Source organism: Phocoena phocoena, chromosome 13 (assembly GCF_963924675.1).
Source record: "Phocoena phocoena chromosome 13, mPhoPho1.1, whole genome shotgun sequence".
In the NCBI taxonomy this organism is placed as follows: Eukaryota; Metazoa; Chordata; class Mammalia; order Artiodactyla; family Phocoenidae; genus Phocoena; species Phocoena phocoena.
In genome coordinates this window covers 61,927,804-61,986,082 of record NC_089231.1, presented here as the reverse complement: position 1 = coordinate 61,986,082, position 58,279 = coordinate 61,927,804, and the positions used below count along the sequence as shown (strand labels likewise).

At 55.0% G+C, this 58,279-nt stretch overlaps 2 protein-coding genes across 2 annotated transcripts; both read right to left on the bottom strand.

Annotated features, from left to right (window-relative positions):
* Window positions 1-11,079: 11,079 nt before the first annotated feature.
* CIDEA (cell death inducing DFFA like effector a) lies at window positions 11,080-24,390 on the bottom strand. Its single transcript, XM_065889973.1, has 5 exons — window positions 24,353-24,390; window positions 17,045-17,189; window positions 16,207-16,353; window positions 13,268-13,449; window positions 11,080-11,227 (listed from the first exon to the last, which is right to left on the bottom strand). Exons 1-5 carry the CDS (start codon window positions 24,388-24,390, stop codon window positions 11,080-11,082), a joined length of 660 nt encoding a protein of 219 aa, XP_065746045.1.
* A 5,539-nt stretch (window positions 24,391-29,929) lies between these two features.
* IMPA2 (inositol monophosphatase 2) lies at window positions 29,930-58,002 on the bottom strand. The gene is made up of 8 exons (XM_065890448.1): window positions 57,907-58,002; window positions 47,738-47,871; window positions 41,202-41,306; window positions 39,377-39,422; window positions 37,536-37,644; window positions 31,924-32,032; window positions 31,179-31,330; window positions 29,930-30,045 (listed from the first exon to the last, which is right to left on the bottom strand). The coding sequence occupies exons 1-8, from the start codon at window positions 58,000-58,002 to the stop codon at window positions 29,930-29,932; spliced, it is 867 nt and encodes a 288-aa protein (XP_065746520.1).
* Window positions 58,003-58,279: the final 277 nt, after the last annotated feature.

Sequence of the window (58,279 nt, the reverse complement as noted above, 5' to 3'; positions counted from 1 at the left end):
AGTTTCTTTAACCTTAAGATCCCTGCCCTGTCCCCCTCACCCTCCCTGCAATGCTGCTTCTCTGCCTTTCTGTAGGTTCCCATACCTCTCTTTACACACAGGGCACCTGAGGAAGCAGGTTACGGGGCACAGCCCTGCCCATGCCCCCAGTCAGGACCCGAGACAACCCAGCAAGCACCCTTGCTTAGCCTGCATGTTGCCATCGCTCCATTTAATTATTGCCTCCAAAGAAATGTTCCCTTTATCTGTGTGCTGGTGCTGAGTCTGGTGCAGGGAGTGGAGGGAGGGCCTGTGGTTCCTGGAAGAGCCTGGTCACTCAGTCCCTGTGGAATCAAGCCCCTGAGTAAAGAGAAGTGCCCACGTCAGCAGCTTCAGTGCTTTGTTGAAATGGCCACCTCACCAAAGCTAGTCCTTGGGTGGAATTTGAGTCCAAGGTGTTCACTGGAGCCAGAGAATAGGTGTTGGCATGGCCTCAGGGACACCTGGATTTGATGGGGGGGAGGCTGATTTACTGGAGTTTCTGATGGACTCTCCCTGCTGACCAGCGGCACAGCCTGCCCCCTGAACCATGAGGGGGGAGGGGGAGGTGACGAGGACTCAGTGCTAGACGCTTTTGTACAGAATCTGCACGCCACCCCTCCAAGTTTAGGTGTCACTGCTGCAAAGGCAGGTGGGAGTGAAAGGGTCCCCTGCTCCTAACATGGACGGGGCCCAAGCAAGGGCACAGGCAGGCTAAAGACACAGCAGCTACAAATCAGGCTTGCGGAAACCATTCCCGCGTCCCACGTGGGAAGCATCTCCTGTGCACACCAGCCCTCGGTCCATCTCTTCTCCCCCCCCAACTATGGCCATCCCTGGGCCACATTCCGTGTCACAGTCACTAGTGGGAGGAGGGGGCCCCGAAGCAAGCTCAGGGATGTCTGGGCAGGGAGTCCTGAGGTCCCGGTGGCCCCAAGTGGGAGGGGCACCACCCAGGGCCCCGTCTGGACAGAGTTCTGGGTCCTCACCCCCTGTCTGCTCGCTTTCCACCTCCCACAGCCCCTCGCCCTGCCCTGTTTCCTCCATGGCCACCACGCGGTGTAAGGACCTGGGGCCACTGCCCAGGTCTGGATATAGGTGGGAAAAAGCCCCCCAACCCCGGGGACAGATCTCACTGCTCCCTGCCCGTGTCTGAAAGTCATGGTGATGGGGAGGTAGGTTCCATCCTGTCCTCTCCAAATCCTGAGGAGCCCCTGGAGAAAGACCCCAAGGGACCAGGTCAAGCTCTGGGACCAGGCTGGTGATAGCCACCCGTGGCCTTATTTGCAGCTAAAACCCTAGGTTTTGACACGTGTAATGACATGGGACCGTTGTGCTTCTATGTGATGTGACTCTTGGTGGACAAAGGACGGTGCTTGGGATGGGAGTGGCTGTCCACCCATGCTCTGTCAGGCAGGGGCTGGTGCTGGGACCGGGAGTGGAGGCTGGGCGGTGCCGTGGAGCGGGGCCGAGGGGGTGGGGTGTCGATTCCTGGGACGAGCGGGAAGGGGCCACCGAGTGCCGAGTGCCGAGGCTCTGAGCTGATTCTTGGGCTTTTCCACCATCTGCACCTTCAACAAAGCCATTTTGAAGCTGTCAAAGCTGCCTTCCTGGGAGTTCTGCAAAGGGGAGCTCAGGTCCTGCTCATCTAGCGAGTGGGCCCTGGGCCCATGTCCGTGGAGCCTGAATGTGGCTGGTGGGTCCACCTGAGGGTCCTGGTTACGAGTGGAACCTGCAGACCTATTATATACTGGCCCCCGTCGTGCTGTCTAGGAAAGTAAATTTTCTTGGGTTCAAATTCTTTGGAAAAGTCGTATTTCATATATAGTATTTAAACAAATATTTGACCAACCAGAACACCAGGCTCACAGGCCAAGTGGTTGTGAGAGGAACACTTATTCCAGAGGCCCAGGGGCTGCGGCCCTGCCCAGTGCGAGGCCCCCGGAGGTCAGGGCCTGACTGCATCCCTCACGTGATCACAGCCGGGCCAGAGACCCAGACCCTGTAACACAGGGTCACAGAGCACCTAATGCTTGGGGTGGTGTGCGGGTTAGACCATTCGGCCCTCTGCCTGATGAGCTGCCCTCTGCCTCATGGATTTCGGTTATTCCACTGAAAAATGAGACCAGCCTTTCCAGGCTCAGCATCTCAAACAGCAGCAGCCACCTCCAGTTTTACTTTATGATGAAGAGCCTCCCTTTCTCAACAGGGAAGGTGGCCAGAGTGGGGGCCTCCGGGGGGCTGCCTTGCTTGATGAGCAAGCCACGGGGTGCAGGGCCTTTTATTTCTGTGTAAATCTGATTACAGAAGATCTGGGAAACTCGAGGAGAGTTCAGAATAAAGCCACAAAGATTGTTCAGGATTTTAAAAAGATGAAGGGAGGGGAAAGAACTGCGACAGAGAGACAGTGGCCCTGACGGGATCCAAGTGCTGCGGTTGTTTTCATCTCCAACAGGCCTTTGGAGAACAGGTGTGGAGCGTGGGTCATGTCTAACCGATGTTATTTTAAGTGTGATAATGAGATTTCGGGGGTACAGGCAGCCTGCTTTCACGTGCTTCATAGAAAGGGTGGGCGTGTGTGCTCAGAGGCGAAGAAATGTGGCTGAGTGTTCACAAAGCCGAGCCCAGACAAGGTGTGGGTGTGCATTTTGCCTCGGGATTGTTCTTTCAACTCTCCCGTCGGTTTGGAAACTGCAAATGAAACTGTGGTGGTGGAGGATGAACTGAAGGATTTAGCCGGCCAGTGGGGAGCACAGCCAGCCGGCAACAGTCCCAGGGCTCTCTAGCTGATGGCGTGGTGATGGGCTTTGCTTCCTGACTGGGGACAGAGAGGGTCAGAGGAGTGTGGAGTGGCCGGAGGCCAGGATGGCAGCTCCCAGGGACAAGGAGGATGTCCCCGAAGGGCTTCCAAAGGCTGGAGGTCTTCAAAACCAGGGCAGGTTCCCTTGGTCCACAGGAGCCAAGTGTGTGTGGGGGTGGCGTGTGAATCCCTATTCCTTCCATGATGGTTACCAGGCAGCTGGGGACACAGCTCCTTCGGTTCCAACCCAACCCACCAGCGTGAGCTGTGTGTCTGTCCTGTGCCGGCATTGTGCTGGCTGGGATGCAGTCAACAGCCAGGCTGCCCAACTAGTAGGACAACTGGACATCAAAGGAAGCCGGGCTCTCGCTCGCAGCTCTGCCCGCCCCGCCTGCCTCTGTGTTGGGGTCATCCGGACGGTGGTGAACAGGTGACAGGCACCCTCCCACACACACACCCCACCTCGGCTGATCTTGTGCAGGGTTGGGAACAAAAGTACAACTCCGTTTTCTGTGCCTTTTCTAGACAAGAGTCCAGACAGGGCGGGATGTGTGATGGTAAACCCATGGAGGGCCAGAGGAAGGCCACACAGAGGGTGACTGCAGCCTGTTTTGTTCTACGCGCGCGTGGGAAGTGAATTGAAACTCTGAGGAGATGCTCAACCCTGCCTCCCGGAAGCTCTAGATTCAGACAAGTCAGTCTCCTCATTTGCAGGTGAGTGAGTAGGACCAGACTGTCTTTAAATTCCCTGCCAGCTCTCACATCCTACGACTGATCAACACCCATCCTAAGTTACATCAGACAAAACCCAGCTCACCTAAAATGCAATCTGACAGTCCTGAGTCATCTGTTTTTAAGGAAGTAGTGAGCATGTATCCAGGAAGTGCACAATGAAGAAGAAATTCATGTATAAAGCTGTCTAGAAAATCAAATTTATAACAGATGTGATCGGATGGTAACAGAATCGTTACCACGTTCTGTAGCAAAGAGGAACAATGTCTCACCCGTAACGAACCCAATGGCTTTCACCAGCCAAGCCTCACCCTCTGCATTCCTTATTTTCTGAAACGTGAAGTCAGCTCCATCCTGACCACTTTCTCTGATCCCCAGCTTCAGCTTCTTGTAAAAGGATGGGCTCTGAATGGGGTGACAGAACCATGGGATCTGGTCCCCCGTGACCACTTGACAAGCTGTGTGGCCACGGAGCCCGTTTCTCCCTCTGCAGTACATGGGGGTCAAGGGCTCTGCAGCCAGGTGTCCAGAGCTTCCCCCCACCCCGGCCCCTTATCTCAAACACACAGGCAGGGTGTGTAGGGCTGGGGCAGAGGCAGCAGCCATCAGCGAGGAGGGTGGAGGGGACACAGTGCTGGATGGGGTGGGGGTCCGGGGGCCGCCAACTGAGACCGGCTCTGGAGGGTTTCCATCAGGGGCTGGGGAAGGGGAGGTGAGGAGACACGCCTTCACCAGGGTTTTTTAAACCAGCTGAGGTCCAGCAGCTTTCAGGACTGGCCTTGGGCAGGTAATATTTTTAAAAAGTCTTTATATTATTTTTCCATTAAAAACTAAAGATGGGGCTTCCCTGGTGGCACAGCGGTTAAGAATCCGCCTGACAATGCAGGGGACACGGGTTCGAGCCCTGGACCTGAAAGATCCCACATGCCGCGGAGCAACTAAGCCCACGCACCACAACTACTGAAGCCTGCGTGCTTAGACCCCGCGCATCGCAACAAAGAGTAACCCTTGCTCGCCGTAACTAGAGAAAGCCCGCGCGCGGCAACAAAGACCCAACACAGCCAAATAAATAAAACAACTAAACGATGAGTTTTGCAAGATATGAAGTCCTGGAGATCTGTACCCAACAATGTGGACACCACTGAACACTTAAAAACGGCCACAATGGTGCATTTCAGGTGATGTGCTTTTTACAATTTTTAAAAAGGAGAGTAACAGACAAGCTTCAGAAAAGTTGGAAAAGACTGAAAACTAACAAAAGACAACATCCAACCCCCAAACACCATTAATTAATTAATAACTTTTGGACACACTTCCTGCTGTCTTTTCTTAGCCCTGATGTCCCTCCCTTTAAGAGGAAGGCCTCTGCGGGGACTGCAGGCCAGACCCCATCCAGGTAGAGGTGGCCCGGGAGCCGCAGGACGGCACCCAGCTGAGGGGGGGTGGGGGGGAATGGGTGGTGCTCTCCTACTGGCTCTGCCCAGCATGCCTCCCCCTGCCATTTCATCTGTACCCGCCGCAGGAGAGCTGCAGTGTTCTCTGTCCCCTTCTCTGTGACTTCTGCTGTGTCCTCTCCTTGGGGACATTGGGGCACATAACTCACCACTAAGAAAGATCAGTGCCACGGGGAGTCTGAGGTCAGGCAGGTGGGCTTCATTTCGGCTCTGCCGCAGGGAGACGTGGGCCGTAATTGCAGCCCCGCAGGGTGGCTGGGCATATTGTGGGGGGATATGGAAAGTCTTCTTTCTCTCTTGGCGCCCCATACAGAGCAGGTGCTAGGCATGTGTGGTTGGTACCCCATAAACACACATCTCCATCCCGGGTTGTAGAAGGCAACCTTGCTTGAGACCACTGGGCTCTAAAAAATTAAGGGTACATTAAGCAAAATAGAAATTGATCTAAGTGATTATGTGATTTGGAAGGTAGTTGTTTTTGTGTGTGTGTGTATGATGGAGAAATATATACTCAGCTACCTTTTATTTAAAATCAAATATTGACTTAGTTGATAGAACAAACAGTAAGTTCCACCTTTTAGTCGGGAAAGAGAGAAGAGGGCAGGAGGAGAAAAGGGGAGAGGGACACAGAGAGGGGCAAACAGAGCACCATGCTGAAGCGGGTGAGAAGTACAGGGAAAATTGGCCGTGCGTTACCCCGGGAACCGTCCCCGGGACCTTGCCTGGCCCTCAGACCTGCTCACTGGCAGCAAGGCTGCTAAGGTCAGCGGCTGGGTCCCACCTGCTCCCGTCATAGGACACTGTTTAAGTCTTCAATGGTGATTCATTGATTTATTCCCTGTTTTCTTCAACAGTCCTTACTGCGTCCTGGACAGCATTAGGTCCTGACTATAATCCTCGCGAGGTTTAGCAACGTCCGCAACAGACAAAAAATAACATTTATGATAATGTGATGGGCTGGAACAAATAGTGATCGCCATCATGCTTACTTTTTTCATGTTAATATTAAGGAAGCAGGCTGCCCCTGAGTGTGTGAGAGTGCAGGCTTGTGGAAACAGCTGAAGGAGAATTCGACAGGACCTGTTTGCACAGGCAGAGCTGACCCCCAGGAAAGCACGGGCGGGGCTGGATGGCTGGCCGGCTGGCCGAACCAACAAGTCCTAGCAAGACGTGGGATCTGCCATCTAGGCTGGGAGCCTTGGGTACTGACTTCTAGGCTGGAGGGCAGAGAAGCCACTGATGCAACCGGCCTTAGGGCAAAAGCCCTGGACCTGCAGCTTGGAGCTGAGCTGTGCACCAGAGAGGTGGGGTTTCCTGGGACACCCGAGCCCCAGGGGACGACCCGCCTGCACATCCAGAGGTTGATTGGTAGTTTCCAGTGCCTCGTGGGTGATGAATCCCGTGAGTGTTGATATACATGCCAGGGTACATTTTCTTGTGATATGTTATAGGCCAGAACTTGTGTCCACTGATTAGTTATCCTTGTCTTTGCTTTGCAATATCATTCGTGGAAAAGATTTAATTTTGCTTGTCCCTGCTCTAAACTCTGACCTTTGGTTCCAGTCACGGAACTTTGTTTCCCTGTGGTTTGGACACTGCTGTGGGTCCCTGGCCCCAGCCTTCCTAGGAGCTGGAGCCTCTCCCTGGGCAGCCCCCCACTTCTTGTTTCCTGCTCTCCTTGGCCACCGCCTCTCCCTGCCATATCTCCTGCTTGGACCTTGGACCCCTGACAACAATCTCTGTCCACCTTGGGGACTCCCCCTCCCCTTCCTGTAAGAGACCCTCAAGTCACCTCCTCACCTCCCCCCGGCGCTTACACCTTGCCTGCCCCTCCCCTGCACATCTCTGGATCTTTTGGACCTCATCATCTTTTTTTCCAGCCCTTCTTTTCACCCACTGGCCTGTTGTGTAAGGAGAAGCTTCCAGGAAAGATATTTAAAGCTATGTTGTACTTTCACAACGAAAAGCACAAATGGGAATGTTTGTCCTTTTGCCACATAAACCTGTAGATTGGATTAAATAAGTTCATCTGCATCATTGCCACCTGCAGGTGCAATGCTCTGATGGGCGCTTTTTCTGGTCCCAGCTTCCAGTTGGATGTGAAACACCGAGTAGATATGTCAGGGCTGAGCTCTCGTCTGCTCCCTGCCCCATGTCTTCACCAACCGCACATCATGCGCCCACCAACCTGCCAGGTGCCCAGGTGCCCAGGCATTGCACGTTTAGAAGTCTTGCCTCCTGGGCTGGGTTATAAATTCCTCAGGTTGGAGACTAGACTTCCTGCGTGTTGCCTGTAACACTCAGCACATGACTTAACGTGCAACTGCCCTAAGTGATTGTGAAGGAAGGAAAGAGGCACAGAATTCACAGCCTCGGAGGACTTTCCTTTTCTGAAAGGGGGGCCCAGAATAGTACAATGGGAAATGAAGAAGAATTGTATAATGTCTCCCTAAACAAAGAGGTTTCCACCAGGGTTTTGTTCGAGTTAAATATAAATTCAGGTGGTGCTTTTAAAAGAGTCAGAATCATTCACAGCTGATTATGATCCTCCAGGTATTTGCCCGAACTGCTTTCCCACCTCTCCTGCTGGTTTGTGTCTGGTCCTGACTGCTCCCTGCAGGGGTGGTGGGCATGGAGGGCAGGTGGGGAGTGGTCCGGCGTGCCTTCCCTCTCCGGAGGCTCTGGGCTGGGCGGCTTTCTCTGCTGACAGCCTTGCTGGGAGGGTGCCTGAGATAAGGTACGTAGTACCAACGGGAAGCCGTGTGAATTCTTCTTCCTTCTTCCCCACAAGAGAGCCATGGCTTTTTGGAGAGTCAGACGCAGCTCAGGCCGAGCCCGCCCTCCAGCTGTCTCAGCTGTTGCCAGGAATGCAGTGGGTGGAGGCAGCGCCCGCGCCCACAGGCCCCTCTGGCCCCAGATTCAGAAAACATCCCTCCCCACCCACGCCCATGGCTCCGCTCACCCCGATTCTATAGCCCTTCCCTCCTAAATCTATGTGTGACCAACTCCCAGATACCTGCCACGTGGCTCACTCATCCTTTCCAGGGAGAAACAGAGGGTCCCAGCGCCAGGAGGGGGCCTGGTCCTTCCGCGATGTGTTCACCCACCGTCCTCTCCAGGCAGGTACCCACTGCACCTTCACAGGTGAGGAAACCAAGTAAACTGTCGAGCCACACATTTCAACCCCAGCTTCTTTTATTTTTTAAATTCATTTGATTGGGGTAAGAACACTGAACATGAAGCCGACCCTCCCCCAGTTCTCAGGTGTGAGCTGTATGACTGTTGACTCAGGTACAACCAGCAGCCACCAGACGTCCTCACCTGACTTCACTGAACCCGTAACCCACCGCCTAGACCCTGGCTTCCTGAGCAGGAGACAGGCCGGGGCTCTGCAGCTCTGCCTATATGACCTGTTTCAGCTGCAGTGGGATTGACTAGAAACTGATGAACAGGAGAACCGTTGTGTCGGATGCTCATTCCAGGGAGAGCTGGGGGCGTCGCAAGACTTCTCTGTTGGGTGAGACTTTCCCACCCCCTGCCCCCATCCCTGCCTTCCAATGCAGCTGCCCCGATGCCTTCACTGAGGCCCCCGCCCCCCCAAATCTGGCTTCCACTCAACACAACAGCTGGAGAAGTGGCACCTCGAGGCCCCTGACTATTTTTATGTGGCCATCTGCCTCCTGGACAGGCCTGGCCGGCCTCAGCAGGCCTGAGGAATCCCACAGCAGGTGGTGACAGCTGGATAGCCAGGCACACCGGCCCTGACCTTGACCGTTCTGGGGATGCTGGAAATGTGGCCTGAGGACATGGAGAGGAAAAAGGATGCCTTTACCTGTCGCAGCTCAGGGCGACGTGGTGCCTGGCTTTCTCTCCATCTCTGGAGCCCTGAGGCCAGCCCTGCTCTGTCTGCCGTCACCGGGGTCTGGGTGGTGGGCTGGGAGGGGACCCCCAGGCATGCGGATCGGAAGCTCTGGCCAGCTGCGGGCCTCACTGCACAGAAGGGAGGGCGCAACGCCCAGAGAAAGCACTGGGCTCCTGCTGGTGACGAGGCCCCGGGATCCCTGCCACAGACTTAAAACTGCTAGAGCAAAATATAGCTCCTTTGTAGAAACTACGATCATCAGTCATCGGAGAAAGGAACCCGCATCCCCAGAGAGGAAGATGGCAGAAAGGAGAGAGGAAACGTCCAGAGTGTCCTTTTTGCACACAATTTATTCATCACACAGGAGCGGGAGACAGGAGGCCCATGGGCGGATGCAGGCTGTAGTGGAGGAGCTCGTTCAGAAACTCCCAGACTCTAAGCCGTCCTTCTTCTGACTGTAACCCGCTTCTAAGACCCCTGTCCGTTCCACATTCTCCTCCTGCTTAATCCCCCTTAGAACAGGCCAGGGAGCCCCTGAACGCAGTAAGGAAAGGGGGAAAGGGCGCTGAGTCAGAGAGAGGGCTGAGTCAAGGCATCAGGGCACTGAGGGAAAATTCCTTTTTTGGAAGCCGGGCCGCCCCTCTCCAGGAGGCCAAATCCCTGGGAAGTGATGCAGCCCTCGGTCAGTGAGAGGCAGGAGCCGCCCAGCGGAAGGTGCCAGAAAGCCATTTCCGTCCACCTCCCTCGCTCGGGAAGGGCTTCCAGCGGAGCTCCTTGTAAGGGAAGCGCTCACAGCAGAGCCCGCGGAGCCGGTGGCAGCACCACCCACCTCCGCCAACCTCCCCCCCACCCCCCGCTGCATTTCCCCCAGAAGCCGAGCAGGAGGGGTAGGGGGGCCCTGAGATGCCTTTTTTATTTTGCTCTGTTTGAAAAAGAGGCTGGGCCTCCCTGGTGGCGCAGTGGTTGAGAATCTGCCTGCCAATGCAGGGGACACAGGTTCGAGCCCTGGTCTGGAAGGATCCCACGTGCCGCGGAGCAACTAGCCCCGTGAGCCACAATTACTGAGCCTGCGAGTCTGGAGCCTGTGCTCCGCAACAAGAGAGGCTGCGATAGTTAGAGGTCGGTGCACCGCGATGAAGAGTGGCCCCCGCTTGCCGCAACTAGAGAAAGCCCTCGCACAGAAATGAAGAACCAACACGGCCATAAATAAATAAATAAATAAAATTTGAAAAAAAAACAAGAAAAAGAGGCTGTGCTCTGAGGAATGCAGTTGCAATTCCTTTACTTCTGCCCCTCCTGCCTGCGGTCCTGGGCTCCCAGCCCTGCTGCTGGGCGTGTGAAGCAGGGAATGGGTGGGAGTCAGGTCGGCATAGCAGGGGTCCGAGGGGATCCAGGCTGTGATGGGGATGGGGGCGGGGGAGCACGAGTCCCGGCCCAGGGGTCTGACTGCAGGCGGTTCTGTGCTTCTGGGACAAGCTGTGGTGTCTCCCACTGTCCTGGGTTGTCAGCCAGGAAGGGGACAGGCCTCTGTGGCAGCGTTTCTTAGGAGGAAAACCACAGATCCGAATGGCACCTGGCTCCTGCGGGTCTCCTAGTCTAGCAGCAGCGCCCCGTTTCCCCCCGGGAGCCGCACTGACCCCTCCCGAACCGTGTGGTCGGGGCTCACCCCGCGTCCCTTGTGGCCTGGGGCCCCGCCTGACTCGGCCACGCCTGCCCTGCATCAGGCCCCAGTTTGGAGCAGCTTTGTTTTAAGGAAAGGTTGCCAGTGCAGCTTGATCACCTCCAAAAATTCAGATCCACAGGCTTTCAGGTCACTGGGCTCATTCAGGACCGACATAAAACCCCACAGTAACATCTGACCCTCCTGTCTCCTGACACTTAAAAGTGATTGCACGTGTTAGCAGAACATCTCTGGCTGAGTTTTGCTTCTGTGAGGTGTGCTTTTCTGACATGAAGAAGACAGGAGGAAGAAGTGTGGTATCACAGCGACTCTCTTGACTGGTTTATTGTGGAGCCGCAGGCCTCATGCTGCCCGTGCCCCCCCACCCCATCCCCACCCGGGGGGCCTCCACCACCTGGCCCCTGGCAGTGCCCTCAGGCCCCTTTTCTTTCCTGAGCAGGGGACACGTGGTGGGAACACAGCGTCTTCCGAATGCGTCCCTGGAGAGGGACCTGCGGGGTTGAGGCCAGCGGAGACTCCGCACTGTGCACCCCTATCCACTCGTGATCCCCCCGCGAGGGCGCGGGCTGGGCATCGCCCGTTCCTCTGTGTCAGCCAGCACTCGGAGCATGTACGTGCCCGTGTGGACGAGACACTGGCCGGTCATTTGGGCGGTGTGAGACAGGAACCACAGCAGGCTCCTGCAAGAGATGGGGCGGTCGGGTGGGGTGGCGGTCCAGCCTGTGGGGCAGAGGACAGGGGTTCCCCACTCCCACCCCCACATGCGCTCGGGGCCACACAGCCCATACCCCAGCACTTTCCGGTCCCAGCTCCCAGGGCACAGCCCCCCATCGCTGAGATGCGGGCGCCAGTTCTGGAGGTCTGGGTGGGACCTGGGACTCTGCGTTTCTGGTAGCTCCCCTGCCACTGGCCTTGGACCACTCATCCCGTGGCCTCTCCCGAATGTGGCCTGTCACAAAGTCACTGGAACATGCTGAGCGGGCGGCCCAGGCAGCACGGGCTCTGTCCTCCTTTGGCCGCTTGCTAACCCTGGCGGCCTTGCCGGGGCTGTGGAGCTTGTTGCTGAACTCAGTTGAGTCGGGGTGAAAGGAACCCCAGGCTGGAGGGGACTCAACACACCTGCCGTTGCGACCCTGTGACCCAGTTCGCTTAGGGCGGAGAGGACACCCCGATTCGACCCTGGGCATCTGAGCCCAAGGCTGACCTGGCATTCGTGTTGTTTCAGACTACAAAATAGCTCTAACTCAAATTCTTATTCTCTACCAAGTCCAAAGCTGAGGAATTCCACGCATTTTAAGGTCCGTCCCTTCACAAGGAACCAGGGGCTCGGCCGCACTGGTGGGGGGACCTCCACTTCTGGCATCCCCGCGGGGCCTGGCCGGCAAAGCCTCATATCTGGGGGCCTCCTGCCGCTGCTCGCACCACCCTCAGATCCACCAGACGGTGAGAATCAGTGACAAGAAGGCTGGGTCGTCTCTCGGGAAAGATTTTGCTGAGGTGGGTTCACTTTCTTTACACTTATCTAAGTTGTTGTAACTCTCCCGTCTCACTTGAAAACTCAAGCAATCAAGCTGTTCTTTCCTGTCTCAGCAAAAAGAGGAAGCTCACTGGGGAATGGGGGGGGGCGGTCCAGATTCCAGCAGCAGGACAGTAACTGTTGTCTGGGACCGGGCCTCGGTGACTCTGGGTGGGAAAGGAGGCCAAAGGAAGCCACTGTCTGCCCGCATGACCATATACCGGGCGTGCAGCCCCGTCAGAAGGACCAGGCTCATTTCCAGAATGAGGAAAGCCTCGTTCCCCACCCACACTACCCTGGGACAGCGGAAGGAGAGGACCAGCGCCCCAGAGAAACAGGCAGGCCCTGCCGGGGAGCTGTGCAGGGGGCATCAGGTGTCACGTGGCACCTCCTAGGCGAAATTCAAAGACTTCCTGCTCCTGTCACCCTCTCCCTGCATCCCCCCAACCCGAATCCCTTCTTTAGAGGCTCAGTGACAGATTAACGGAGGGCTGGAAGCAGGTGTATTTAGGGCCTATGCGATCAGAGAACTTGGAAGCAAACTCCTCATTTTAAAGATGATGAAACTGAGGCTCAGAGAAGTAGAGTAACCTGTTAAAGGTCACACAGCTGGCTGCTCAGAAGCAAGGCTGGGTGGGAGCCCCTGGTGCAGGGCTCACAGGCCGGGTGTCAGGAGTGTTCCTGGTGCACATAGAGAATTTGTTCAAACTGTTTTGGGGTACAGATCGGGACCTGTCTTCTCCAGGCCTGGCCTGTGGGGTAGGGGTGCCCTGGCAGTGCGTGGAGACGGGCAAAGCCAGCGCCTCCTGCCCACCAGGTTCAAGTTCCGTAACACAGAACTACGTGTGCGAGTCCTCATCCAGGTTTGGGGGCTAATCTGTACAAACCAGGTCAGAATCTCCCTGGCTCTGGTTTTAGCTATCACTGCTGAGAAATAAGGTTTTTAAATGCACAGCTCTAGCTTTTAAAAGGAATTTGGTTCTTCTTTCTATTTATTATTTAGGTTGTTATTTAGGTTTTCTTTCCATTTCGTATTTATTGGTCTTTGGAGAAAACTATGTATTTTGGCTCAAGTTTTGTTTTCTGAGTAAGTCTGTGGCGTAAGAGTTTTTATGACAACACGAGTGAGAGTCAGGCCGGGGCTCGAGGGGCTGGGGATGGGCTGCCCACCATGTCCAGACTCTCTGGTCCCCAAGTCTGTTACCTCAGCAGGGCCTTGAGCCCCGGGCACCGGATGTCGTAGGACACCGAATACATCTCGTACATAGTGGCTTTCACGTTGAGGCAGCCGATGACATCCTTGGGGTTCAGCTTGTACAAGTCGAAGGTTACTCTCGCGATCCCCTGTCTCTTGGGCGGCTGGCGGGCTGGGATGTAGGTACCACCCTAGAGCCGTGGAGGAAGAGAGCCTGCAGCACTGGCCCCGCTGTGACCAACAAATCCTGTGCCTCTGGTTTTAGGCTGGTTTCAGCTGTCCTGTCAGCTTAAAATCTGTAACTAAGCCGCTAGCTATTCGAGGAATGTTTTCAGCAGCAGTGTGCTTACGTTGCCATGGGGTCCAAACCCGTAAGAAAGTGCCCTCCTGCAAGCTGCTCTGTTCAGTGGCTGGAGATGAGTATGATTCGGCTTCAGGGTCCAGGGGTCAGTGGACAGCTGTGCCGGTGACTTGAGGTGGAAATGCACTCACCCTGGTCACCTAGGGCCACACGGCCGCCTGCTGACGACTGTGCCACAGCCCGCCTGACGGCCAGCGGGCACGCTATTCCCGCCGTACGAGAGGCACCATGGAAAGTGCCAGAATCCACGGCTAAGCCAGGGCTGGTGGCATGTGATAAATCGTGGGCTCCCCTGATTTCTAGTTCCTGACCTGGAGGAAGGTTGGCCTCTTGGGGACACTAGTGGGACCTACTCTCGGTCTACCTGAGACCCTTGTGGTTGGGAAAGAAGGTCAGAGACCTGTATAAATCCCAGGTTTATAAACAGTCTTCCCACAGAAGCTTTGAGAAGAAACAGGAGAGAACAAAGCTGTCCCAGGTACACATCCCAGGTATATGTCCCAGGCACACGTCCTGGTGGGTTTGCTGCAACATGGTCCTGCAGTGTCCAGGATTCAAATACAGGTACAACTTTCATGAACCTTAGGTGTTGGGAGGAGTTGAGGCTGTGAGTGTTAACTTCTCTGACAAAAATCTACTAAATTTGAATTTAAACCATAAATTCCCCTAAAAGCACCCAAACCCTTCTTGCTGGAGCCCCTCTTCTCTTCCCGCCACCCGCCCCCCCCCGCCCACTTGGACACACGATGGTTGCAGCCCATCGATTAACGCACCGAGGTCCTGCTGCCTCGGAGGGGGTGTGTCTGTCGTTTAGGAAACGTTAGTAAAAATTAAGATTACAGAATCAAGGGGTGAGTTCCACCTGAGCCTCTGACACAGCTCCTCTCTGACGCATGAAAGTTTTAATCTCACTCCCCCAACATCCTTGGTCTTGAGTCAAAATTGAGATGCCTCCCCAAACTCGGGACCTAACGGGGGGTATGGTTTCCATCATCTGGACCCAGGAGACCCCTGAAGATGCTCTGAGGACCTGCTCCCCATGGGACAGGCTCCAAAGCTTTGGATTGAGGAAGGGAGACCCCTGGCGGCTACTTCTTGGAAGTTCTGGCCAAGTCAAGTCAAGTAGCCTCAGCTAGAAACCCCTACAAGTGGGGCAGGACTTATGATCCCTGCAGGAAGGAGGTCCAGACGCCTAAGACCCCGTATAAGACTCACGTCAACCAGGCTGTTACCAGACAAAGAAGCCTCCTCCCACCCCGAGAACCACCATATCGGTGCCACTCTCGTCCACAGCCTCCTGTCACCACCCTGACCCCCAGCTCAGCACCCACCACGCGGGGGCTTCAACCTGTCACGTGGCAACTGACTCCCCCACTAAGTAAAAGAGAATTTCACTCGCAAAACAAACAGAACAGACCCTTTCCTTCTGAATTAGTTTCCTGGGGCTGCTGGGACCAATGGCCACAAGCAGAGTGGCTGAAAGCAACACAGACTCATGCTCTGACAGTTCTGGGGGTTGGAGGTCCTGAGTGAGCCGCAGGCTGTCCTGCTGGGGCTGCCGTCCCGGCTCCAGGGCGCCTCTGTCCCTCGGCCCATCTTCCAGTCACTCCTCTCTCTGCTTCCGCCCTCGCTGACCCTTCTGTGTCCCCCTTACAAGGACCCTGTGATGACACTGCCCCACCAGGCAATCCAGGATCATCACCCCATGCCAAGTCCCCTTTGCCACGTAAAGTGACACGTTCCTGGGTTCTGGGGATGAGGACGTGGGTCATGGGGGCCGGAGAGAGGGACGAGCTGGGTCACGAGCATCAGTGAATAAATTCCGTCCACTGATGCTTCCTCCCTGGGTCTCTGTAAACTACACTCCAGCTTGCGTGGTTTGGGACTCAGCAGTCCCTAAAGCCTCAGGGGGGCAGCTTGAGGCCAGGTGCTCAGGAGAGAGTTCTGGGCAGCTGTCCTGCCAGCGTCCAGCAGAGCTGGGGTCACTGTCTGCCCACAGCGGAGACGCCAGCTTCCCTGCCTGCTTCCCTCTCTGGATCCTGGTTTCCATAAAATGTTGGATTCTGAGGATTTCCCTTTCTTGAAGGTCAGTTAGGCATATAAAAAGATGTCTGAATATTTTGCTTTACATTTTTAGGCGCTTTATGGTGGGAGTGTTTTCCAAGATATATAACCTATAGTTTTCTCAGAAATAAAACCCTTTATTCTACCTCTTTGCTTGCCTAAATCACTGGGTTTACACCTACACACCCCTCCCTAATTTTACCAGTTGTGTCAGCTCGCCATCTCCTGAGGTTACAGACAGTGAGTGGTCACAGGTCATATCCACACACTCTAACCGGATCTGCAGCCCCTCACTGGCCAAAGCCTGACCCTCAGAATTACTGGCTCTAAATCACATAGTCCAGGTTCATAAAGATGCCAAGTTTCCTAGAAATAGTTGAAAGCATCCCTGGAGGGTAGGAGATCCAGTTATCAGGTGAACACAAAGGAAGTATTTGGAAAGTGGGCCAGTCAACCCCAAAGTGGGGACCACACTTCCATAGGTGAGAAGCCTTCCCAGAAACTGCCCAGACAACACACTTACCGGTGTCCACTTCTGTCCCTTCTCCAGGACCATGAGGTGCGTGTTGTCCCCCAGGGTCTGGAAGAACGCCTCCGTGTCCACCACGGTGCCGTCCTCCTCCAACACCAACGTGACCAGTCCACTGGCAATAACCAGGGCATCCAGGGTCTAGGTTAGAACACACCAGCGTCACGGGGTGAAGTGAGAGACTCCGTTTGGACCCATCCATGGCATCAACTAAATCATGGTTCCAGAAGTGTTGGCCGATTTTGAGGTTTTAAATGGTAAAGATGTACCTTACCTGGTGTCTATGACTCAGCCTTTGCTTGGAAAAGAGAAGTTAAAAAATCAAACGGACCTAACTTCTTCAGAGGTTTCAACGACGTGAGATAAGGGGTTACAGTGAATAATATTCAGTTTCTAAAATGTCCTGCTTATTTGGACAAATAAAAACAAAGACCCTGTATCTGTGATACTTAAAGAGCCGACATCTCTGTCGCTTCAGAGACGGCATGTTGGATTCTCATTTCTCGTCTCCTATGAGTGTGATTCTTCTTTATCTGGCGATCGAGGACGCTGTTTTAGATTAAGGACAATTCGTCCCTGGCCTTTATAACCAAAACCAGATTTCTACAGTTGCTGCCTCCTATATTCCCCCTGTCAAAGAACCAAAGCCACGTTATCAATTGATGGCTACTTTGAAGGTTTTTGTCTCTGTACCTAAGTCTTTTATGGGACAGGGACACAGCAATATTCCCTTTAATGTCAGAAGGCTCCCCCAGACCCTCTGAGGCCAGGACACAGACCCTCTGTCTTGCACTGGCTTGTTCCTGGGACCCATGTGGGCTGGTGGGGGTACCTTGGTGAGGAGCTCCTGCAGGCTGCTGGCGGTCACCCCTTGGCGGCTGCTCCTGTCATGGCTGGAGACCCGGAAGGGGCGAGCGGGATGCATGAGGGGTGTGAGCAGCACCTTCTTCGTCTGCGACCCCATAAACGTCAGGGGCCTAGAAATGGAGGGAAAAGTAAAAACAAATTGATGTTACTTTATTATTATTATTATTATTTTTTTTTTTTGCGGTACGCGGGCCTCTCACTGTTGTGGCCTCTCCCGTTGCGGAGCACAGGCTCCGGACGCGCAGGCTCAGCGGCCACGGCTCACAGGCCAGCCGCTCCGCGGCATGTGGGATCTTCCCGGACAGGGGTACGAACCCGTGTCCCCTGCATCGGCAGGCAGACTCTCAACCACTGCGCCATCAGGGAAGCCCAAATTGATGTTACTTTAAAGCAGAGTCTTTAAAGAGAGGTTTGAAGCACACAGAAATAAGACAAGCTTAACATTTGCACCTAAAAGAAAGGAAGCCAATGGTTGGGGATGATTAAAAATTGTGTACCTCACATCCAAGGAACAAATACATAAAATTAAAAAATACAATCATCGTTACACCCATTTTTACCAGAACATTCAAAGCCCTTGCAGTAACTGTTTGAGAAGGAAAGGTAAGGTCATCAAAAGAGAAATAACAATTATATTCTGCAAACATGGGTTTTAGAGCTGAAAAATCTAAGAAAATGATTTCTCCAGGCCGTGTAGTAACCGAACAGAGTTAAAGAATTAGGCACACACACAAATAGTTACATATCTGCACAATACAACAAAGCCAGAAATTTAAAAGCCAGATAGTGTTCACTATAGCAATAAACCATTTTTTTGAAATTAGGATAAATGAGGAACAGCAGAACCCTGTAATCACTGCGGCTGGAAAACCAACCACTTCAGATTGTATGTCTGTCATGTGGCACTTTGGAGTGAGTTCCACATTTATCAAAGAATTAATTTAACAATTCACCACAAAAAAAGAACTAACATAGGAAAAGAAAACAACGTAGGAAAACCAAATCAAGACAATTTTCTGAGAAAAAAATCCCCAACCCTTGATTATTAAAGTTTTGTTACCTAGCAAATACTAAAAAGTAATAAAGTGAAGGATAAATTAAAAACAGCTGATAAGTAGTAACTTTAGTAGTTTTTTTTTTTTAACATACACATATTTTGCTTTATATGTATTAACTCAATCCTCAAAAAACCTAGTTTTCTCAATTTACAGGTGAAGAAACTCAGACCAGAGAGCGGCCCCACAGGTCAGAGCTGGGATTTAGACCAGGCACCTGGTCTCTGCCTCAGAAAGGTGATCTAGATGCCACAGGCTAAGAAGGAATAAGAAAAGCCTGCATATCAGTCAAGAGGTGAAGATTTCACAACAATCAAAGAAATGCAGAACCACCTTTGACACCAGTGCTCTTAAACCCACATGCAAGAAGTTGTCTAAATAACTCTGGAGGGAACCAGATGCGCCTTGTTGGTGGGGAAGAAGGGGGTTTTCAGTCTCTGTGGCGACCAGTCTGGTACTGAGGGAGGAGCTCCACCCTGGACAGTGGATGTTTTTATATCAGGAATGTATCTGTAGAGAAATTATTCACAATATAAACAGAAATCAGCAATGTCCCAGGTCCTGCTTTGTGCTGGCCACTGTGATAAATGTTGGACACTCAATCTCCTCAGACCCCGAGGGACTAGCACCTGTCATGGCACTGTCCCCCAACCCTGAACAGCGCTCAAATAGGTGGTGACTATCTGGACAAATCCTTGTTCAGTGACAATCAGGAGAATGAAACAAAGGGCTTTATTTTGGGGGACAACCTTGAAGAAGATACAAAGTGAGGACATCACTGCTTTCTGACACTTATAGCAGTTTGTCTAGAGTAACTCTACGAAGGTTAAAATTCTAGGAGTACCTGCTCTGTTTGCCAGTGTAGGCCACCTGCATATATATATACTATATATACACACACCTGCATCTATATATATATGTGTATATATATATATATATATATATAATCTCACACACACATTTATCTATCTATGCTTTATTTCTCCAACTAGACTGGACTTTCCTCATGGACAAAGGTGACAACCTGGACTTGCGACTTGCATCTGAAGTGCGGGGGGCAGGCGGGGGGCAGTCTTGTGCGGCTGAGCCCTCACCCTGTGGAATCTGATGCCGTCTCTGGGTAGATGGTGCCAGAACTGAGTTCAGGGACTTCCCTGGTGGTCCAGTGGTAAAGAATCTGCCTTCCCTGGACACCCTGCCAGAGACTGAGAAATGCTTGTTGCTGTGTGGGAAGCCCCTCCCCCATCCTTACATGCTAGAATTGGTGTCACAACCTCTTTACCTAGATTGTCAGCAAGAATTTGGTGTGACACATATTTAGCCGGCATCGGGCTTGTGCCTTGTGACTGCAGGCATCCGAGCACCTGCCATAGCCAGCAACGTGCTGGCTTTTTATACATTTATTTATTTATTTTTATTTTTGGCTGCATTGCGTCTTCGTTGCTGTGCACGGGCTTTCTCTAGCTACAGTGAGCAGGGACTCCTCTTCATTGTGGTGCACGGGCTTCTCATTGTGGTGGCTTCTCTTGTTATGGGGCATGGTCTCTAGGTGTGTGGGCTTCATAGTTGTGGCTCATGGGCTCGGTAGTTATGGCTCTCGGGCTCTAGAGCGCAGGCTCAGTAGTTGTGGCACATGGGCTTAGCTGCTCCACAGCATGTGGGATCTTCCCAGACCAGGGCTCAAACCCGTGTCCCCTGTATTGGCAGGTGGATTCTTAACCACTGTGCCACCAGGGAAGCCCTGTGCTGGCTTTTTTAATATATTAACTAATTTCATCAAAACCTTACAAGGAAAGTATTACCCCATTTCTCAGGTGAGAAAACTGAGGCTCAGAGTGGTTTCTCAAGGTCACCCAGTTAATAAGGAATCTCTCTGAACTTCAAGTCCCAAGCAGTAAACATTGGCCAGAGCCAGTGAAGAAGAGCTGTGGGCTGGGAGGACACCCACAGCTCCTCTCCAGGGTCACCACCCAGCCTGTGGCCAGCGTGGCAGCTGCAAGGGGACTATGCCTATCCAGTGGTCCCCACACGGCTCTCCCACCAGAATTAGAGCGGCTCAGCGAGGGAGACCAGGGTTGAACCAACCCTGTGGAGGGCCTGGCACATGGCCGCCAGACCTCTGCCCCAGTTCCAGGGAGTTACACAGGCTCCTCATTACACAACACGACAACCAGGGCCCCATGTTCTGCTGGGCTGACACTCAGAGCCCTCCCTGGCAACCCGGTGGACAAGGCAGCGAGGATTATTCACACAATGCTTCACAGCTGGGACCTGGCTCTGTTCTCAACCTGATCATAGCATCATAGGAAACTAGAACTCACGGTGAGGAGAAAAGAAAGGTACCAGCACACTGCCTGACCAGGCCAAAGGCGAGCATCGCAGCTGAGTACCAGGGAGGCTCAGGGCATGGAGGGAAGGATCGTCAGAGTTGGGGGTGGGGTGGGGCGGGGAGGTTGCCCACTGGTGAAACCCTCTTCTGGTGCGGGGAGCCTGGGGCCTGCCAGCAAGAGCCTCCCTCCCCCCAGAGCAGGAAGTCATTCCTTTGTCCCCGAGTAAAAGACAGGCTAGGGCCGACCATAGAAGTGGGAGGGTGGGAGGACAAAGTTCACGTCTTGGAACCTGGACCCGGGCCCTGTGGGGGGTCAACGGCGTGCCCTGGGCTGAACAGCTCTGACCCAGTTAGTCTGGTCTGTATCTCCTCATCGCCACCTTTGTGAGCCCCCAGGTGATCCACTGACCTAGCTCCGCCCACCACAAAGCCCTCATAGTCTTTTAACTTCTGACCAGATTAAGTGCTGGCAGTCACTCCCGGGGCCTTCCCTCCTCGCTGCCCTGAGATGGCCGATCTCAATAAAGAAGGAAGTCCAGTTGTTGCTGTTCTTACGCTGTACGTTTCCCAACAGAGAACTGGGTCACTGTTGGAGAAAAGGCTTAGGAGCCACCTAAAAAGGCCCTGCAGGCGTGAGCCATTCTTTCCAAGGAACAGGATGAGTGATTTGATGCGCTGAATTATATATAATCAAGACTACCTTATAGATGATGCAAAAAGGGGTTAAATGCTATCTTAGGTACACTAAATATACCACGTCTGATTACTATGCTCCAGCGAAAGGAACAGCAGGACAACCAGGTACAAGAACAAAGCAACATATTAATCCAGCTCAATTCTGGTCCTCTTAATGGGATCATTTATGTCACTGGCCACTAGACCAAGGCTGAAAATGTGTTGCTATTCCCCCTGAATGCTGTACGACATCGAAGTGGTCACAGGAGCACTAAGAAGAATTAGAATCCAGCTTTTGGCAACCCCTCATGCTGGCCGCCCTCTCATCGCTGGGAACGTGCAGGCAATCACACAAAACAGGAAGGGAAATGGCTCAGTACACGGAAAAAAAAAAAAAAAACCAAGGAAACAGGCTCTTCAAGGAAATCGATTGGGGAAATCAAGACGATAAGAAAAGTCAGACTTCATAGAACATTCTGGAAAATTGTGAGGGTGTGTATCTCCCAGAAGTGAAGGAACAGGGAAGTCTCTGTATTTTTCCCGGAGGGAGTGAGAAGTCCTCAACTCGTAGAGTAGGAAATAAAGCAACAGGCACAGACTGACAGTGGACGTGAACCCCGCTGCAGTGGAACAAAGCTGGCCCACAGGTCCCAAGAAGGCGTCTTTCTAGGCCACCTTCTGGACTGATGTTTGTTCTGAAAGCGCTGGAGAAAAGCAGGCCCAGGAACAGGCCGTCAGGTGGACAAGTAGGGCCCACGTGAAGAGATAAAGCTCAGACAGAGCTCTGTGCCCAAAGCCAGATGACAAGGACAGTGCAGGGAAGGGAAGTGTGACCCCAGCCATGGGAATGCAGAGAAGGGGCAGACCTTGGAAAGCATCCATCAGGCTTGGCGGGGCCTCCGAGAGCTGCAGGGACAGTGGCTGAGGGACAGTCTCGGGGGTGGTGGGGTCTCACCGCGGCAGGAAGCAGAGGAGTGTTGGCCCCTGCGAGGCTTCCTGCTCCCCAGCGGGCCCGGCTCATGACAAGCAACACATGGGACACGTGGGCCCCACTGGGAGCCCCATGGCGGGCAGCTCCCGGCTGTGCCTTGACCCACCCAGCAAAATGCTTGGCTAGAAAGCATATCCAATACATGACCGTGAAGTCTTTGAACACTTTGAATATTATTAAAATAAGAGTTTAGACCACGGAGGAGTAAGCATCAGTAACCTGAGAGATCGACTTGTAGAAAAGTCAATTCCTTGCTTGCATCACTAACAAGACTGGTCAAATTTGTACTGAATGGGCAGCTATTCAAAACCTAGAGTTCCTTGTTCAAGGAAAGAGGTACTAAATAGTTACAAAAGCAGCTACTTTGCACAAAGTATAAAGGAGATCAGCTCTGTAACAACCTCAGGGTCAGTGTGAATGTTATCAAAGCCAGAACACAAAGTCAGAGCAGGCTTCCTCTGTGGCAACACAAACCCTGTGGACACCCCGGGTGTCCAGAGCTGAGCCAGGAGACCTTGGGCTGCAGCTGCTGGGTCTGCAGCCTGGACTCGGCTTTAAAGAAGGCAGAAGACAAAAGTTTTCCTTTCAGCAAGTGTTACAGATGGTGCAGAAGCAGGTGGGGTCCCAAGAATTAGAGCAGCTCAGTTCTCAAGCAGGAACCCAATGACGGTGAGTCCCCACAGGTGGTCCCTAGCTCCCTCCCAGAGCCCTGCACTCAGGGCTGTCTAAGCAGATCAGTCCTTCCCCATGTGCTCAGCTGCCAACATTTCAGAAGCAAGTCGCTTCCACCTCACACAGAGACGTTTTGGGTTTGGGATTGTGCTGTAGGGTTAGGTACAAAGGCAGGGGCAGCCTTACTTCTTCAGGCCTCGTCTCCTCCCGCTGCAGGCCACACCAGCCAGGGCTTAGGGCCCCCTCACAGCCCTTACAACTTGGCCCGCCAGCTCAGTGCTGGGAGGACCTCGGAGAGGTCCATGGGAGAAAAGTTTGGAGGATGCATTACAAACTGTCAGCAGTTGCTACCCTTGGGAGTGGGACTGGGGGGCGAGTGAAGCTGGAGGTAGAGGAAGAAACCAAGGGTCTTCCCCTTAGGCCTAAACCACATCAGTGAAGATGCATGAAAATGTCTGTTTCTCACCTTCCTGGGGTCCTGTTTTTAAAGAGAAAGCCCAAGCGGCAGACAGCGCCCCCTTCCATCTTGGCGGCTCTCTCTAACCTTGGGCCTGGCACAGATCCCCCTTTAAAGACCCAGGTTCAGAAGCTTACAGATCACACTCCCCTCTCTCTCACCCACCCCATCCCTCCAGCCCAGTCACCTCAGAAAACCTGCATTTTAAAGAACTCAAGGAGATCTTCAGAGAAGCAGGATTCCTCCCCCAAGTCTGTAAAGTTACTGCCACCCAAAATCTTTAGGATTTTACAGACAAGGATTGGTTTGGGTTTCCTGGGTGTGAAGATGAACCCAAGAATGGAAAAAAAGTGATGCAGGGCCTGGATCACGGGCGCGTGGACCGGGAGAGGAGGCGGCGGGCGTCCGCGGGGCCCCTCTACCTCTCTCCGCCCCCCAAAGCGTCACCACTTCCCCCCAAACTCCTCCTTACAAACCTGGGGGCTCGGTCAGCACAGTCAGGGAGCGTCCAGGCCCGGGCGCGCCCCGGTTAGCCCACCACGCTCGGAGCCGGAGCCCGCGCGGCCCTGAGGGTCAGCTGGCCGCCTGGAGGCCGCCCAGCGTCCCCACCAACGCCCCTCGTCTCGCCCCAGCTCGCACCGCGGTCCGGGACCCCGAGAAGCCTGGCCGCGCGCGCGCCCGGGCCTCCAGGGACGGGCCCCGTCTGCACCCGCGGCGGTCGCGGCTACAAATGCAGCCGCTCCGCACTCACCACAGTCACCTGTTCCGCGGACGCCCGCGCACCTCGGGAGCCACACCTGGAGCTGGCGGCCGGCCGGAGGCGGGGAAGGGATCGCGCGCGGGCTCCGGCTGGGCGCCTGGGCGCAGGGGCCGCGGGGGTGGGGGAGCGCAGGGAGAGCGGGGCGCACGAGGACAAGGGGCGCCGCGGTGAGAGGCGCAGGGGGCGCAGGAGGACCGGGGCGCAGGGGGACGAAGGGGGCAGGGGGATGCGGAGCTCGCGGGGGCAAGGGGCGCCTGGGGCGCAGGGAGCCGAGAGGGGGCGGGGAAGCGAGGGGCCCGAGAGCGGCGGGGTCGCAGGCCCGCGGGGCACTAGCCTGAGGAGGGCTCCGGCGCAGTCCCGGGCCATATCCATCGCTCGGGTCGCTGGGGGCCGGCCTCCCCGGGCGCAGCCTCTTAAAGCGCCGCTGCCGGCCCCGCCCGCGTCCACGCCCCTTGGGCTGCGGACACCGCGGAGGACAACAGTCGCCTCGACCCGGAGCCCAGCAGCTCCGCGAGCTATAGGGGGTCGCCGGTCGGCCTGTCGGAGGTTGGGGCAGTCGGGGACACCACCACGCTGGCAGCGTGGCCTCGGCTGTGGAAAGGCGGGTGTGGCCCCAGGATTCGGGAGACCGTGGGGTGGGATGCACGCAGGTCCCCCAGGGCCGCGCCAGCCGCTGCCTTTGGGGCGAGGACCCGCCCTCAGGGCGGACCCGCCCTCAGGGCCAACCCGCCAGGCTGTCTCGCGGCCGGGACAGGGGGAAGAGGACGTGAAGGACCCCAGGGACTTCACAATCCTTTAGCTACAGGGACGGGACTTTCTCAGAGTAAGGAAGGCGAGAGAAACACCGAGCCAGGGCGAGGGGGTAACCCGGGTCCTACTTGCATAGCCCTCGGGATAGGAAGATGCAATAGCGTCTGTTCAGACCCCAGAAGGGGCGGAGCTGTCAGAGATTCCATAGCTCTTAATTGCGAACTTGGAGCGGACTCTGTTGGGCGGGTTAAGGAGTGGGGTGGTCTCCCAACCCTGGCGCTTTAAAAGGGGTAAACCGGGATGAAAGCGTCCAGCGCCGCCCTGCACGCAGGGTGACTGGCCCTCGCCTTGTCAGCCTGCTGCCCGTGCTGCTGCGAGGAGCCGGTTTCCAAAGAGCTGTGACCTGACCTCTGCCTCAGTCCGGGACTCACTTGACCGGCACAGCAGGCCCTTCTACCCGCTCCCCCTCCCTTTAGTCACAGAGACAAACACATGTCTTGCTCTGAGGGTCACTGGTGTCACCGAGATGAGGGTGGAGCCAAAAGCAATTTCCTTCCAGAGTCCTGGACTCCACAGGGCCTTCCGAGCCCCAGCCCCAGGCAAGGTGGTTCCTTCCCAGAGCCCCGGGGCTGGACTGGGCCTCAGCTGCCCCTCCCCCGACCCCCTGCCGTGGTCTGAATGTTTGTGTCCACCCCACAGTCATATTGAAACCCTAATGCCCAGGGTGATAGCACTAGAAGGTGGGCTTTGGGAGGTGCTTAGATTGTGAGGCCGGAGCCCCCATGGATGGGATTAATGTTCTTATAAAAGAGGGTCCAGAGAGCTCCCTCACCCCTTCTGCCACATGAGGACACAGGGAGAGGATGGCCAGCCATGAACCAGGAGGAGGTGTCACTAGAACCTGGCCCTGCTGGCCCCTGATCTGGGACTTCCAGCCTCCAGAACCATGGGCAGTAAATCTCGGCCATTCATAATAAGCCACCCTGTATACAGCATTCTGTCAGAGCAGCCCTACCAGACTAGACACGCAGTTTGACAAATGAGAAAGTGGGTCCAGTCAATTCAACTCCCCTCTTTAAAAACTTTTTATTGTAAAAAATGTCAAATATAAAGACATATAGGGGGGCCTCCCTGGTGGCGCAGTGGTTGAGAGTCCGCCTGCCGATTCAGGGGACACGGGTTCGTGCCCCGGTCCGGGAAGATCCCACATGCCGCGGAGCGGCTGGGCCCGTGAGCCGTGGTCGCTGAGCCTGGGCGTCCGGAGCCTGTGCTCTGCAACGGGAGAGGCCACAACAGTGAGAGGCCCGCGTACCGCAAAAAAAAAAAAAAAAAAAAAAAAAGACATATAGGGACTTCCCTGGTGGCACAGTGGTTAAGAATCCACCTGCCAGTGCAGGGAACATGGGTTTGATCCCTGGTCTGGGAAGATCCCACATGCCGTGGAGGAACTAAGCCCATGTGCCACAACTACTGAGCCTGTGCTCTAGGGTCCACATGCCAACTACTGAGCCCACGTGCCACAACTACTGAAGCACGTGCGCCTAGAGCCCATGCTCCGCAACAAGAGAAGCCACCGCAATGAGAAGCCCACGCACCACAACCAAGAGTAGCCCCCACTCCCTGCAACTAGAGAAAGCCCGCGAGCAGCAACGAAGACCCAATGCAGCCAAAAATAAATAAAATAAATAAAATTTTAAAAAACCTTTAAAAAATATAAAGACATATAGAAAGAACATGCCATGAGCATCCTTATACCCAGTGCCTGGATCCAATCACCGTTAACATTTTGACATATTTGCTTGTTTTTTTAATCTGTATTTTTATTTGAACCCCTTCACATCAAATCCTTCAACCTGCATCTCTGAAGAAACCAGAACGTTGTCACACACACCATAGTGACGTCACCTCTCCTAATGAAATAAAAGTGACTCCTAGTCACACCTGTTCATCCACGTGGTAGCAGTGGTCACGATTTCCTTCCTTTCTAAGGCTGAATAATACCTCACTTTGTGGATGGACCACATTCCGTTTATTCATCAGCCATTGATGGACACTTGGGTAGCCTCCCTCTCCTGGCCACTGTGAATAGTGCCACTGTGAACACCAGTGGACAGATATGGCATCATGTTTTTTAAAAACAGAAAACCAGGGTGGCCCAGACCTTTTCCTTCCTTTTCTGCACTGGTCTTGCTGCCAACCAGAAATCTGTCAGAGCTGGTGCAAGACCAGGACACACCCATGCCAGCTTTGAGCCATGGCAGTGACCAGGGAGCAGAAGCTGAGGCTTTTCTCGAAGCTGAGAGATAGCAAAGGCCATCCGTGTGCCCAGCGATGAGACTCTGGACGGCTGGGAGTGGCGGCTCCAACCCTCTTGCCCCACATGTCCACTCTGGCCCCATTTGGCTCCACATGTGGCGTCCCCGCCAAGGTGGGGGAGGGGGGGACCTGCCACCAGCCGCCTGGTGGCAGTAAACAGCTCTTCCTCTGGCCACCAACCCGGCCGCCTGGGCGTCTGGCTGCTGCTCTGCCTGCTGTCCTGCCGACCGCCGCCCCCCCCCCCCCCCCCCCCGCCCCGGCCCTTGGACCCCCGTCCCACAGCCTTGGCTTTGCATGAATACTCTCCAGCCAAGGCTGCCAACGGGCAGACTGGTGACACCACTGTGGACGCACCGAGGTTTGCGAGCTCATACACAACATGGAGCTCTGTAGAGGACCGGACTGTGGCGGCATCACCGTCCGCGAGGTCTCTTCAGAGCCTGCGGGAGTGGTCACGTGCCTTTCCGCGTGCCCAGCACACGCCCAGGGCGGGGACGGCTCGTGGGGCCCTGCCGACGCGTCATGAATCAGTGCGCGACCGCAGAGCCCGCTCAGGTGCACCGCAGGGGGTTAGGCGGGAGCTGCCACCAGAAACGCACGATTTCCCCAGATCCGCACAGCAAAGTGGGGCTGCATGTGCCCTGCAGCCACGGCCCTGGGACGGCTCCCGTCTCTCGCGTCCTCCCACCACCTTGGGATAAGATCCTGCGGTTAGACGCTCTGCACCTGTGGTGCTCAAGCTTCACAGAGCTGTGGTTCTGCACAGAGAGAAGCTGCTTCCCTACTTCGCTGTATTGTTTTCATTGATTCTAGAACACAAGGTGTGAAGAGAATAACGTCCTACATGTGGTCGTACAATCCACCAGCTAGGACAGCTGGTGGTGTCCCAACAGAGGGAGCTTGGGCTGGCTGGTCAGGTGGGGCACAGGGGCCGCCAGTTGGAGCCTGATGTCTAGAGGCCACACTGGGTTGGCGGCGGTGGTGGTGGGGGCGATGCTGGTTCCCAGAAGGGAACCAGAGCCACCTCACCTGGAGGCGGGGGCAGGACGAGACAGGGATCTGAGTCCTGACACCACCACACAGAAGCCTCCTTGGTTATTCGCGGACCCACAGGTGAAAGCCAGAGCCGAGACGGAAGCTGAAGGATCCCAGCGTGGGGGGTGGTCTCTGGAGGACAGTGTGCCTTCAGTGGGGGTCAACGAGGGGCCAGACACTGGCCGGGGTGCAGGGGAGATTCGAGGCCCCGAGGGGTGGCAGGGGCACCAAGTGGCCGCTGAGCCTTCCCACCTGCATGCAGCCTGCGGTCCTCGTGTGGGTATCAAAGGTGGGTCCTCATGCACAGCAGGCATGAGACGCCCTAGTCCCAAAGGAGACCCCAGTCCTCACGTGTCTGAGCCTTTTACCTGTGTGCCTTTCGGGACATCACCTGTCACCCCATTCAGATCAGATCAGAAAACTCCTTCCTAAAGATAGCGAATGTATCAATCAGTAACCCAAGGGGAGGTGGAGGTGAGGCCTCTGGGGATTGGCTTGGGGAGGGAATTACCCCCTGGGGGGCCCCCTGGGCTCCACCAGGTGCGTGAGCGGGCCCAGTGCACCTGCCCTGTGAGTAGCAGGTGGCACAGGGGAGTCAGCGTCATGCGCTCTGAGGCCCCGCAGTGTCCGCAGAGGGGAGCAGGGCCGGTGGGCTTGCCGAGGGCTCTCTAGGGTGTGGTTTGGTGAAAGTGCCTGGGTCATTGCACAGGCCGAGCCCCGGAGTTTAGGCGCCAGAGACAGCAGGTGCTAGGGCCGCTCTAAATACTCTTTTTTTTTTTTTCGCAGTACGCGGGCCTCTCACTGTTGTGGCCTCTCCCGCTGCGGAGCACAGGCTCCGGGCGTGCAGGCTCAGTGGCCATGGCTCACGGGCCCAGCCGCTCCGCGGCATGTGGGATCTTCCCGGACCGGGGCACGAACCCGTGTCCTCTGCACCGGCGGGTGGACTCTCAACCACTGCGCCAACAGGGAAGCCCCTAAATACTCTTTAATTATTGTTGACTGCAAATTAGGAACACGAGGGAGAAAGCTAAGCGTGGGCTGGAATTTCCTCCGTCCTAAGACTGACTTCCTCGATTTTTAAACTTCAGAAAAGACCCGTAGCCAGCCAGTGAATATCCTCATTAGAATTATTCTTATATATAATTCCTGCTCCTAAAGAGGAAAATAATAAGGCCCAGAAAATAATTTTCTTCATTAAACTGATCACAAAAACATTTTAACACAGCATTTTAGACGTTTGGTTTTCTTCAGTCTGACCCACGTCTCGGATTTTAAATACTGACGTGATAATTACTGAAGTTGTTTTCATCACCCGCGGCAGGCAGATAGCAAGCATGTCACCTCTGGGCTGTCATATGCAAACTTCCCTAAAGAGCCTGTGGATTTTGGGGGTCGTGTGGGGAAATAGGCGACACACTTGTGGAGGGAAACAAGCAGAGAGTCATCATTTGGTTTATTGCATTCTGAAGTACCATGGGCAGAGGCGGGGGAGGTCGCTGAGAGCAAGTCTGCTTTATCAGCAGTTCGAAAGCCTTATTACCTGAGATTTGCATTCTGGAAAAAAAATTGCAATTGCAGTATCAATACATACATCCTGTGAGATCCAGGTTTCGGCCCCGGTAGGAGGGCTGGACCAACCCACACAAGGCTACGTGAGATTACAGAGAGGAACCACTGGACACCAAAGTCACCAAGACGTGGGCTCAGCCAGACAGCCCGGACTCCAGCCTGATGGCTCCTTTGGGGATCAGGAACTCTTGCTCCAGGTTCCCAGGAAGGCCCCGTCCTGGGGCAGCCCTGTCTGCTCCCCTCACCTCTCATCGTCCCGCCCGTAGTTAATCGTCTGTAGGGCCTGAGCTATGAGCACCGCCATTTCCCGTGTGCCCGCAGCAACCACCCTGCAAGACATGAGGTCTAGCGGCCCGCCTGCGGACAGAGGGACAGGGTGTCTGGGTTAGGGAGGGGGCGGCACGACCCCCATCAGCCCAGCACTCAGGCTGAGCCAGCCCAAAGGGTGGAGCCTCAGCCCCGCTCTGCCCCAACCTGGGTGCCATCCAGGACCGGCACCTCCTGAGGCTGCGCTGGGAGAAAGTGGCTCAAGGTACAGCGTTCAGGCCGGAGGCTCAAACAGTGTTAGGTCAGGACAGGGAGCAGTTCTCAAACTCTGCGCTGCATGGGCCTCCAGGGACCCAGGAGGCCTTGGTGGGGGGGTGCTGGGGGTGGCCTTTCTGCTGGGCCCCTCGATGTGGCTGCTCTGTGTACCAGGTATCTGGGGCAGGATGAAGGCCCTCGACCTCCTGGAGGTGTGAACAGGCCTAACGGCCTCGCTGGAGACCTCAGTGCACATGCGTGCGTGTGTGCGTGTGTGTGTGCGTGCGTGTGCGCGTGGTCACATCCAGGACAGACATGTCTTTAATGGGGACGGGCCTGCCTAGCCTCGATGCCCAAGGCTGACCCCTCTTCACTTCACACCCTCCCGGAAGCTCAACTAGGGCCTCCTGAGGAGAAGGAGCAAAAACGGAGCGATCATGGGATGAAGGGCCCACCGCCAGTGCCAGCAGTTAAACGGAGCCCAGTGTTTCCGCAACAGGCTCTGGATTAAAGCTGGGGGATGATGGGCTCCACAGAGGACCCCAATGTCAGATGAGGCTCCATGGGCGTCCCCGGGACAGGGACGCTGTGGGACTCACCCCCATGGGGTCAGTAACTGGGCACGGTGACTCTGAGGCAGAGGAACAGGTCACCTCTAGGATCTATCACCTAAATCCTTGTCATTGGATCAGGGAGCATGCTGCCTGCTCTGTGGTCTCAGTGGACTGTGTGTGTGTGTGTGGGTGCGGCGGGGAAGTGAGTGTTTAGAAAACACAGCCACCCGTCCTGACCCTGGGTCTATTTTCACACCTGGAGGTAGGAAGGAGGAGGGGCCTTCTGGCCTAGCCCGCTGCCCTCCCTACACATCCCTGTTAGCAGAGGAGGGGGCCTGTCTGTCTGGGGCATTGCGGGTCTGTCCTGGGGATGCACCCCTGGGGGCGGAGGGCGGGCTGAGGGCCCGAGCTCACCTGACGTGTCCATCACGACGCCGCCTGCTTCCCTGATGATGACAGTGGCTGCAGCCAGGTCCCAACAATGCAGGCCAAACTGGTAGTAGGCGTCGGCGGCGCCCGAGGCCAGGTGGCAGAGCGCTAAGGTGGAGCTGCCGATGACTCGGACCCTGGCGGAGATGGAGGAGGGGAAACACACTGAATGGCTCTGCTCCAGTGCCCGCCCCCTCCACCGCAGGCACCCTCAGGAGCTAAACAAGAGCCCAGGGCCTCTTCCCAAAAGCTCGATTCTGAGCCCTGGGCCCAGAGCCATGCCGTCCAATAGAACTTTCTGTGGTGATGGACCACTCGGCCCCGCGAAGCCACCAGCCCAAGGCCGTGGCACCTGAAGTGTGGCTGGTGCAACTGAAGGACACAACCTTCACTCTGTGGACCTTCAACGACCTTAGATTTAAACCATCTGGGGTGGCCACAGTCACAGCACAGACCCGGGGGAGACTGGGCTTGGGGGGGCGTCACTGTCATCACGAAGGACGCTGAGCTCTGGGCGCACACGGGGCTGAGATGGGCTCCCACAGGTCCCCTGCCACCCCACCCCCACAGGCTGCACGAGCTCCTGGCTGGAGACCGGGCTGGCTCGAGTGTCACTGCTCCTGCCCCGGGGAGCAGCCTGCGAGCTGTTCGTGGGGCCTGGGCATCCTGTGGGTCTCGGGGAGGGGGAGCATGCACCCATGGGTCCCAGGCCCGGGAGGGGAGCGCGTACCCATGGGCCCCAGCACGGAGCAGCCTCTCCATGTTGCTCAGGAACAGCTTCAGTGTCGTGGGGTCTCGTCTGGGCCCAATTTCTGTCAGAACCAGGGCCTTGGAGAGATCTGTGTGGAGAGAATTTCTCCAAGTCAGAAACACCAAGGCTCAGTTCTCACCCAGCAGTCGGGTTTTCCTTTGAAGCGAACTGCAAACCCGCCTCCAGCGGGTTTGCCTGATTCAGTGTCATCCCTGGGTGGCTGATGCCACAGAGGTTTTTGGCCTGGGAAAGGAAGGACGTGCTGACTAGAGTCGAAGCCACACTCTGACCATCTCACCTCCCAGGCCCCAGAAAGTCCCAGATGCAGGGGTGGTGGGGGGCAGACCTCCCAGTTCTCTCTTTTCAGGGACGCTTACCAGCAAGAACTCGGACGGGTCTGGTGGCTCATGAAACCAGCATCATTCAGTCACAAATAAAAACAAAGTGACTCCAAACTGGGAACGCCCCATGTTTGGGGGAAAAAAAATGCCTCATCAAATAAATCTGCCTTTAAAAACCTTTCTTGGGACTGCCCTGGTGGTGCAGTGGTTAAGAATCCACCTGCCAATGCAGGGGACACGGGTTCGATCCCCGGTCAGGGAACAAAGATTCCACATGCTGCAGGGCAACTAAGCCTGTGCACCAAAACTACTGAGCCTGCGCCCTAAAGCCCGCGAGCCGCTACTACTGAGCACGCGTGCCTAGAGCCCGTGCTCCACAACAAGAGAAGCCACTGCAATGAGAAGCCCGCGCACCGCAACGAAGAGTAGCCCCCGCTCGCCGCAACTAGAGAAAGCCCGCACGGGCAGCAACGGAGACCCAACGCAGCCAAAAATAAATTTTAAAAATAATAATAATAAAAGCTTTTCGCTAGCTGCCGTGATGACAAAGATGGAAACGTCATCGCTGCGGAGGAAGTGACTGCTAAGCAACGTCTTTGGAAAGGGGTCCTCGGGAGCAACCCCCCAGCATCGGGGGTAGATGCTGTGGCCATCAGACACAGGAAAGTGGCTGCAGGCGGGCCGGGCCTGACTCATTGCGGGGGTCATAGCACTGTCCCTCTTGGCCACACACACAATCACATCCAGATCTAGTGTCCTGTCTCGTCAGGTCTTGCCGTTCAGGCAGGATCAGCCACTCTTGTGTGTTCAGTTGAGAGAACAAATCCCCTCCATGAAGTGGAGGAAAACCACGCCCATAGGTAACCTCACTCCCCGGGGCCCAATCCCGCCTGACTCCCACAAAGTCACCTCCCACCAGGGACAGACCACTGGGAGGAGGCATTGAGTCTGTACCATTTCCCCTTTTCTCACACTGGAGGCTCTCATTTTATATTGTAAAGACTTTCTGAGACCTGGCACCACAGCTGGGCCAGCGACCAGCCCTGCCATGTGTCTGGTGGCGGCTTGGGCTCTACCCACACGAGGGGCACAGGGCGGCGGCTCCAGGATCTCCGGGGACAGGACCCAGTCTGCCTTCCAGAGCTCACCTCCCGACCCCACCCTCACTGGGCTGCAAGCTAAGAGGGCACCTTCCCACGGAAAAAAGACTTGTTTTGAAGAAAAAGACCTCAACAGGGCCAGGAGCAGTGGGTGACCTGCAGGAGGTCGTGAGGCCCAGACCTTGACTCAAGCTTGCCTGGTGATGACGCCAAAGAAAGGGTTTCTTCCCGTAGTTTTTCATCTGTGAGAAGACACCTCTGTGCCCAGTGTCCCCCGCCCCCCAGCTACAGTGTATCCACTCTTCCTCACGCTTGCACAGCGGTGTTTTTAAATGAAACCCAGACAGTTAAGAAGTCATCTGAACTCTGCCACCTGAGGCAAAATACTTTCTACTGTTTTCTTTTGCCCAGATAATGAAACAAAGGTAAAAATGGCAATCCCCTCTACTTAATATTGTCTTATATTATGATTAATTCTGACTAGCTCTCCACAATTACTATGACTTTTATTACCTTTCAAACTATTTTTATCATAATAGTTTAGCTCTTAATCAAATACTAATATATATATATAATTTAAAATATTCTGTGACTTCATGGGTGTGTGTGGGGGGGGGCACGGGGACCTATTGCTTAATGGGCTCAGAGTTTCTATTTGCAGCGATAAATAATTTGGAAATAGAGGAAATGGACGCACAAGATCGTGAATGTAATTAATGCCACTGAATTGTACACTTAAAAATGGTTAGAACGGCAATAATTAAGTTATATATATTTTACCACTATAAAAAAAAATCAAATAGATTTTGAAGCAGGGCATCTATGCATCCTCTTTCAATAAACAAATTTTAGGGTGAAAAAATAGTCCATGACTTCCAACAGTTTGAAAACCCTTTTTCTGGTTGAGGATCAGAGCACTGTTGTCTTGAGAGAGATTTTACAACTTAGAGGTGAGAGAAGCAAGTCCTCTGTCTGCCCTGAAATACGTCCTTACAGGAAAGAGGTGACTGTGCCTTGAAGTGTGGGCATGAGCACAGGTCGTGCAGCTCCCGTGATGGCCTCGGACCGGCATGTGTGACACACGTGCTTGGGCTTCCAGATCCTTGCAGACCGTGAGCTCCTCACACGAAAAGTAGTATTAGCTGTACTTCACTGAAAACCCCAGAACTAGACAGAAAGAAGGCTGGGGGCTGTGAGGGAGAGGCAGAGAGTGACCAACGGGAAGGGGTTACCCCAGAGCCACCCAAACACGGGGCGCCAGGAACGTAACGCCACTGAATTACTCACTTTACAACAGCTAATTTCATGTTACGTGACCTTCACCTCAATACATTATGTTCAAAAATAAATAATTGGAAAAAAAAAAGTATTGTTCAGAATCCTGGAGAAGACTGCCCTGGAAACCTATGTAACCTCTTCCAAATCCCCTCTGACAAGAAAACAGAGCAGCTGGGAGAGCAAAACACAAACCACAGACAAAAACCATGTACAAAAACCTACATCCACAAGGACGTATCCAGGCCCCAGAGGGCAAGTGGGCGGGCGAACCCCTGACAGCTACTACGACCTCTCGGAACCGACCTTCCAGGGACTCTCAGGGCAGGACCCACTGGGCAGAAACGCATGGGAGTGAACCCCAAATTCACTGGACGGGAATCAGGGGCAAAGGAGGGAGACGATACAGGTAGCACTGCGGGAGGAGCAGAGCCAACCATCCAAGGAAGAGGCCAACTTTGCAGGCACTTCACAAACACAGCAGAAGAGGGAGCCCTAGAGCCACGAGACGATGGAAAGTGTTCACCCCCCACCCCATCACACCACCGGCCTCCAGAGCTCTTTCAATTAGAAAGAATGTAAAAGAATGATGTTTGAATCCCATACACAATTATCATAAGAAAAAAGAGAATAGGGAGCAGAATAACATCTCTCCAGTCGATCAGAGATTTCCAGAAAGACCTGTCCACAAAACAGAAGTAGCTGCAAGAGAAAGAAACGGAGAATCCACAGAAGAAGAACATCACTCAAAAGTAGAGGGGAGGGAACCTAGGAAAGAATTAGGAAAGGAAACAGTTCAGAAAAGAAGGTCAAGCTAAAGGAACGAGAATAAATAAACACAATAGATTATGCTTTACAAGACATGGAAGGTGAAAAGGAGGAAATTTTTTTTTGAAATTTTTAAAAATTAAAAAATCGGTGAAAAAGGTGGAAAAGATTTAAGAGAAAGTGACAGAGAGATACGTACTGAAATGCTGGCTAGAAAGTGCCATTATGTCTGGGGTTTGTAGCAAGGAGTTGTTTGGGGTGGTGGGGGCAGGCAGCTTGGAGGAAGTAGGGTTGGCCGTGGGGGAAGGGCAGAGGGGTGACATCAGGCTGTGATGGGTCATGTGGGTTCACTGTACTTTTTGTATGTGTTTGCAGTTCTGCAAGGTAGAATTTTGAGAAAAAGCTACCAAAGAAATTCTGGCCTCATCTAATCCTTTACCGCTATGCAGTGTGGTCTTTGCTTTGTTTTTGTGAGTTGAAAACATTGCAGAAAGGAGCACAGGAAAGAGAAGGCAAGGAAAGCAGGGAGATGAGTGGTGGTTGTTTTAGCGACCGCTTCCTCCAGAAACGCATCCCAGAATTAACAGCTGGTTGATCTCATGCGAAGATTCAAATTCCTTCTCTGATAATGACTCTCATTTTGGGCACCAGCGCCAGGCTGTTCCTGAGTGCCCTGTGGGTAGGATTTAATTTGATCCTCACAGCTGTCATCAGCGTCACCTCCCGCCCACGTGAACACTGAGGTTCCAGGAGCAGAGCTAACAAGTCACATGTGGAAGGTGTCAGAATCAGGCTTTGAAGCCAGGTCTGTACAACACCTAAGGATCATGCTGCTGAGGAGAGCTTTCCGTCACCTCCTGTAGAAACCTCGTCACCCGGCAAATAGAAGACAACCAGGGATGAAAACATCACCCTGGACTTTATGAGTCAGAATTTTTAAAAAATCCCAAGTGAGCTTTGGGACACAAGCACCGACGGACTTAGGGTTCCGCGTTGCAGAGGGGGGTGGACAGCGTGTTTGAGCAAGGAGGCCCATGGGTGGAGGGCCTGGGATGGGTGTGAGCGTGGGCACCGAGCCTCAAGTCACAGCAAATGAATGTGGAGCAAAGTTCACCAGGGCCTTTGACAACTCGTTCCCTCACCCCCGAGTTACACAACTGGCTGGCAGGCCAACTCCTGGCAGGCGCAGCTGTAATCAACACTGCTGTCTACGTGGCCAAACCAAACAGTCCCTGGGCAGGAGCCTGGGCTGGGTGGTGGCAGAGGCCGGTCCGTGGTCCTGCCAGGCCCCTCCCTCTGGAGCTCCTGCTATATTACTTCCTGCCCACCTCCCCCCCAACACTCGTGAGGCCTGGGCCTCCTGCCTCGCCCGTCCTTCACGGGGCGATCATCTCCCTGGCAGATCCACGGCTCACAGTCACCCTGGCCAGGGATCCAGACGGCGCTGCTCTCACCGGACCTCAGCGGACCTGACCTGGGCTGGAAGGCCTGTCTCCTCACTGGCTGCAGGCAGCTCGGCAGCAGGGACACTCCTGACCCCTCTCACCACCTCTCAGGCCAACTAGGCACATACTGTCAATACTGTATGTTACAGGCAGTCTGAGTGTAACAGCAGCCCTTTGTAAAAGCCACCGGTGTACTTGGGTCCTGCTCCAGCAATGACAAGGGCAGGGAGCATCTGTGGTGCATACACCACGGCTCATGGACACGGCTCCCCTGCGGCCGTCCGTGTTCTCGCAGGGACTGAAGCCAACGGCAGTGGGTTCACATCCAGGAAGCCACAGCCCGCACTTGGGGAACCGGGTCACCAAGAGGCTCCGAGGGCCAGAGTATGCCTCTGACCCTGCCCTTGGCCTGGCCAGCTCGCCCAGGCCCACTGGGACCACACGGGAACTAGTTGCCAGGTTCCTTCTCACATTAGGGATGAAAGGTGAGGGCAGAACAGAAAGGGCCCATTGAAGGCTCCCGGCCACATCCACATCCACACTGAAACACAGACTGGCTCGACGTCCAGCCCACCAGGGGCGCGCTGTCCCCGAAGAGACTGGACCTCGGTAGGAGATCCCCACCACTGCCTCGCGGAATGCGTGACACGAGCGGGGCCCACCTGTCTCCCCGGAGACGCGCAGTCGCTGGCCGTTGCAGAAGGCGCCCCGGCCCCTCCGGCCCGTGTACAGCCGCTCCTCTGTGCAGTGGTAAATCACCCCGAACTCCAGCTGTGGGGTGGGCAGGACAGAAAACAGATACAGGATGTGACACAGGGACCGAAGGCCATGCAGCTCTAGCTGTGACCACTAACACAAGGACCATGGATGGAAATTAGCTTTCAAAAGGGAACTCAAAAAATTAGCATCTGGATTCAAACCTAGACCTGGACATGAAAGCAAATGTTCTTTTCTTAAATAACTATATTTAAAGATATATTTAAACAAATAAAACTATATTTTAAACTGACATCATAATCAAGCATTAGTAACTGAAAATTACTGAAAAAGCTTCCTTCTTCAAAAAGGCCTCTTTTGTTTTCTCTGGGAGGGGAAAAAAAGGCTCTTGTGACTCCAATCAAACCCCACAAGAAACCCTCAAAATTGCTGACGTGTGAAGAATTCAGAATGCATCTGGAGATCCAAGAGCATCACAGAGCCTGGGGCGGCCCAGGAAGAGACGTGATTCACCAGAGGGGCTGATCCCTCCCTCACCGCACACATCACTGGGCCCGCGGCCTCAGTCCCCACAAGCCAGTGCCGAGAGGAGGGGAGCTGGGAAAAGGCCTCCCTACACCCGGAGCCCGTCTGCCTCTCCTCCCGGACTCCCTGCCGTCCTGGGCTAAGAATAGCACGCGTGCCTGGCCTGTGGGGCTGCCAACGGACAGAGAAAACGAGGAGAAGCCCCGCAAACGCCCAAGGGAAGTCTGGGCAGGCAGGAGAAGGGCTCACTTCTGGGAAGACCCTCCAGTCAGCACACACCCAGGTCCTGTGCCCCCTCCAGTCAGCACGTGACTGCCCCCCTTCTCAAGCCCAGGTCAGTCCTGGAACCGGCCGGCCTCTGAGACACTGCGGCAGGCAGCCAGGGCCTCCATGACGAGGCCAGAACACGTGTACCCAGCGCACACCCCGGACCGTCACAGGCCTCGGTCTGGCCAGTCAGAGACCCTGCCGTCAGGATGAACAGCCCCTGGGCCCCGAGCTTCCTGCTTCACTTGCTCATCTCAATGACCACATTTAACAGAGAAACAAGTGAGTAACTGACTCCCTCACCAGATCTCAACATTAAGGCTCTTGCTTATCTTCACCTCAAAAGTTAAGTTCTTTCTCACGGGTATGACTCTGCTGCCCCAGAATCTGCGCTAACCCTGAGGGTGCCCTGATGAGGGCTCCCTCCGCACAGCCTGGCCCCCTGCCCTATTCAAGTGTAACTGTAGTAACTGCAACGAAGGTAAGGCTTTTCCTAAGTGTAATCGCTGAAACTGGATAATAAAGCTTAAGCCTGGATCCAGCCTCTTCTGCAGGTCCCAAGATATGGCCCAGTTCCGAGGGTATATGGGAACCACGCAACAGCCATGTTCTCACCCAACAGCTAGAGGAGAATGAAGAATAGAACACTGGGATTAGAAATGTCCTCCAAAAATAGGAGTTTCTTTTGTGTGTGACTCGATCACACGCCCCAGGGGTCAGATGGAGACTAACTGGGAACATTTGTCCAGAACGTCCCCTCCACGCGGCATCGCTAAACGGCCACCGAGGGGGAGGGCTGGCTGGAGCCCCAAACCCACACACCCCAAACTGGTTTGCATTTGTTTACTTTCTTGGATTTGAAAACACATGCTTGGATTTACTCATCATGATGAAGGCCGAGGACAAGGAGAGGAAAACTGAGGTTGGAACCAAGAAGCAAGATGAATAAACAACACCCAAGGGGCCGCGTGGCCAGGCCCCACTCATCACATACCTCCTGGTTCACAGCAAACCCAATGCTCACTGCCACTGTCGGGAACCTGCAGAGAAGACAGATGGTTTACACGGTGACACACACGGACGCGTGCAAACTCAGGAGCCTCTGTATGGCTGGAGGCGCAGAGGACCCTTCTACAGCGTGGCTGGGTTTGTTTTGTCAAAAAGTACCTCCCACAATTTCACTGAGCGCTTCGAGGACAAGCAGGCCGAGCTGACATGTAGGACAGCGACCTTGACAGACAACAGTGCTGGCCGTCGTCAGGACGGACGTGACTCAACAGTGACCACGGAGGACCTGGTGGAGAGTTGTTAATAATCAGTTTTCTGGTTCTCAGAGGCTGAAGGGACAGAGGGGCCTGGCTCCTGCATCCATCGAGGGGCTGGGTCCAAGACAATCGCGTCCCTCCTGCCGTGACCCCTGGGTGAGCCTCGCGCAGGACAGCAGGCGTGGCCACTGCGTGGAAGGCAGGCGGTGATCTCGCATCCTGCCTGCGGGTTTACAGGTTACGTCTCCAGAACGATTTCTCCTTTATGTGAGGATCGTTAGGGCTTAACGAGTAGGAACAAGGAAGGGCTGCTTCTAACCCAGGAGACTCGGGACCCAGCCTTGCCCAGGCTGCGCCGTGATGTCCCCTGCAGTCTTCCATGGGGAGGCTCTTGAGACGCCACGGCCGGGCCTGGCTGTGGTTCCCGCCCTCAGAAGGCTTTTTCCCACTTGCTCTAGTCCCAGTGCTGCTGGACACAAGCAGGACAGGTCCTGTCCGAGGTGCAGTGGCCAGAGGCCCCCAAGTGCCTTTAGGCTTCAAGGGTCACCACAGCCCTGGACGGCCCTGGACTGTGTCTGGAGTCTAAGGGTCAGCCTCACAGCTTGTTTCCCAAATGACACTCTCGTCCAGGTTCTCTCTCTGGTCCTGGGGTGGACATGTGGCCTTTGTCCATGGTAGGGCTTGGCCCGTTCTGTGCCTACCACCCTCACACAGTGGGACAGGAACAGGAGCCCCACTCAGAGATACACACCCAGAGGGGAGCCCTGTGGTCCCACAGGACTCCCCAGGGGTGTCATGCTCTAGTTAGAGTCTGATGACACTGTTGCTGTCACCAGATGGCTCTGTTCCACCGTCTCTAAAAGACCACCTCTGATGCGCTGAATCACTTTCCACACTTACACATAAATGCTCCATTTGAGGACCCCACACCCCGGCCGCTCTCACTGTAAGGAAGGAAGCAGGCGGCTGGCTCACCTATGGGAGGGGCCCTCCCCACGGGTCCTGCTGGTGGGGGCTGCAGGTCCACAGGCCCCCCAACTGCCGATGGGGACCCGGGATGGGGCAGGAGCCCAGGCCAACCAGCTCTGGGGCTGCACAAGTGTCCTCGTGGGAGGCTTTGACAGCCCCCCACCCCGCCCCCTGTCAGCGCTTCTGGGGCTGGGCAGGTCACTGCCATCACATGCCTCTGACCTCCCGAAAACCTGCTGCTCTGGGCTGACATCTGTCCAGATTAGGCCGGCAGCCGGTGGCTCCTCAACCCCCCAGGCCACCATCCATACACGTGCTCCCAAGGCTGCTGGACCAGACACCCTGTGTTATTTACAACCCTGCCCATCTCTCCAGGGGCCTCCTTAAGGGTCCTTCTTAATTCAACCCAACGTTTAAATGTGACAAATGCAATAGTTTTTAAACAAGTGAAGATCTCCTACATGCTCTGAACATATCTCACAAATGGGAAACTTTAAAGTATCATGACTTGTAAGTGAGACCACAAACCCGCTAGAAGTTTGCTGACGTGCTGCTTCGGAAAAGCCGGGGTGTGCCTGCGCTCACCTGTGCACGAAGTTGCAGGTGCCATCAATGGGGTCAACGATCCAGGTGGGGCTGGGGGTAAGCACACACTTGGCCCCAGCGGCTGCAGCCTCCTCCGCGATGAACCTGCAGTGGACAGAGCTCAGCCTGAGAAAAGGCTAGGAACTTGAGACTCAGCGTTTCGAGCCCCGGCCCCGGAGACCAGCAGGCAGGGTGAGGAGATCTCACCCGGCCTCTCCGGTCAAACAGGGGCAGCGTCCGGGAAAGACCTTCTGCATTTTGCCCTCTGCTAATCTGTCACTTGGTGGGACCCAGACACACAAGGTGACACCTGTTAAAGCACCGGGGGTGCGGTGGGCCAGGCGGGGGTCCGAGGATGGATGTGGGAAGAGCTGCTGGCGAGAAGCTGAGCTCTGCACTGACTTGACTCTGCAGGGATAAGGCCAAGAAGAGAGCCAGCCAGGGGCCTGAGGATGCTGGGGGGGGGGGGGCTGGCCTGGGGTTGGGGAAACAGGCTGCATCACAGCTGACACTCCATCTGTACCCAGCCCAGCCTCCCCGAACCACAGGTGGTGACCTGGCATCCGTCCCGCATGCGGGAGACAGGAGCTGACGTTGCTCCTGGGAGGCCCCACCCACCCTGGGCTCCCCTCTGGACCCCATCCTGAAGGAGTACACAGGCCACGCACCCCGGTCTCCTGTCCCCGCCCGTCCTCTGTGACGAGTCCTCTGAACACAAGCCCCACCGCAAGGCTGTCCATGCCCTGTTGGGAACCTGAACTAGACGGCAACAAGGCAGAATCCACTTGGTCTGTCTCAGCAACGGGAGCCGCCAGGAGCCAGCCGCCTAGGCCGGAAACCAGGGATGGCTCCCCTACCCCTCCTTCTTGTCCCCCCGCATCATGCTGGCTCATGCTGGAGGGTCTCCCGAAGTGTCTGCATCCCTGCCTCCTGGGAGGAAAGAACAAGCTCCACCTAAACCCCCAGGACGGCGCCCGACACAGGTTTCCGACCGTCCCCAACAGATCAGGTTCACCTTGTCCTGCCAAGGGCTTCCCACTAGGTCCTAGAGGAAAAGGGGCCCTGACCACAGCACACCTCTACCAAGAAGGAAAAACGAGTGAAAAACAAGAAATGCTTGGTGTCCTACTGCTGGCGTTTTGCACACCCCAGTTGTAGTCGTCGGGACGCTCTTTTTTATTTTTATTTTTTTGCGTTACACGGGCCTCTCACTGTTGTGGCCTCTCCCATTGCGGAGTACAGGCTCTGGACGCGCAGGCTCAACAGCCATGGCTCACGGGCCCAGCCGCTCCGTGGCATGTGGGATCTTCCCGGACCGGGGCACGAACCCGTGTCCCCTGCATCGGCAGGCGGACTCTCAACCACTGCGCCACCAGGGAAGCCCCGGAAGCTCTTTTTAAATAGAATTTAAAAGTTAGAGTTGGGGACTTTCCTGGTGGCACAGTGGTTAAGAATCCGCCTGCCAATGCAGGGGACACGGGTTCGAGCCCTGGCCCAGGAAGATCCCACGTGCTGCAGAGCAACTAGGCCCGTGTGCCACAACTACTGAGCCTGTGCTCTAGAGCCCACGAGCCGTAACTACTGAGCCTGCGTGCCACAACTACTGGATCCCGCGCGCCTAGTGCCTGTGCTCTGCAACAAGAGAAGCCACTGTAACAACAAAGAGTAGCCCCGGCTTGCCGCAACTAGAGAAAGCCCACGCACAGCAATGAAGACCTAACGCAGCCAAAAATAAATAAATAAAATAAATAAAATAAATAAAAATAAAAAAAGTTAGCGTTGGCGCCTTAGTCTCACTAGTCACACGGGTCAGAGGCCACCACACTGGACGTGCAGACAGAACACCTCTGTCACCGCAGGAAGCTCTCCAGGCTGGCATGTCACGGTCCTAACACTGTGAAGGTGCCCTTCATTCTGGTGTCACTTCAACTGACACAGTGCCGTCACCTGCACCGTCACTCAGCTGGTCCCCCTCAACTCTGGCAGCATTTCTGTCCCAAAGATTATGAAACTCACGCTCTATGTGCAGAGTCATCCAGACACAGACAAACCACCTGAAGCTCATCCGTGTACACGATGAGGCTACATCATCATTTTCAGGTTGCTGTTCCCAGCCCGCCCACCGCTGTCCCTGGAAAAACCCATCTGTGAGCAAGCAAAGCACCGGACTGGGGGCAGGGATGAGGAACCTGGAAAATTCGTGTGAGTGGAGAAAGCCTAGAGCTGCCCCCAGGAGCTTACAGCCCAGAGGGCAGACCACATGCATCCGGGAAGCTCCTGGCTTTTATCCCTCCTCCTGCTGGGCAGCTTCCCTGCCATCCTCCCCGCTGGGAATTTGGATCATTCGGATCATGTGACCCAGGTAGGCGGGTCTAGATGAACAAGGTCGTGGTGACCATCAAGTCAGAGGAGGCTGGGCGGGGTGCGGCCAGGCAGGGTGACTCCCCGACCGCTAACCCCGGCAGAAACAAGGGGACGGTCCTATGCCACAATTAGCTCTGAGGTTTTCTGAGTCAAAGATGTAAGGTATTAAGTCCGTCTTCAGTGCTTTCCGCAGCTGCGTGATTTTTCTGCAACAGTTTGTGATTATGTTCTTAAAGAAAGGGGGCCATACCCGAAACACACACACATGAGGACAAAGTCCCAGGCTTGAACTGGGCACAAGGTCCAGGAAGCAGTGAGAATACGTCACTAAGGTCGAGAATAGAAATGACTCACAACAAAGATGATCCCAGGAACCTGGGAGGAATGTGGAATCTTCTTCCATTTCTAACCTGATTTTAAGCGAGAAGCTGGTACCTACTAGGGGGGTTGGCAGGAGTCGCTGGGGTCCTGGAGGAGGAGGAGGGGCCGACAGCTCAGAGAGCTGGACCACAGCCTGCGGCTGGCCGTCAGTCCATCAGCAAATGTGTGTACGCGGTCTCTGGGCTCCCGGAGCAGCCCCCATGATGCATCAGCAGACACAGCTTTCATCCTGTGGGGCATTTCTGGTGGGAGTCACTCCAAGCAGCCACTCCAAGGCCTGGCCTTTCTGGGCGTCGACTGTTCAGGCCGAGGGCACCCTCCTCTTGACCACAAGCCCAGGCGGGGGGAGCGCTGGTCACCTCCCCACTTGCCTCGTGCCCGTGGGTGGCCCTGGGGGCAGGGCCTCAGACGTGTTCACTCTTCTAAGGCACCAGAATACCTCCCCAGACTGTGGACCCTGATTTTCTCCGTGTGGGAAGGTAATTCCTGCAGAGGCCGGGGTACATGGACTCAGATGGCGTGTGAGAGAGTAACAGACACCTCAACAAGAGCGCTGGACCGTCCACGAAAAACCCACAATGTAAACAGAAACAACACACGTGACTGAGCATGGGGCCATTTCATAGGCCTATCGAATGTACAGAGGAAAAGAGCACCAGGCACAAGGTTCAAAGTTAGAAACAAGTTAGACCAATACGTTCTGCTTTATTACTTCTTCCTAAGAGTCGTAACAAACCCTCCTTATGATTTTGATGGCCAGGAGCACCCAGGCCTTCTCTTTGGCCAGTTTGTTGACTCTGTGACAAGGTCAGGGTCACCTTCAGTCCACTAGGGAGCCAGCTAATGTCCTCGGCCTCATCGCTCAGGCTTCGGCCCAGGCTCTGCTGCCCGAGGACACAGCGTGAAATGCAGCGGGGAGACAATGCAGGCAGGCATTCAGGTGGTGGTGGCCAGGAACGCCTTATCCCCGAGTGCACACACCCCACATGGCACAGGGGCCAGTCAGCACAACAGTGCGGCCACATCCCACCAGGGGCCCAGCCCCGGCAGAGGTGAGAGAGCACCAGCCATCCTCCTCCCCCGGCCTGTGCCTCCCGGACAAGGAGACGCAGACAGGCTTAGCGATGCTACTGCATGTCTTCAAAGTTGCCCCACTTGGATCTCACTTGGGAGCACAGCTGGAACAGGTTTTAGCACCCACAGAGGCGGCCCGGACGCAGACTGAGCTCATGCCTTCGGCGCCAACACAGTGCTTAGGGAATGCGGCCCTGACCTGGTTCCTTGTGTCACCTCCTCCACGCGGCAGTGTCAATGCTGGGTGACACTGTGGTCAGATTCCCATCCCTGGGGGTAGAGCAACTGCCCAGCCGAGGGCAGAAGCGAGTGCAGTTTCTGTCCACACCCATCTCCCAGGCTTTGGATTTCACCAGTGAGTAAAATAAAATAGCAAAACCAGGGAGCCCACAGTCAGGTTGTTTCTTATTTTATCAAAGTCAAAACAGCTACATTCTATCTTGTCTTTTAATTTTTTTTTTTTTTTTTTTTTTGGCTGCGTTTGGTCTTTGTTGCTGCTCACGGGCTTTCTCTAGTTGTGGCGAGCGGGGGCTACTCTTCGTTGCAGTGTGTGGGCTTCTATTGCGGTGGCTTCTCTTGTTGCGGAGCATGGGCTCTAGGGTGCGCAGGCTTCAGTAGTTGTGGCATGCAGGCTCAGTAGTTGTGGCTCGCGGGCTCTAGAGCACAGGCTCAGTAGTTGTGGCTCACGGGCTTAGTTGCTCCGCGGCATGTGGGATCTTCCCGGACCAGGGATTGAACCTGTGTCCCCTGCGTTGCAGGCGGATTCTTTAACCACTGCACCACCAGGGAAGTCCCATGCAATCTATCTTTAATACTGTTTTGTGAAAGACTAAAAATGAGGAAGAGCATAAGTTCAGACTTCTTAAGAAAGGGTGACAGCCTTATACCAACTTGTTGTTTAAGGGATATATTTAATACTCTGAATGCAGAAAAATAACAATATACTATTTTATCTTATAATATGCATGCAATTTTTTTCCTCATCACAAGTTTCTCAATTTGTCTCTGATCTAAAATACAATTAAATGTCCCCAAATTCTGATACTTTCTTTTAAACCTTAATCATTGGGAAAAAAACAAACCTGACTTAGGTATGCTGAAAAATGATTTCACCTGATTTTCTAGGCAACAGAGCAGAGAGTAGCATCCTGGCTTTGCTCTCAGAGCCGAGAGGGGAGAGGGAGCAGAGCCAGGCTGACATGGGCAGCCAGTCCCTGCCTCGCAGCCTGCAGCTTGGGGACCGCTGCCTCTTGTTAGGGGGTGGGGGGGTACCTGCACTGCCCAGGGCTTTGTCAGGTGGGCTGGCAGGCACGGTTGGAGAGGCTCCAGGGGGCCTGACACCCACCCGGGGTGGGGACTGCTGCTCTGGGCAGACCCAGACAGTCTTCCTAAGGGGCTTCGGAGCCTGAGGCACCCCGTGTGACACACTGTCTTCTGTCCTGTGATACTTGTCAAGGAGTGTGTAAATTCACACTGTGCAAACAGACACCAGGCCCCATATCGACACAACAGTGCATCCAAAGCACCAGCAACTGGCCAGCACTTTCAGGATTCAGTCTGTCAGAGTGATCTGGCTTCAAAGCGCCAGGAGGCCTGGGACCACCACCACGCAGACCCCTGCAGTGACCAGAGCCTTTACCTGGACCCTGGACCCTAGGGCCCCACAGTCCAGCTGCCTCACTGCTGTTGGAGCCACCAGACGATACAGGGACAGAAAGAGCTCCTGAGCCAGAACCAGTGGTGGTTCCTGAGCCGTCACCTCTCAGGGAATACAATTGCCTTGAACACGGCGGGGCCAGGGGCACTGACCCTGCCAGCCAGCCCGGCCACCCTGCCCTGCGTCTGCAGCCACGTCTGTGTGGACCTGTGTGGCTCAAACCCATGCTGTTCAAAGGTCAGCTCTGATTCTTTGGACGCTGCCATTTAATTTAGATTTTTGAAAGTTAAGAAATCATAAACAGTGCAGAGCCTGTAACCATTATAATAGATGCTAGGGTCCTGACTTTACGCCAAACAAGGAAAAAGGGAGAGACGCTGAAACACAAGGGCTGTCGTCAACACGCCTGCACACACACACGCACACATATACACACACATGACCCCCCAGGTGATGTGGGTTAGAAGAAAGGAGCGGGGAGAAGGTGCGAGTGTGTACGGCCTGTCCCCTACCCCCCAGTCACTCGCAGGGCGTCACGCGGCAGGAGGGAGCCCCTCACTGGTCCACATGGACGTGGGGCTGGACAGACATGTCGCCTACACCTGGGAATCCAGCGATTGGGCTCCAGGGTGAGCAGCTCCCTAAGGAAGGAAAGGGACACTTGTGCCCAAGGAGCCCCCTCCCCGAGCTCAGAGCGTCTGCCCCTGGGGCTCTGGGCCCCCTTGGAACTAGACACACAGTGCTGGGCAAATGCTGGCCTTTTTCAAGGAAAAGATTAATTGTTGCATCGGATTCTCCACACAGTGACCCAAAAGATCAGGGACACCTGCTCTGGAGGGGGGTGGCCCTGAGGGCTTGGTGTGGGCTTGGCAGGAGGGGCGGGCAGCCCTGGCGACGGCCACACGCGGGGATGCGTCCTGGGAAAGTCCGGGTGGCCCTGGGCTGACAGGGCACAGCAGAGGGGACTCCCTGCCAGGATCCGCGGCGGGGCGGGGAGTGGGGGGACATGCGGCCGGGGGCAGGTCACAGCAAGGAATCAGCGAGGCCCCAGCGCACCCACCTGTGGGAGGGAAAGCGCTGCTGCAGCTCCTGCAGGATCAGAGCCTCCACCATGTGATCTGTTTCTGTCACCAGGTCCGCGGCCGACGTTTTTGTTGAGACACGTTTTTCCTCAGAAAGGGCTTTCCTGATGATCTGCAATGCAAGTCGGGAGGTGGGTGATGCTGGCCAGCACCCCCTACGCTGGGGGCGGTCCTGCACCAGAGCTGGGGCCCCTCCCCCACCGCGGACGGCCAGACAGATGGACCGGTGGCGCCCGCCTCTGTGGGGCTCCTGGGAACCTTCACTGCCACCTACTCTTCTCGCGAGAAAGGCGGTCATGGGTGGAACAGTCTTTCTTTGGAGGAAAGGAACGCGGTTCTAAGGACGTGAAGCTTCAGCCACGGAGCCCCACGGAGCCCCCGAGCTTGAACTCGAGAGATTTCAGTGCAGGAACCGCTTCTCCTCATTCACTTTGCCCGTCACACGAACGTGCCCCTGGATCGGGAGCCCAAACGGTCCAGCCGAAACCAAACCCGGGAAACTGAAAACGCACGCAGAGAACTAGAAGGCAGGCCCTGGCCTCACGCCCCGGGGGCTGGGTGCATCAGGTCACAGGACCGTGTGGTTTGGTCTCCCAGGAGCTGCCAGCGCTTCGCCTACACCCGGGACAGAGGGCTGAGCGCCAGGGCCTCCCCGGGGGCCCACACAGGAAGTCGTTGAGGGTATTAATCAGGAAACAGCCCCACTGCAGCTAGGGCCTATTCTGTCACCTCTGCCCGAGTCACAGCTTGAGTCCCCAACCACAGTGACAGCAGGACCCTGAAGCGACCTCTGACCTCTCCTCCAAGACCCGCTGCACCCAGGGTCCCTCACCTCCTTCCATGGACCCCCTCGCTCAGCCGCCACCTGACATCCATACCGCCCACCCCGTGATACTTACTCTTCAACCTTAGGTGGGTGTATCCCATGCCCTGTACACACACATCATGTACACACATGCCATGTACATACATGCCTTGTACACATGCCCTGTACCCACATGCCATGTATACAATGCCCTGTATCCACTTGCCGTGTACACACATGCCCTGTACCCACCTGCCCTGTACCCAGATGCCGTGTACACACATGCCCTGTACACACATGCCCTGTACCCACATGTCGTGTACACACATGCCCTGTACCCACACACCATGTACACACATACCCTGTACTCATATCCCATGTACCCACATGCCGTATATACACATGCCCTGTACCCACATCCCATGTACCCACATGCTGTGTACACACATGCCCTGTACCCACATGCCGTGTACACACATGCCCTGCACACACACGCCGTGTAATTACATGCTCTGTATCCACATGCCCTGTACGCATATGCCGCGTACACACATGCCCTGTACCCACCTGCCATGTACACACATGCCCTGTACCCACATCCCATGTACTCACATTGCTGTGTACACATACCCTGCACCCACATCCCATGTACCCATTCGCTGAAGAGGAGGAGGCCAGGAAGACGCCTCCAGGAAGCCTGCAGATAGGGGTGCTCACGCAGGATTTCACAGAATAAGCAGGACCCCCTAGACAGGGGCGGTCCTCATCCCAGCACCAAGCCCAGACAGTTGTTTGGTTTTCCGAGCTTGGTTGCAAAGATAACAGATTGGTTGTAATGGTTTCTAACAGAAAACCCGGCTTGCTCTCTGCTCCCTGCTGCCCGCCTGGTGTCTAGGGTCGTGCCCGGCACACAGCTGAGGCGCAAAACCGTTCAAGTCACCAGTACATTATACCTCAGACTGCTTAAACAGACTCAGCACCATTTTTTGCAACCGGACCTCATGCACTTGTGGAACACTGACCCCTTGATCTGTCTTGTTTCGCCTCTTGTTGCCCTCGAAGCCCATCACCCTCTGGCTTCCATCCTGTCCTGCCTCCCGGGCCCCCCTCTCCCCCCGCATGTCCACTCCCTGCAGTGCAGCCAGAAGGGCTCGCTAAGCCCGGGCCTGCATAAAGCACCTAATGGCCCCGTCTCCCCGAGGATGAAGTCACCCCCGACGTAGCTCACAGTGGCCTCCGTGGGCTGGCCTGGAGCAGAGACAACTGGACCCGAGTAGCTGGCCCTCTTCCTTCTAGGAACAAAGTCCAAGGTTAGCAGGGCACCAAGCCACATGGCAGCCCGCATCGCAGCCTCCTGTGCAGGCAGGTGTGGCCCTGGGACCAAGGTCGGCCCCGAGGACGCGAGGCGAAGCGATGCGTGTGACTCCCGAGTCACGTCCTCAAAGAGCCATTGTTGGCACGGCACTTCCTCCTGCCCTTCCACTCCCTCCGCTGTGACTTGGGCGTGGTCGCCAGGCTCAGATCAGTGGGGTCAGAGCAGTGGCGGGAAGGGACGGGCCCCTGGGTGACTCGGGAAGCAGAGCCTGCCTCCCAGACTCCAAATGGACTTGGGAGGGGTGGGGAGAAAGGACCCCCTGCCTCTGTCCCCGACTCTAAAGGAGCCAGCCCATCGGCCCACCTCTGCGCCCCCACATACCCTGCCCCTCCTGCTGCACCGAACCGTCACTCACCCTCCCGCCCCCTTCCCACTGGACACCAGGTTCCTCTGGCCCCAGCACTCCTCCTTTGTGACTGGGATGTCACCTCCCCGCAGAGCCGGCGCTCACCCTGCAAGTTCGCTCCTGGCTCCCGGGTTAGAACCCTCATCTGCCCTGTGTCTGAACCCAACCCCCAGGTGGGCTCTGCAGCCTGACACATGGTGGGGTCTCAGAGAACACCTGCTGGGTGCACATGGGGTCAGGTAACTAAGTCGGGAAGAAGCTCGGCAAGTGCTCTCATGAAGCCTCATCTGAGCGCCCTGGCCTCTCCATCCTCTGGATCCAATGGAGAGGAGACATGCCCAGGGGCAGTGGGGGCGTCCTGATGTCATCTGGGCTTCTTCCCAGGGGAGCCAGGCCCCCAGCCACAGATCATGCAAAGGACGGAAATTACGGATCCAGGAGGAGGATGCTAGAGCGTGTCCTTTTATAAGGATTTCTTTTCCGTTTCTATTAGTGTTTATGGCTGTGTGATGATCCTTTCCTTGTGGGCCTGTGTCCCTCAGCGCAGGGCAGGCCACACCCGCATTCCCAGCCACCTGCAGTGCTGCCATGGCCAGCCCTCTTCACCAGCTGCTGCTCCTTCGGGCCTTGGATGCCTGGGAGGGACCTGCAGACCATTCCCGACTCCTCCCTCTCATCCGGTTGCACTCCCAGATATTTAGGTCCCATTTCTGAATTATCATCCCAGACTACACTGCCCTTCAGATGAGCCAGCCATCCTGGCCCCAGACACTCTCCCGTCCACTCCTCTGAAGGCCCATCCGTCCATCTGAGGGCGCTGAGGCCTCAAAACACTTAATGCCTTACGACAAAACCCCCCAAACCTACTACATACACAATGTACAAATCTCAGTACTAGGTTAAGAAAAGTTCAATTCAGACAATTTCCTACACTGAGAGGAAAGGTGGGGATAGTGTCTTGTTTTTTTTTTTTTTTTTTGCTGTATGCGGGCCTCTCACTGTTGTGGCCTCTCCCGTTGTAGAGCACAGGCTCCGGACGCGCAGGCTCAGCGGCCATAGGCTCACGGGCCTAGCCGCTCCGCGGCATGTGGGAAGTTCCTGGACCGGGGCACGAATCCGTGTCCCCTGCATCGGCAGGCGGACTCTCAACCACTGCGCCACCAGGGAAGCCCAGTGTCTTGTTTTTAAACAAATCATTATGAGACTCAATCAGCCCTGCCTTTTAATCACAGTCGCATCCTCAGAGGAAAGGCCTGTGGGGTTCCGGGTGAGTTACCTGCTAAAACCCTTTACCACAACTGTTTTCTCTCAGTCTTGGGATTTTAAACATTCTCATTTTGCCAGCAATAAGTTAGTGTGGCTGTTTTTTAATTAATGTCTTTCAGCTACTCACTAACTAAGCCTGTACTTCATAGACCTCCTGGCCTGGATCTCTCCCTCAAAATAACATTCTGTTAATGTTTAATATATAAAATATGGGACTTAAGTCACTGAAGCCTGAATTTCAAATCCCATCAGCTCCAGCATCTGAGGTGTCATTCAGAGACACGTCCAAATGCCTCTTTCTTGTCTGTGAACCATCTCGGTTGTATGCTACTGTCCCCAAGTCGACCATACGATTATCACCCATCCCTATGGAGCAACGTGTGTGAGCTCGGGGACTCATGGAACGCACACGGAGAACTCTGTGGAAGTGGGGTTTCAACAGGCAACATCTTTCCCCTGCAGATGTGGGCCTGGTGGTACTGCCACGTTTCAGGTTCCAGACTTATGAATGTGATGTGATGGTTAATCTTATGTGTCAACTTGACTGGGCCGTGGGGTACCCAAATACCGTGTTGAATGTTATTCTGGGTGTTTCTGCAAGGACGTTTTTGGATGAGATGAACATATTAATCAGTAAAGCAGATTGCCCTTTGGAATGTGGGTGGGCCTGGCCCCATCAGCTGAAGGCCAGAACAGACAGAAAACACAAACCCTTCTCTGCGTGAGAGAGAGCTCTCCATAGACTGTCCCTGGACCCTCAGCCCATGTGTGCCAGTGGGGCTGCTGCTCCAACTGCCAGCTGCTATCTCACAAGTTCCATCTTGGCTGAGGCTTCAAATGTGGGTGAAAGTGTTACAAATGTCAACACGGGTGACCCCACTCTGCGGAAGCTTGGGGCGCGGGTGCAGGTGGGGCTGACAAGGCCAGGACTGACAGTGGAAGTGGTGAGGTCACCAGCTGCCCTCTCCATCCTCAGCCAGGACAGCAGGGGGACCTCCACTTCCACGTCCCGCCAGGTTGCGATCTCCCAGAGGAAATGCCAGTAGCTCGATATGGGATCCGCCTACGGAGAGCCCAGGGCAGACAAGCCTGCTTGTCCCCGTCCCGGGCGGGACCCAGCCTGAGACATCAGCCCAGGCTGACTGACGGCTCCCAAACTGGCGCCTCCACCCTCAGCCTCTCACGTGAACTCTCCACCTAAAGGCCCCCACGTAGAGATCCACCGGCATTTCAAGGTCAACAGCTCACAGCTCGTGGAACACAGGACCTGACCTCCACCTCCAAACCTGCTCCCCCTACAGTTCCTGCAAATTCACTGGACAGTTCTTCAGACCCGAACCCTGCAGGCACCCCTGGCTCCTCTCACACCCGCTTCCTATCTGGCAGGAAACCTGACAGCTCTGCCTTTGAAATACATCTGTTTACCACCTTCTTCACCACCCCCAGTCAGATCCACCCTCATCCTTCACTCGGTCCATCCGAGATCTGGTTCTGCCCCACCCCCTGTGGCGCTGCAGCCTCACCCCCACCCCAGCAGCAGCCAGGGTGGTCTCCCCATCACCCTGCAGGGCTCCACATGGGACTCTACCCCGAACCTCAATCACACTCAGAGTAAGGTTAAAGTCCTTTCCAGAGTTACTCAAATAGTTGTTGTGTGAGTGAATACATTTCTAACCTGTTTTAGCACCACCATTTTAAAAACAGAGGCCAGTAAACACATAAAAAGGCACTTACGTTCATCAGTCATACAGGACATGCAAATTAAAACCACCGTAAAACACCACCTCAAACTGGTCACAAGGGCTAAAATAGAAAGACAGACAATACCAAGTGTCCTCTGAGAGATGAGGCAACAGGAACCCTCACCTCCTGCTGGGGAATCGTGAATCCCTGCATCCGCCTTGGAAAACCACCTGGCAGAATTTCATACACGATGACACAGCAATTTCACTCCTATTGTTAATCTAACCCCAGCAGAAATGCATATGGAGGTAACCAAAAGACACATGCGAGAGTGCTGGATGAGCAACATTATGCCTAATAATCCAAACTGGACATCATCCAGAGTTTCTTCAAGAGTTGAATGAATAAACTGTCATATAGTCACGTAACAAAATACTACATACAGCAGTGTTTCTCAAAGTGCCATCCCCAGCCGGACAGCATCAGCTGGGGTTTTGGTGGAAGCGCTCATTCTCGGCCCCACTGCAGGCCCAGTGAGTGGGAACCCTGTGGTGGATGCAGCCTGCTCCGGAGGCCCTCCAGGTGCTTCCGATGCACATGAAGGTGTGAGGACCACGTGTCCCCAGCAGCGAGACCCATGAGTGTCTATACCAAGGAGATCATCAAAAATTCTGTTGGGAAGTCAGAAGATGGCTGTTGGTAGGTGTGTAGAAAACTAAGCTGAAAAAATATGTTTTTTTTGACTTTAAGGAAAACACAAGCTGCATAAGAAAGAATATGTAATACAACCATGCTACCCAGCTTGACCGTGTGCTACATGTGGTCATAGCACGTGAGCACAGGCACCAATGGAACCAACAGGTAACGCAGCCACAGGATATAACAGTGTCTAATGTGGATGACGCAAAAAAAGAGCTACTACTTAGAAAACGGGTGTAACTACCAGAACACTGAAAACAGTGAGTTCTGGGGAAAAGGATGAGGATGACACGGGACAGGACACTGCTGGTTCCACGACAGTCCCTTTAGCAGTATTTCACTTTTTAAACTCCCTGTGTGAATAACTGATAAAAATAAAATCACAAATCAAGACAACACCTGTGGGGACTTCCCTGGTGGTGCAGTGGTTAAGAGTACACCTGCCAATGCAAGGGACATGGGTTCAAGCCCTGGTCTGGGAAGATCCCACATGCTGTGGAGCAACTAAGCCCGTGCGCCACAACTACTGAGCCTGTGCTCTAAAGACCTCAAGCCACAAACTACTGAGCTCCTGTGCTGCAACTACTGAGCCCATGTGCTGCAACTACTGAAGCCCGTGCACCTAGAGCTTGTGCTCCCCAACAAGAGAAGCCATCACAATGAGAAGCCTGCTCACCACAAGGAAGAGTAGCCCATAAGAGTAGCCCATGCTGGCCGCAACTAGGGAGAAAGCCCATGCACAGCAATGAAGACCCAATGCCGCCACACACAAAAAAACAGAAACAAAGAAACAAACAAAAACACCTGTGGCAATGCAAGCCAGACAAATAGGGATGTTGGGTCAGAGCCCCCGCTGTGCCCCTCTGCCCTGGGCGGTTGGAGGTAGACATAGGGCATCCCATCAGAGCACACTGGAAAATTCTTCCCTGTCTGACAACTAATATGTAAAATAAAACTGACAGGATTCTCAAATTTGATGGCAATCCTAAACATTTATATGACCCTACCAGTAACAAGTTTGAAGCCTAATTAAACTTTTCTAAACCATAGTAATCAATTTCAATGAGCCATCCTACAGGAAAGCCTGAATTTACCTTTCTAGTCTCTCCATAGAAAGTACTACAAAATCGTTGTCAGGCTTCTCTGGTGGCGCAGTGGTTGAGAGTCCACCTGCCGATGCAGGGGACACGGGATCGTGCCCCAGTCCGGGAAGATCCCACATGCTGCGGAGCAGCTGGGCCCGTGAGCCATGGCCGCTGAGCCTGCGCGTCTGGAGCCTGTGCTCCGCAACGGGAGAAGCCACAACAGTGAGAGGCCCACGTACCACAAAAAAAAAAAATCGTTGTCATTCAAAGATGTAAAGAGTATAAAGCCAAAAATGGGAAAAGAGTATTACAGAAGATTGAGAAGCAGTTAAAAAATTATTCTTATGTATTTTGTTATATTTGTTAGCATCTTAAAATTTATGCTGTTGTGATCTTCTTATTCTAAATAAACTTTTATATCTAATTTTGAATTTGTAATTTTGTATTTTTTTTCTTAAAGAGGTCCTGTAAATTGTCTAAACTTCAGGTTCAAGAAAACCTGGATCTATCCCTGCAGGACAACTTAAAAAGCATAGTTTTCTAAGATTTTTTTTTTTTTTTTTTTGCGGTACGCGGGCCTCTCACCGCTGTGGCCTCTCCCGTTGCAGAGCACAGGCTCCGGACGCGCAGGCTCAGCGGCCACGGCTCACGGGCCCAGCCGCTCTGCGGCACGTGGGATCTTCCCGGACCGGGGCACGAACCCGTGTCCCCTGCATCAGCAGGCGGACTCTCAACCACTGCGCCACCAGGGAAGCCCTAAAATACTTTTGCTCACACATCATGTAAAAGATGATAAATACCCATTTCGATGAATATCACTCTGTGTACTCGTGGTGGTGATGGTGTGGGGCTGACGTCACCCCCTTCCCCAAAGCCCAACAGCCAGGGAGGGGCTTCTGCAGTGGTACGGTGGTTGGGACTGGAAGGGATGCTTCTCAGGGGCACCACAGGGATGGGTGGTGGAGAGACAAGGAAGGAGGGGTCTGGGAGGCGTCTCAGGATGCGGCAGAGGGGAGGTGGCAGCAAATCGTCCAGGGCTGCCCTGAACCAATGTCTGAAACATGGACGGCAGACATTGTCTCCTGGGAGGGAGGGCACTCCCTCTGAACGTAGAGAACCCAGACTCGGTGGAGCACACAGAGATGTCTCAGGAGTAGCAGACTTAATAAAACAGCAGAACGTGAGAGGGTGGGCACGTTGGGCCACAAGGCCACAGAACCTGTACCAAATGTGCCTCTGGCTAAGGAGGACTCCCAAGAATCACCACTAACCACCCTTCATGCCTCTTGGGGCTTTCTGGCTACAGGCCAGGTTTTCTCCAATCAGCACCTTGTTACTGTCAGAACATTACTAAGACAGTCTGTCCCTCTTTACACGGGTTAGGATGACCCTGTGTGGCTTCTGTCCCTCCCAGCCACAGACAATTCGGCCACTCTCCCCGCCACTGCCTGGCAGGCAGGAAGCCTCAGCATAATGCCCAGGAGGGAGGGAGCCCAGAGTGCTGGGCCCCCGATCAGACTCCCAGTGGCAGAATCCTTATTGCATCCTTCCCCCACTGTCAAAAAAAGTTTTTTCTGTTGTTCTTGGCAAGTTGCAAAAGCAGAAGCTATCTCTTAAATAAGTTAAAGTTCCCAGGACCCTTAGAACGGTGTCTGCTATATTGCAAGTTCTGTGTAAGCATTTGTAAATTTGTTTTAAAAAAGGGAGGGGGTTTCAAAAACCCTTCTGTTTCCTCAAGGATCTAAATTTGAAAAACCACAGAAACCCATAACAACTCACCAGGGTTTACACAGTGGTGTCTGAATTCTAAACTGGCTTCTTCTCAAAGATGAAAGAAGAAAAGTTGTATGGTGGAACCTAAAAGTTACCAAATATCCTGAGGACGCTCACTCTGGAGAGGAAGTGAGGTTCTCGGGAGGGGGGAGGTCAAGCGCGCCCCTCACACAGTGGACCAGCTTTCCAGGAAGAACGTTTGCCCTGAAACCATGAGCTCCATCAATGCAGCAGGTAAGGCTGGGGTCCTCCTTTTCCCCAAGGATCAAGTCTCACAGAGGGAGGGTCCACTAGTGTTGAAAGTTAACTTTTAGGGGACCAAGGGACCGCACTGTAACTGTTCACGTTAAGGACTCACTTCAAATGCAGGACTGGCGACAGCCTGGCTTTAGCCCGTGGGGCACTTTCAGACCGAAAAGGAACTGCCGCTGGGAACAGAAAATCCGTCTGCGGGCAGGGCTCCTCCTCTGTCCACCCTCCTGCTCCGCTCGCAGTAACGCAGCCGAGCGCCTTGACGCGCGAGCAGGGAGCGAGCGGTCCCTGCGCCCTGCCTCGCCCCGCGCCCCCCATTCGCCGCCGCACGTGGCCTGCGGAACCCCAGGCGTGAAGCACCGAGGAAATGGGGGAACAAACCACACAGGAAAGTGCGAAGAGAGGGGCTGCCCTCTGAAGGTTTCTTCAGCTCCGCTGCTTGACCGTCACCCTTCCGGTGCGGGTAGCAGTTCCTCCAAACGCAGAGTGGAACCCTCTAGACTCCGACTGCGCGAGGACAGGCTGTCCGCCCGACCTCCACGCGTAGGGGTTAACGCGGGGTAACCGCACCGTGTCCCGCCCACTGGGTCAAATCCGAGGCAGTCCGCGCGCCCTGACCCGCCCGCTCCTGGCAGGCCGCCCTGCGCCCCGAGCCCGGCCCGCGCCTCCGGGCCGCGGGATCCAGGGAGCCCGTCCCGGCGCAGGCGTGGCAGGTGCACAGTGTGCTGTAGGCTGGCGGAGCCCCTCCGCGGCTCGCGCCCCCAGGTCCCGGCCCGGCCCTCTGGGTCTCCGTCCGCCCACGCCCTGCGTCCGCTCTGCCCCAAGTCCGAGTGCGCCTGCCGTGCGCCCGGAGCCGCGCTCACCTGTCCAGCCCGCAGCGCCAGCTGCGCCGCTGCCTCGAAGCACTCCTCCCACGGGCCCCCGGCCTGCGTCGCCCCGTCCTCGCTGCTCGGCTTCATCGCGGCCTCCGGGACTGCCGGCGCCTCCCGCCGCTCCGCGCCTGGGCCGCGCTCGCCCGCCCGTGAGGACTTGCGAGGGACCGGGAGCTGGCGGGGAGCGGACCTGCAGCTGCCCCTGGCCCTGGAGCAGCGCCCAGCGTCCCGTCCCGCCCCTCGCCCCTCCCTGCCCCGCCCTCCTGCGCAAACCCCGCCCCGCGCCGAGCCCCGCTCCTTTCCTCCCTGGGTCCCTCTCCCTGCGCGACCGGCGATGAGCCCCGCCCCCACATCGCCAGGCCCC

Excerpts from the sequence above, each read along its gene's own strand:
- CIDEA (XM_065889973.1), bottom strand. The coding sequence starts at position 24,390 with ATGGATATGGCCCGGGACTGCGCCGGAGCCCTCCTCAG. Across the intron at positions 17,190-24,352 it reads TGCGCCGGAGCCCTCCTCAG|GCCCCTGACGTTTATGGGGT; the intron begins GCTAGTGCCCCG and ends CTCCATTTCTAG. Across the intron at positions 13,450-16,206 it reads AGGGACAGAAGTGGACACCG|GGTGGTACCTACATCCCAGC; the intron begins GTAAGTGTGTTG and ends CCACGGCTCTAG.
- IMPA2 (XM_065890448.1), bottom strand. The coding sequence starts at position 58,002 with ATGAAGCCGAGCAGCGAGGACGGGGCGACGCAGGCCGGGGGCCCGTGG. Across the intron at positions 31,331-31,923 it reads CTCCGTGCTGGGGCCCATGG|GGTCCGAGTCATCGGCAGCT; the intron begins GTACGCGCTCCC and ends CATCTCCGCCAG. Across the intron at positions 30,046-31,178 it reads CGTCGTGATGGACACGTCAG|GCGGGCCGCTAGACCTCATG; the intron begins GTGAGCTCGGGC and ends CTCTGTCCGCAG.